At 34.9% G+C, this 68636-nt stretch overlaps 4 protein-coding genes, 2 non-coding genes and 2 pseudogenes across 7 annotated transcripts; 6 read left to right on the top strand and 2 right to left on the bottom strand.

Annotated features, from left to right (window-relative positions):
* LOC125828215 (protein WVD2-like 7) overlaps positions 1 to 903 on the top strand; it is a 3997-nt pseudogene extending 3094 nt beyond the window's left edge.
* A 550-nt stretch (positions 904 to 1453) lies between these two features.
* Positions 1454 to 13596, bottom strand: LOC125828212 (uncharacterized). Of its 2 annotated transcripts, XM_049507531.1 has the most exons (18): positions 13446 to 13570; positions 11056 to 11265; positions 10710 to 10776; positions 9542 to 9725; positions 9081 to 9133; positions 6799 to 6887; positions 6329 to 6565; positions 5963 to 6027; positions 4480 to 4540; positions 4289 to 4406; positions 4126 to 4207; positions 3966 to 4038; positions 3828 to 3889; positions 2627 to 2722; positions 2381 to 2535; positions 2202 to 2298; positions 1844 to 1921; positions 1454 to 1754 (listed from the first exon to the last, which is right to left on the bottom strand). In XM_049507531.1, the coding sequence occupies exons 1-18, from the start codon at positions 13450 to 13452 to the stop codon at positions 1647 to 1649; spliced, it is 1842 nt and encodes a 613-aa protein (XP_049363488.1). In that variant the 5' UTR covers positions 13453 to 13570; the 3' UTR covers positions 1454 to 1646. The 2 variants fall into 2 exon arrangements, with proteins under 2 accessions (XP_049363488.1, XP_049363489.1); XM_049507532.1 differs by lacking the exon at positions 11056 to 11265 and having other exon boundaries at positions 13446 to 13596.
* Positions 13597 to 15912: 2316 nt separating this feature from the next.
* Positions 15913 to 17019, top strand: LOC125828218 (metalloendoproteinase 3-MMP-like). The gene has a single exon (XM_049507537.1). It carries the CDS (start codon positions 15928 to 15930, stop codon positions 17014 to 17016), a length of 1089 nt encoding a protein of 362 aa, XP_049363494.1. The 5' UTR covers positions 15913 to 15927; the 3' UTR covers positions 17017 to 17019.
* A 1393-nt stretch (positions 17020 to 18412) lies between these two features.
* LOC125828217 (metalloendoproteinase 3-MMP-like) lies at positions 18413 to 19620 on the top strand. Its single transcript, XM_049507536.1, has one exon. It carries the CDS (start codon positions 18458 to 18460, stop codon positions 19568 to 19570), a length of 1113 nt encoding a protein of 370 aa, XP_049363493.1. The 5' UTR covers positions 18413 to 18457; the 3' UTR covers positions 19571 to 19620.
* Positions 19621 to 20084: 464 nt separating this feature from the next.
* On the bottom strand, positions 20085 to 20158 carry TRNAN-GUU (transfer RNA asparagine (anticodon GUU)). Its single transcript has one exon. It is a non-coding gene; the product is annotated as a tRNA-Asn (tRNA).
* Positions 20159 to 22251: 2093 nt separating this feature from the next.
* On the top strand, positions 22252 to 23708 carry LOC125828100 (protein JINGUBANG). The gene is made up of 2 exons (XM_049507407.1): positions 22252 to 22901; positions 23025 to 23708. The coding sequence occupies exons 1-2, from the start codon at positions 22290 to 22292 to the stop codon at positions 23706 to 23708; spliced, it is 1296 nt and encodes a 431-aa protein (XP_049363364.1). The 5' UTR covers positions 22252 to 22289.
* A 10838-nt stretch (positions 23709 to 34546) lies between these two features.
* LOC125828219 (uncharacterized) lies at positions 34547 to 42700 on the top strand (annotated as a pseudogene).
* Positions 42701 to 52948: 10248 nt separating this feature from the next.
* LOC125828220 (5.8S ribosomal RNA) lies at positions 52949 to 53104 on the top strand. The gene has a single exon (XR_007443039.1). It is a non-coding gene; the product is annotated as a 5.8S ribosomal RNA (ribosomal RNA).
* Positions 53105 to 68636: the final 15532 nt, after the last annotated feature.

Raw genomic sequence — 68636 nt, 5'->3', positions numbered from 1 at the left:
GACATCAGATACGGTAATGACTCAAAAATGCCAATCAGGGACTAGATCAAACTCTCTGTCATCTCGGTAAGATCTCTGACATTCTTTTCTGAATAGTGCACTCTTTATATATGGTCTATTCATTTCTGCCTATTCGTTGAATTTGGAAGAATGCAGAGGCAAGAAGGAGGTGGGACTGTGCCTCTTTGTAAAAATAATAAACGTTTGGATACATGCTTTCGCCTAGTTATCGCCTGCCTCATTCTTGTCAAATTATTCCGATTCAACAGCATTTTTGGACTGAGAAGTTAATTTGACTTTGAAGCAGGGCACCTAAAGATGCTGTTATAGAGAGGAAAAAGGTGAACAGTGTCAGACCTGCTGGCATGAGTATTGATAGATCAATTGATAAATTGAAGGAGGTATTAATGAAATCCAAACTTGGTTTTGCATCCTACTTTTTCTTGCTTCTAGTTAGTTAACATAGTTTCTGTTCCAGTCAGTCATATTTTACCTTTTTATCCAAGTATATAAGCTTTCTATTCCAAATGTTTTTAACATAATATGCAAGAATACTTCTTTTACAGACAATATTCTTCATCCTTAGTGCAAGTTCTCTGAAACATAGACTTACCCTTTATGTTTAATTCATCTATTTGTTAAGTTCAACGTATCATATTAACTTTGCAGGATATCATCAAAGGTAAGATTCACCGTGCTGGATCTAATAGGTGAAGTTAAAACATTAACTTCAACATTAGCAGGATACCTTCGTAGATAAAATGTTTCTCCGGGTGAGTTAAACTTGCATGTAGAAGAAGAAACATTCGAAGAATTTACTGTGTGCTTAGGCAAAAGCAAGACGAATCATGTACTCGTATTTGTGGTGTATTTGCACTCTGCTGGACTCCTGAATTGAATGTTTTGTTCTCTTACATTGAGTAAGGTATAGCATTAGAATTAATTAGATCATAGTTTAAAGTACAAAAAAGTGTATGTGAAAAGTAAAGTATTGAGTTTAGGAATGCACATGACTTAAAACTTATTGTATAATGCAATCTTTTATTCAGTTCTTCCCTTATTCAGTTCTTTTTTGTATTTCCTTTTTCGTGTCATTAAAATATATTTCAAAAAGTATGTTTGTGAATTATGATATGATAAATGCATAATTAGACTTACGCAATCAAATTGGTTAAATACATCCGCTAAAGTAAAATTTTAAAAGAAAAGAACATTATTTTCGTGAAACACCATAAAAGGAAAAACGATTTCATATAAACTCACGAAAAATATAATAATCATGATTTATGAGATTCAATTTCTATTCTCATTCACAGGTGGGAGATTACTTAATTTACTTAACTATTGAAGTGTAATAGGCATTGGACATCTAACTTCTTGAAGTAAATGATGCACCAAAACTACTACCATAAACAAAGTAATCACAATTGTCTCCTTGTAGCTATCAATCAAATTTTTCTCTGTACAGACAGATTGTGTAACTTTATTGCATAAAGCTCTTGATTTGTTTTTTTAAAAACAAAAAAAAAAACACTTTTCTATGGTAGAGGTTCCAAATTTTCAAAGATCCAACATGTCAGCGGCACTGAGGTCAAGTTGTCCAAATTTTGATGATCGTCAAGACGACAGATAAACTCAATGCACACTCATACTCCAACAAACTTAGTTAAGGCAGAGGTATCAAGAGCGGTGAACTCTTTCACAGCATTAAGCACATCATGAGCAAGTTTTACAGCATCCTCCTTGCTTGGTGCCTAAAATGATCATATAGTCTAATATCAGATTATTGTAGTTGCAGAAAATTGCAAGAGCTTAAGAAACAATCAAAAGGAATAGTTCTAACCTCAATATTAAGGGGTAGAACAGGGTCATGTAGTGAGAGTCTTAGAAGGAACCATCCGCCATAACCAGAAACTCTAACCTGTCATCAAACAAAATTGATCTTTAGACTAATACTGCCAATATATGTGTGTGCAGTTGTCTAAGGATTAGTAAATGACAGTAAAAGGTCAGACCAACAGCAGGATACGTATGATGACTCAGCACATGCAATGACCACGACTAAACAAATGAAATATACTGGCCATAAACAGTTGCTGCTCACTAAGCTCCAAGTTGAAGGAACTATGATAAGAATTCAGTGATATCAACAAGAGTAACCTCATCTACTTCTGCTTGGACAAAAATCATTAAAAGCTTACCCCTTCATAGTTAACAGGTGCTTTCAGAAGCTTAGTGTCCAACTCAACTGTATTCTCAAGTTGCTTTAACACTGCTTCACCATAATCACGGAAGGATCTGGAGACACAAGCATGTTCCTCAATTTACAGAAATACAATAACCTCAGCCAAATTAAATTGTGAGGGACACCGTAGCATACCCTCCTTGAAGATCTGGATGATTCTGATCAATCTTTAGTCTAAGTTCAACAGCAACAGCTGGTTCTTCGAGACCCTCCACCATGTCAGTTAGGACTTTGCTGCCGCCGCCCAGTCCTGATGTTCTAGCTGATGCAAGCTTATTCAGTAACTTCACCTGCAAGTGACGGAAACCAACAAACGAGTTTTAGGATTTGTACTGAAGACAAAATCATAGAACCCAGAGATTAGTTTTGGCAGAAATGTACCATAAGGTATGCACCATCGTCAAGCCAGTGATTCTCCTTGAGAGCTCCATGGCCACTAGTTTCAATAGCCAAATGTGCTTCTTCACCAACAGAGTTCTGTCAATATGCTACTATTAAGTACAATCTGTCTCAGAGAAACTTAAAGCTTGGCAACAAAGATTTGAAGCAATACTAGAAAAGCAAAGAAATTCGAAATCGCCAGATTCATAAGCCATCTTTTAAGGCATACGTGTTTTTCAGAGTTTTGGAGCTTGAGGCAATAGTTTCTTCAAGCAGATGAGTTCAGCAAGTTTGAATGTACTATACTAGGCTAAGCTCATGGAGAAAAAGATAAATAGATATCAGAGGATTCCAGTTCGTCTAAACGCTCAATCCTGAAAGTTTGTGATTATATTGAAGAGTGTGCTCAATTTTAGAAATAATCCCACAAATTTGGGTTGCTAGCTTCTCCCCTGGATCAATAATTTTCAGATTCCTTTATCACCCCAGGTGAACGAAGTTAAAAAATTCCAATAGAAGGGAAAGTTCAGATGAAAGCATTCTCTAATAAAACTAGTCACATGTTTGTATAGTTAAAGAATTAATAAAAGCACTTAGCACAATGCATCCAACTCTTGGTGGAAACTAGTAAATCCATGAATTATAAACAGAACGTTAAAGTTTGAGATAAGTTGTTAAATACCGAATGGAGGTCAGGGATCAAAGATCTCCTTTTTCTTTACTAAAAGCAAAAGAGTTTGCAAAGAAACAAGTAGTCTCATACAACTTTCTGGAGTAATAAAGTGTTCAGAATATTAGGTAGGATGTTAAGTTACCTTTTCAAGAAAGAGAATTCTTTTATTTTTGGGGGGTTGGTGGAGATTATTCAACATCATCCGAAACGTGAAGGACATCAGATATGGATCAAGCTAAAATATACCTACAACTACTATATTTTGGAGAGGTGGTACTTCTTTCACTGGAGAAAGGTGAATAAAAGAATGCTATGACATGACGACCACAAGCACATGAAAAGAATCGGAACCATTTTATTTAAGACATCATGTTGTTATCTGAGACACTGGGCAATTGGAAAATCCAGGCAACCCAAAAAGACAAAGATAAGATCCATCTTATGATGGATGTGCTAATATGTTTACAAAGATGAAGGGACCATTGAAATGCTACCATCAGAACCATGAATAAAATAACCAAATCGTACCAGACGAATAGCCTCATCAATTACATTCTTGTATCCTCTTTTGAACCTGTGATGCTTCCCTCCTGCAATAATATTATTAAAATTAGCATCCATTCTCATAACAAGGGTATCACAGTTGACTTTGACTTCTCATCTGACCTAGTTTCTTTTCAATAAATGTTGTCAGCCCATCTGATGTTACACTGTCTGTGACAATAGTGGTCCCAGGATGCTAGTCAAACATTAACAAAAGTACTTAACAGTTAAGATGCTTGTTAGAGAAGAGTTCTAGAGACACTTGTCAAAAGGAGATACTCACTTCCTCCAAAATAATTGCGGACATTAAAGCAATCAAACGATTTCTGTTAAATTCACGACCACTTGAATCCACAGCCGCAGACCTGACCAGAACACATATCAGAAAAAGGAACCAACCAACGACTACTCCCATTGAAAGAAAAGATTTGTATACGGCACATCACCTGTCAACATCTGTATCAAAGATGATTCCCAAATCAGCCCTGTTATCAAGTACTGCCTTGGTAATAGCTTTCATGGCCGTCTTATCCTCTGGGTTAGGTATATGATTGGGAAACAAACCTAGCATGAGAATCAAATAATTAGCAAGAGTGACAGAGAAATCTGTATGTGAAAATTGCAGGTTATATCTTACCATCTGGCTCCAAGAACTGACTGCCAGAAGTAATAGCACCCAGAGGCTCAAGCACCTTCCCCTGAAAATCAAGCAAAATAAGAGTATGACCAAAGCATCTAAAAAGAACAACAATGGGAAAAAAGGTAAAAGTGATATACCCTGAGAAAATTTTAAGTTACAAATTAAGCTGATAAACAGATTTCAATATATCTTAAAGACCTTTTACATGGTCCTTGAGTCTCGTTTCCCCTAGAACAACCTCAATTGATAACAACTATTGATGCATTTTAGTCCCTTACACATTGACTAGAATTGAAAGACAATATATCAAATAAAAACATATCCTTTCTTGTGTAACCGTCTTAGTTTGACTTAACAGGCTAGCACGGATCTCAAGAGCTAACTTACAATGTATTTCAAAGAAAGTGGATCTAATGGAAGACATAAAGCTGATATTTTGATAAGTTTTAGAGTGTGATATGCAGTTTGCATTTAAGTTTTGCAGGTATTATTAAAAAAGGTATAGAGAGTAAGGAAAGATTTATAGTTCAGGAAAGTGGGATCACGTTGGCATGGCAGCAAAAGAGAGAATAGCAATTTCTTTTGGCAATTCAAAGTATTTAAAAAATTTCAATCATGTATTACTAGCTTTTTCTCAACTTCTTGTTTTTTCTGTTCATTCCCCAGTCCCCTTAACTGTAATTCCTCATCTTTCATAATTCCTAGAAGCTCCTAAGATCTACATATCTGACTGCAGAGACTGACAATGTTAACTGCATCAAAAAATAATTCCTAAAATATCTTTTCTTAATATTGTAGACCAAGATGAATATGACTGTACTAAGTTGTTTTGATTCAACTGTGTACTAGACATCTCAAAAGTCTAATCATCCATCTATACAACATGGAATTTCCTAGTGACATAACAAATACAAGTACAACAGATACAATTTTTTACTCTTAATTGAATTCTTCACTCCTTCAAAAGGTCCTACTGTTTCTTTCCCTTGATAGTTACCAGATGATACACAATGGAGTGCATATATTTTTTTAATCTTGGGGTCCAGTTTACACATCATCCAACCGCTCCTTTCCTCCGCAACTTTGGTAGGATGAAACATTGTTGTATGATTAACTAATCAAAAGGAGGTTGTCAGATCACTAAGTTGCTCTATATTCCTAGAGATATCAAAACCATTGAATCTGACAACGATAATGGTGAAAGACCTGATCGGTGATGTGAGATTGGACCATGGAGGTGGGTGGAGACAGATATATCCTGGTAAGGGTGTCGTGGAAATTGATAAAATAAAAAAGGTGTTGATAAGTATGTTAGGTTATGGAAATAGACCCAGCCCTATTAATAACACACACACACACATCTTTTTCTTCTTGGTTTTTCTTTTAAGTTATAGTTAGTGTTTTTCTTGGTTCAGAAGGTTTTCATGCAATGTATGGAAGGTGAAAACTGTCAAGGCACACTACAAGGCCAAAAACTTACCACAAAGAATCCGCCTGCTCCATTCCCTGCATCAACAACGATATGGAATCCTTCCAGTGGCTTTTCTGAGAATTGAACCACAAAAGAAGGAAAAGAGAAAAAAAAAGTGAATGAGCACTAACAAGAGCCTGAACAACACTGGGTCAGAGAAACAATTAAGGTAGATTCTCTGAAAACGGTCGGGATAATTCATTAGATTGGAAGTACACGAAACTCTTTAAACAGGGAGATTCGTAGTCGCAGGTCAATACCACCCTGGAAGTTTCCAGTTTGATTGGATTGCCATCACAAATTAAATTTATGATTTGCATCCATTTCCTCAAGACAATGATTATTTTCATTAATACAGAAACATGGTAAAAGTACCTATATTCCCTGCAGCTTTGCGGACTGCTGCTACAAGATTAGATGCATAAACAGACATGTAATCCACTCTTTTCACATCGAGAGAAGCAGCTGTTTCTGCCCCCTTAGAATCGTCATTTGCAATATTTTTGTATATATCAGCGGCTCGCTCCAAGATATCTTTGATGTCGGGCTTCCCAAGTCCACCCGCACTTGTAAAGAACTTGAACCCATTCCTGTTGTAGGGAAGATGGCTTGCTGTTGGCAAACAAAATTATCATATAAAATAATTATCCAACCAGCATTAAGCCAATTCTATTTATATTGAACTGTATGAACTCCAACAGTAAACCAAGCTGCCATACAAGAGAAGCAGCAAGCCTTCTCCACTTGCAAGTAACAGATGGTATAATCAATTTACACTTCCAAAGATAGAATTATTATTGAATTTACATCTCAATTCATACTAGATAACAAATTCATGCACTCACCTGTTATCATTATGGAACCATCCACTGGACAGGAAAATTCTTCATTTTCGGTAAGAGTGCTATTGAACATGGCTGGAGTGGATGCCAATCTACCATGGGGAATAAGAGGGAAGGGGGACAGAGAAAGGCTCATTAGGCATGCCATCACTTGAATGACATCAAATAAACAATTTAAACCAAAGAAAGATGATATCCACATATCTCTCTTCAATTTTGTAGATATTAGGAAAGAAAAGAAAGCTTCCTTGCATTGCAATGTCTTTACATTCCATAAGAAGGGGTACTTATACAATGGATACTACGACTAATTAAGAAAATACAGTCAACAACAATAATAAGAAAATATTATATTCCTATAATTAGGCTAGGCTCTACCCTTGCCAGACCCCACTTCGTGGGACTATACTGGGTATGTTGTTGTATAATTATGCTATGAAAAACAATTTCTCCTAAAATCATGCTAATTAATTAACACAATCGACACCACCATCCCCCCTCAAGTTGGAGCAAGGATGTGCCCAACTTACAAACCAAAGTATGGAAAGCTCTTTTGCTGCCTCTTGAAGCACATCAACTAGTAGTTTTTTCTGACATGACATAAAGCAAACTCAAGGTACCACTAGTAGCTTTCTCTTTGAAGAAGTCGATAAATTTCAATGTTTTGTTCAGTCAAGTTGAACAGAATTCTGAGCTATACTAGTCATAAAAAAAAAAAAATTATGAGCTATACTAATTCCAGCTTTGTTGCCGCAGTACAAGGAAAGTCTCCCTTTTTCAGACAATCTCAGTTCTTCCAGTAACTTTTGTAACTTTTGTAGCCAAAGAAGCTGACAAACACCTTGGCCATAGCTCTATATTTTGCTTCCACACTAGATCTGGCAATTATATGTTGCTTCTTGCTTTCTCCAAATAATTAGATTCCCTCCTACGAGTGTACAGTAATCAGACATACATCTTTTGTCAGCTATGCCCAATCTGTGTATGTAAAAGCTTCAATCTTGAGGTGACCATGTTTAGAGAAAAGCAAACTTTTCCCTGGTGTAGACTTTAGATACAGCGAAATGTGAAAGATAGCTAGCACATAAGGATCTCGGGGATCATGCATGAACTGACTCATCAAGCTGATTGAATAGGCTATGTCTAATCTAGTGAGAGATATAAATGAATCCTCCAACCAACCTCTGATATCTCTTCTTATCAACTGACTCTTTAACTTTACCTCCGGTTAGTAACTTGTGATTGCTTTTCAATAGGCGATTCTACTGGCTAGAAACCTGTCATACCAGTTTCTTTCAAGAGATCTGGAAGTAAGCGGGGGAGAAAACTCAACCTCATTTTGAGAAAAAGGAGCCCTAGTGCTGCGAGGCAGAAAAAACTCACCTCAAAAGGCAGCAATGGCTTTGATAACATATAGATTTGGAGAAAGAAGAGAAAGCTTCTTTGTATTTGAGTATGTCCTTAGATCTCATGTGAAGGGGTATTTATACCATGAAACCTATAACTAATTATGGAAAGACAATCAATTGAAATATAAAAAAACTCTATTCCTATCATTATGCTAAGGAAAAAGAATGTCTCCTAAAATAGTGCTAATTAATTTACAAAAACAAATCTTACAACAACATTTTCTAGACATCTTAATTGGAAGTGCACGAACTATAAGCAAACACAAATTTCTCGTTTTCCAAATCCAATGAGAAATGGTGGGGTGGGAATGAAGCAAGTTGTCTTTGTACAGATTTGAATCAAGCTATGTCTTTGATGGCATTATTCAGCATTGTGTTGTATATTAAGGACCAAATATCCATAAGATTCCTTTTAGAAAACTATAGGTAATCAACTTTAGAACCGATTAACTAGTACTCACTCATGCAGAAATTCCTAACCAACAACAGATTGATTGAAACCATTTGTCAAATCTCCAGATTCTTGCACAAATCTCTAGTGAATGGTCATTGGTCCTGACATATATGAAGTTTCTTATTTGATAAGGGAAGATATGAAGATTCATAATGAATTAATGATTTATCTTTGGGTGGGGGGAGGGGAGAATATTCAGACTTCTTAGATCTCTTTGAAATAATAATTTGCTTTTCAGTCTTCATATTAAAAAGGTCTACCCTGTAGGCCTTACAGCAACCAGCAGAACATAGAACCAGATATCAACTTAAAATGATTAAATTCCCTTCTTTATAGGTTATGGGTTAGATGAGCAAAGAATCTGTAGTCGGCAGTCTGCACATATTAGTTACAAATAGGACCTAAAGAAAAGCATCACCAACCCATATTGGATGACTTCAACTCCAGCTCTAGCAAGTCCTCGAGAAACTGCGTCCTGAAAGATAGCAATCCAGGCTTAATCAACTAGACAGCAATGTACCTCGTGAATGAAAGAATAAAGCACAAAAGTACAAGAGAATGGATGCCACTGAACTATGAAGTCCTTAATAGCTACAACACTCTACAACAGGAAATATTTTCATTTTGATTTTTTTTCATAATCTCTGGGTAAATTCTTCTGTTTTGACTTAACATATAGTGGTAAGCCTATGTTGGTTGGTATGTACAACCCAACTACAAACTGTGCATTGTACTAATAAAATCCATCATGCTGTCCACACCATTAACATTAACTCTAGTCATGTTAACCAGAAAAGAAGCAAACAAAGACATTTCTGCTTAAGGCTGAAATTGCTGATTAAGAAAGGGTATACAACTTAACTTTCTTATGTAGGGTTAATACCTGTAACTTCTGTGCTGAAATTCGTGAGTCATGACCGATGGAGACTCTTAAACATTTAGAAGAAACATTTTTCTTTTTTGCCAGCAACCAACCAGAAAAACCTGCTGCTATTGCTTCTGTAACTGTCTCTGTGAGAGTAAGAGGTTCCCCCTCAACTCCATCAACAGCTACTCCACGTATATCACTGGGTAAATACAGAGGAATAAATCATATTGGAACTTCTTATGAATAACTGTTTGTTAGCTACATGCCTACATCATAAATGGATGAGTATCCATGGTCTTGCATAGAAGGTCATCTTAGATGGATTCTATATTAAAGATGATACTCTTGATAATCATATTAAAGATGATACTTGATGAACGTGTTTTTTAAGTTCTCAAAAAACTGTGCCATGTTACGCTTCTGTTACAATTATCAAATGGAAAATATAGTTGAACTCCATATAGCATGCAAACCTTGAAGACTTACAGTTAAATGATAAAAACAAAGAAAAGGTAGATATTTATACAAAAGCTAATGTTAAGAGTCAGCCACAGGGAGCTAAAAATCAATAGGAATTCACATTTATCTTAAATACATGTCTAGATCACCATTCTTTCAAGGTTACAACTAAAAAGTTTTAAAGAAAAAACTTCAGTTAGCAAAAACTTTACCTGCATTGAGAATATGTAAATGATTAGCTAAGCATGATCTGATTCTCTACTAACCGTAACAGATGTATCAACACTGACAACACCAGGCTATTAAACATTAAATAAAAAAAAACAATATCAACTGGTTTTTGAATTTTCCTCTCTTTTTCCTCTACACTCACCAATTCACTTGCTTTTTTTAGAATAAGAGATTCACTGCGTCCGGATCATATAGTATCTTTTTTGCTAATCAAAACACCAAGCTATGGAGAAGCAAAAAAAAAAAGAGAAATACAATCTCTATTGTTGCATCATCCTCTCTTTTTCCACCACACTTGCCAATTCAATTGCTGTACAGAATGAAAATTACAAGCTGGCAAATCATCCATTATCTTTTTCACCAATCTATTGCAAAATAATTGAATATTACAATCATAAAAATTAACCAATTTTGAAACTTATCAAAAGAAGCCTGAAACATGACAAACTATCCACCTTAAAAAAGATAAATTGAATTAGCAAGAACCAAGTACCTTCCATTCTGAAGCTTAAGAAAGTTGCTTTTCTCAACAGTCGGGATTGCAGTGGACGACGAGGCAGCTGCACAAAGATCCATGTTTTTAGCATTATTTTGGGTATACAACATGGTTACTTAAGATGCAGTCAGAGAGATTACTCATGGTTATGACTTATCAAAAACTAGTTAATGATAACTAGAGAAAGGTAGACACTTGTTGTGGAAAAATCAAAAGACTACCAATTTAAGAAAAAAATTAAGCACTGAAAGGAGTGTCACTGAACAATTAGGTATGCTAAACATTTTTGGGAAGTTATGGCTTAATCTGAGATCAACCTGAACAGTAAGATTCTAGAACAGACCATTGCAATAAACAATTCCTCGCTTAAATTTTGATAAGGCGTCCAGTTGCATGGTGGAGTTGCCATTCCATGCCAACTTCCCTCCTACAGGGGGGAGCAAGTTGCGCCTACTAAGGGTACAATAGTACAGTCGGTATTTTGTGCTCAATTCCCTATCCTGCTGGCAGCACTTTGCTACCAGGTTATGTTGGACAACCTTCCCTGATAATGCTGCATAATTAAAGATTTCAAGCATTATTAAAGTAGCGATTAATAAGGTCTCAATGAATAGATCACAGTATCTCAAAAAAAAAAAATCTTGTTACATTTGCTGTGCATGGTCTATAAAATCTTGAGTCAGCTTCATTCTGAAGCCATCATGTTTTGTTACCTCTTTGTCTTACTCCAACTGCCCAAATATTTCAGACCTATTCCATTGTTACCTAGAGATGCTCATATCTATACCTATTGCTATAACCTAGTTAATCCAATAAAATAGCAACGAAAATGAGTTACCTGAGAAAATTTCTACCCAGGAATACTCTTTAGTCTGTCAAGCAGCAAGTACACAATAGTTCACCAACCAAAAGCAAAAGTAGGAGGTGGAAATGAAGGAAAAACTAAATACTTTCAAAAAGCAGTTAGCTGGAGTTTGGACATTTGAAGAGGAGATGTGCAGACGTCCCAGTGAGGGGGCTTGAGAGGTTGATTATGGTAGGTACGAAGGAGAGGTAGAGGTAGGTCGACAAAGTAATGGGGAGAGGTGATTAGATAGGACATGGCGCAACTTCAGATTACAGAGGACATGACCTTAGATATGAGGGTGTGGAGGATGCATACTAGGGTAGAAGATTAGTAGGTAGTGGAGTGTTGTCTTGCTTTTCGAAAGGTTTAGACTTGTTGGTGTTTGTCATTGTACTAGTCGTATTATTGTAGTTATTTATTTTGATATCGATCATCGTTTGTTTATTAGTGTCTCAATTATCTCACTATTTTGTTGTTCTTGTTCCTTTCTTGTAGGCTTTGCACTGATTCCCTTGTTAGTTGCTATGTTTTCTACACTGTTTTCTCTTTTTTTTTGTACTTGGATTTGCTCCAGGAGAGCTTAGGATCTTTTGGAAACAGTCTATCTACCTCCACGAGATAGTGGTAAGGTTTACGTACACTCTACCTTACCCAGACTCCACTTGTGGGATTTCACTGGATATGTTGTTGTTGAAATAATATCCTAAAGATGATATCAGACACGCAGAACCTAGGAAACCTTACATCGGGAGGGGAGCAGGGTGAGAGAAGGCTTTAGCCTGCACAAATCACGTAGGCTGACCCCAATGTGATTTCTACCATGGTGATGCCCGTTCCCCCCTATTATGCCAGATCAAGTACTATATTGCGTTTTCCCTTACATGCGTTCATCTATCATTTGAAGGAAAAAAGTAGATTTCCATTTAAAACGATAAATATTGGTTGACGTCCACTATTATGTATGAACATAAAGAATACTAAAAGACCCTTAATATTGTAAAATTTAAGTGTAGCCCTACCTCCCAGCCACAATGTAATCCATGGCCCTAACAAATTCGCATCTACTCTAATTTCTATGTAGGATGTGTTTGGTATAAAGGAAAATATTTTCCACCGAAAATGATTTCCTAGAAAAAGTTCTCTTAGAAAACAAGTGGGTTTCTTATTTATTTTCTAGTGTTTGGTAAGTAAGCAAGAAAAAATATTATCCCAAGAACATTTATATGTTATTTCGCAAAACTATAACACCCCAAGAATTCTAAGCTAAAATCTGAATTATCCGTATATGTATAGGTCAGAATCCTATGATTATAATTGTACATAGGTGTAAATATCAATTCCTAAGTGTGGTATGTGTATTTGATGTGAATCAGGGTCACAGGAAATCACTAGCACTAAATCGAGTTCAAAGTAACTCCCAACCGATTAAGTTTTTGCATAAGATCATGCAATGATCAACTTCAAACAAGCTTATAACTTAGCATACTAAGAGTTATAATGTGTCTCAATATCCACCAAATTAAAGATATTTGAGTTTTCTTTCCAACTCCACCAACAGTTGGTGTTCGTAAATCTGAGTTCATAGTAAAAAGTTATGATCTTTTACCACTAGGATAAAATTTTCAGTAGTATTGACTCGTGGTATCATCGCTACGACTCTTACTGTGATAGTACGACCCGTGGAAGAGCCCCAAATCATCCTAGGCAACCATGACCATCACTGAGCGATACATTTACTAAATTAGACTAACTCTCTGTGTGTTATTTATCAAAAATCGACAATTTCCATGTAGACAGAAAAACAATTGATCAACTTCAATCAAAAGGTCATCTTCAATAGAAAACAATCCAGCAATTAGAAGAACGAGTGAGTAGTTAATTATTACCTGCCATTTTGGGGACACTCAGATGCAGGATCTCGATTACGATACTGAGGAATAGAAGGAGAGTGAGGAAGATGGGCGGAGAAAGAGGAGTATATCTATATATTAAAAATTGAGAAGGAAAAAACAAATGAGGCACTGAGTTGGTGGCGTCCAGGACAAACTGCACACCAGAAAAATGAGTAGGTATTACTTCCCCGTTCCTTTTTAGTTAGGAGGAAATTTGGTACATAATAGCTATATTAATGAATAACAAAAAAGGTGAAGAATATTTTTTTATGAAAATAAAAAATTATAGGAAAATACGAGGAACAAAGAAACATTTGCATAAGATACAAATTGCATTCATCACGTACATGATCGCATTGTTTTTCTCTTTTTTATTTTCATCCATCATTAATAGATAATAATAATAAAAGCGTAAAAGTAGCTTTAAAAAATCAAAAGGAGAAGTCTTTTAAATTATTGTGCTAAAATCAAATGTACCTATGATTTTTAAGTTATTTAATTGAGTTCTTTTTAAAAAATATTCTTTTTATTTTTATAGTTGTTCACTTTATTTCTTCAACAAAAACAAAAAAGGCATCAAGTTGATGTAGGGATACTAATATTTGAAAATATGAGCCATCCATTTCTCCACACATTTTAGACCATCATATATTGTAAGGCAAACCTAAACAAAAGCTTGTCCGTTCCCCCAAAAAAAATCTAAAACAAAATTCTTTTCTTTTCTACTGATCGTGAAAAGAAATAATTATTCAAAAATATGAGTAATCCATGGGGTAGCATTGAGAATTCAAAAACGCTCGGCGATCAGCCGAAGCTATCAAAAAGAGTTAGTGATAAATTTGAAAGAGGAATGGAGAAAACGAAGGTAGCTGCCTCTGCGGGAATGAAGAAGGTTAAGGAAGGAACCACCGTAAGTGTCAATTGGATGAAGGTCAAGTATAACAAGCACAAGCTCACCAACGCCAAAAAATAATGATAAATTTATATGTATCGCATAAATTAAACTAGCTCAAATATTAGTGCTATAACAAAAACACAATGAAAAATGCTGATGTTCTTTTTTATGATTATATTTATTATTATATATATGGAGTTCTATATATGAAAATACTTCAAATGATAATCATAATATTTGCTTAATACATGTTTGGATTTTATTCGTTTAATTATTGTTTTTTGTGTGTGTTTCTAGTGTATATATATATATATATGCACACGCGAGAGGTAAGTATTCAGAATAGTATTCGAGTCTCTAGACCTATTTGAATCGCATCTATCTGCTTCCAATTTGTCACATGTGTCTATCTTAATGCTCGTCACATTTTCACAAATATAGTACGATAATAAAAAAATTGGTTCGATAATATCAATTTTTAAAAATATTATATAATTTCATACCAAACTAATTTGACATGGTTCGATCTTTTTAAGTTCAATTTTGATATTTTAGGTATAATGAATCGGTAATTATAATTTTTTCTAATTCGATTTACAATACTCCTATAATAAAGAAGTTACTTTAATTTCTCAAAAAACGTCTCAACTATATCAAATTAGACTTTACGCATATAAAAATATTCAAAAGATAGTATAAACACTTTCCTTCGCTAATCATCTATACAAAAAGAATAATTCAATCAAAATAAGGGAATCAAAGTTCCAAAGTCTTGACAACATTAGTCAATTCTATTAGATACAAAACGGCCTTAAATAAAATGTGATGCTTACCTTTATACTAATTGTTTATATATTTATTAGTAATTATGTAGATACAAATTATATTTTGGAATGACATTTGATATTTCATCTTTTTTTTATATATAAATATTGTACTAAACCATTTTTTTTAAAATACAAAATATGATACAGAAATCATAATATCAAAATTTTTGAAAATATATACCAAATACTATGTACCAAAAGTGTGTACACCCTGCTTCTCCAATTATAGTTTTCTTTTTATAGCTATACAAATCACTATAATGGAACATTTGAGGTAAAGGAGGGAATCGACTACTAAAGTTAATTCCACATTCCAGCCAACTTGTTATTCGCCCCCGCCCCCATGTGATGTTCTCTGTCATTTCATCTTGACCAAAATAACAAATTAACCTACTACTCAACACGTTTATTATATATAAAATAATAATATTTTAATCACCAAAAAAATGTAATTGGATGAGGCTATTTTTTCTTTTCGAATTCAAATTCTATTCTTTCCGAATGGAATCCTACTGCTATCTATTTACTTGATATACTTTATAGTTTGTCCAGGTAACTGAATAACCTACTACTCAACACGTTTATTTGTCATTGTCATTATGAGTGTAATGATTTGTTGATCTAGAAATTTATAACAAATACTCATCCTGTTAAAATTAGCTGTCCGCTCTCAGATTGGGGAATGACCCATATAGTCTATAAATCTCAAATACCATTAATAACAAACAGTAGCCACAAACAACAGAAACTTGGAATGAGGATTCATCAATTCATCGCCATTGCTTTTGTTCTTACATTATCTCCAACTACTTCAGCTCATTTCTTTCCAAATATTTCTTCAATCCCTTCTTCTTTACTCAAACCCAATGCCACTGCTTGGACTTCTTTTCAAAAGTTATTAGGATGTCAACCCGGTCAGAAAGTCGATGGCATTGCTAAAATCAAAAAATATTTTCAACATTTTGGATACATTGATACTTTCACTACGTCTAATTTCACTGATGAATTTGATGATACTCTTGAATCTGCTCTAAAGACCTACCAGCGAAATTTCAACCTCAACGCCACCGGTGTGCTTGATGCGCCAACCATTCAGCATCTCATAAAACCCAGATGTGGAAATGCCGATGTAGTTAACGGTACTAGTACTATGAACGCTGGCAAGCCGCACACTGTGGCTCACTACTCCTTCTTTCCTGGAAGACCAAAGTGGCCGGAGAGTAAGACAGATTTGACTTATGCGTTTCTACCGGCAAACAATTTGACGGTTGATATTAAGAGTGTGTTCTCACGTGCGTTTGATAGGTGGTCGGAGGTAACCCCGTTGAGCTTCACTGAAATAGCGTCATTTCAATCTGCTGATATTAAGATCGGATTTTTTACCGGAGATCACAATGATGGAGAGCCGTTTGATGGTCCGATGGGGACATTAGCGCACGCGTTTTCACCGCCGGCGGGGAATTTTCACTTGGACGGCGAGGAAAATTGGGTCGTCGATGGTGTGCCGGTAAATGATGGAAACTTTTTTTCTATATTGTCGGCGGTGGATCTCGAATCGGTTGCGGTTCATGAAATCGGGCATTTATTGGGTTTGGGTCATTCATCGGTAGAAGATTCAATTATGTACCCGAGTTTAGAAGCGGGTATTCGAAGAGTGGAGCTCGTGGATGATGATGTTAAGGGGGTTCAGGAATTATACGGGTCAAACCCGAATTATACTGGGACCAATACAACATTGACTCCGAGCGGCCAGGATAATGATACAAATGGTGCCCCGATTCGTAGCTCATTATGTGGGTTTTTATTGGTTGTTGGATTTTTCTTCGCATTCAATTCAATTTAAAAACACTGTTCGATTAATTGTACTATTATGACCTTTTGTTCCCTTTATATAAAAAAAATTGTATCAATTGTATATGTTAATATTGTATTGATTGTGGTTGCAAATTGATAGTTGTATAGATATTTATTTCCTAGTAAAAGAAAAAAAAATCCCCAAATAAGCTCAAAACTGCCATGTGGCACAATAGGGATCAATTTGGACCCAAAATGCCATTTCTGTCGAGAACAAAAAGAAGACATCTTCTTTCTTAGTCCAAAAGCTGGAACCTTGAAGGAAAATATGTCCCTCATAGTCATGACCAATTTCAGGATCAAGATAGACTCTCTTCTCTCATGAATGTCACCAACTGGAGATCCATAAAACAGAACAATTCAATTATTAGATACTATCATCCCCTTTGACTAGATAGAAAATAAAAATAAATGAATACACTGTAAAAACAAGTTATGTCATAGCAAGTGCCACTGAGTAGTATCTCATGATCACTGAAGGTGAAGGAAATATCCAAATCAAATGGAACCCTTCAACTCAACTCAAGGCAGAAGAATACTACCTTCACAAGTGAAGGGACGTTAAACCTCTAAAGTTGAATAATACCTTCACAAGCACAATATCTATGATTACAGAAGGTCGTTTTCCCTACACTAATGTAATTTATAAATACAGGTTCTGAAAATCTCAGTACCACATCACGTATTTTTTTATTTATTTAGAGAGTAGAATAGGATATGTAGCTATAGAAGGAGATTTAGATGCTCCTGATACAGAAATATGGCAGCCATCAGAGAAGGAAAGTAGTTGAACCTCCACATTTGACTTTTCTTCTTTTTTCCCTCAACCAGTCCCCACATTTGACAACATGAGCAATTTTTTTGCCTTTTTTTCTTCTATTTTAGGTTAAGGAGGAAATTCACTATTATGTCAATCCTACAAACTGCTTAGACGTCGTTTGAGAGGCTGTTACAATTATACACATTTATTAATTAGGACTCATTTTTTAATGTCTATAAATATTTCTTAGGTACAAATAACATACCAGAAACATACAATTAAATTTGCTCTAAAAATTAATATCTCAAATAGATAATAAATTAAATCTCATATTAACATTTTATTTTAATATATTTGATTTCCCCCAATTAACTTCAAATAATATTCCGACATGTTATCCAATAAGGACAAATAATATATATATAATAGTAATAATATAAAAGCATACCTGTGTAGCAGCCAGTAGCCATCAAAGAATTATTCCAATTACTTTTGAAAAACTTCCAAGAAACCACGACGTGTTGACGATTGATTTTTTGTAGTCAAATATATTACGCAGAACTTTTCTTCTTTTCGAATCGTTCAAATCCATATATAATATAACCTATACATAAAGAGAGAAGTTGTAAGTAAGTAAGCAAATTAACACAATTTGGCAAGCAAGTTTCTGATGAGGATTCCTTTGTTCATCGCCATACTTTTTGTTCTTAGCGTTCCATTTCCATCTTCAGCTCATTTCTTCCCAAATATTTCTTCAATTCCTCCTAATTTATTGAAACCAAATGCCACTGCCTGGGATGCTTTTAACAAGTTATTAGGATGCCATTCCGGTCAGACGGTCGACGGCTTAGCTAAAATTAAAAAATATTTTCACTATTTTGGATACATTAATAATTCTTCCAGTAACTTCACAGATGATTTTGATGATACTCTTGAATCCGCTCTCAAGACGTACCAGCTTAACTTCAACCTCAACACCACCGGTGTGCTCGACGCGCCGACGATTCAGCATCTCATAAAACCAAGATGTGGAAACGCCGATGTAGTTAACGGTACTAGTACTATGAACTCCGGTAAGCCGCCGGCAGGTTCTCCGACGATGCACACCGTAGCTCACTACTCCTTCTTTCCGGGAAGACCACGGTGGCCGGCGAATAAGAGAGATCTGACATATGCTTTTGTACCACAGAACGGACTGACGGATGATATTAAGATTGTGTTCACACGCGCGTTTGATAGGTGGTCGGAGGTTACTCCATTGACGTTTACTGAAATAGCATCCTACCAATCGGCTGATATTAAGATCGGGTTTTTCAGCGGAGATCACAACGATGGAGAGCCGTTTGATGGTCCGATGGGTACATTAGCACATGCGTTTTCGCCGCCGGCGGGGCATTTTCACTTGGACGGCGAGGAGAATTGGGTGATCGATGGTGCGCCGATTGTTGATGGAAATTTCTTTTCTATATTGTCGGCGGTGGACCTTGAATCGGTTGCGGTTCATGAAATTGGGCATTTATTGGGTTTGGGTCATTCATCGGTAGAAGATGCTATTATGTACCCGACTTTAGGAGCGGGTACCCGAAGAGTGGAGCTTAGAAATGATGATATATTGGGAGTCCAGGAGTTATACGGGTCTAACCCGAATTATACTGGGCCAAACCCAAATTTGACTCCGAGCCGAGGGAGTGACACAAATGGAGCCCCGAAATTTGGTTTATCATGGGTTCATGGGTTTCTTTTGGTCGTTGGATTATTCTTTGCGGCGTTTATTGAAATTTAGTTGGCGGCATGATGTGATTATTTTTGAATATTATACTTGATTTATCTTTTCATTTTAGATGGTGTAATTTCATTATGGTTGTAAAATTTTATTTTCTTTGTATAGATATTTATACTATTGTTTTACTGAAATGTTCAATTAGTTTTAAAAGTTCAAAATATTTTTAAAAAAAATGAATTTCAAATGGAACTTGAAAAAACAAGTTTCACAATGAAATTTCCTCCATAACACATGTTGTGATATTACCTTGACCCTTTCCAAAATGAAAACCGTGGAATTTGTCCACTTAGCTAAGGGACCTAGGATCATTGCTTAAGTACTCTTTTATCGTTAATCAAGAGGTCTCGAGTTTGAATCCTTTTATGTACGAAGTCGTCTTTGTTAGGGAGCATTTTACTAGGGACTTTTCGGCGCGAATTGAAATTTAGTCAGACTCCAATTTAGATATCAGACACCGAATGAGAAACAAAAATATTTGATGCATGAAGCTACTTTGGTAGGTTAAAAACATAAACGCTAGAAGGAGGGCTTGAACCTCCGACCTTGTGGTTAACAGCCACACGCTCTAACCAACTGAGCTATTCCAGCTTGTTATAATGCAAAGTTCACAATACCGTACAAATATCTTGTTTTATCATCTAATACGCCTAGTCAGGCACACACTGTTTTCTTATTGGCTAGTGCATACACTTCAATTCTTTCATAGTTTTTTTTTTTTTATCACTTCTAATTGTATCTTAAATATTCAAAATCTTTCTTTCCTCCTTAATTTCTGTTGTAAGTTTTCTCTTAATTTTTCTCCATTGTAAATCAAATTTATTTGCATAACATTGATGTTCTACATTGAGGTGTCAAGATAAGAGTGTAGGGTCATTATATATTTATATTACACCACAACTTGGAGTCTAGTTGTTATTATTTTCTGCCCAAAACTACATATTCCAAAGAGATCGTACAATTAGTTGGTGAATTTTGCTGCACGGATATCATGAATGTATCTTTTTGGATGATATATAATACAAAACTCGAATTCGAGAAATCTGATTAAGGGCCGAATAATCCGACCCACTTCACCTCTTGGTGGTCATTCGTTTCATTTCATTTTTACCTTTGAAGATTTTATATGATAATAAACAAGAACAAAACAGTTATATAGAGTTTAAAATTCTCTAGTACATTTTGTTTATCGTTTTGAATTTATAATGTAGATTATCTTATATCAGCCAAAGAAAGAATGGGGTATTATTTTTTGGGTGATCAAGATTTAATAATCGAAACTTATTTCCATGCAAAGTAGAGTCTATACTAAAAAAAATATCCCAAATTATTTGAAATATGTTATAAAATGAGAGCAAACAAGTAATAATATATGAAAGAAAAGGATAGCCACAAATAATAATTCAGGGAGGATGAGAATTAGTATTGCCTCAAGATGTTGGTGTTGCAATCCCAACTTGACTGAGAAGTGCTTCGAATCTCCTTTCATAATTTTTATCCAAATTTTGGATTCATTGTACATGTGTTTTATATCCTAACATAAGTCATCAGTACACCTTTTGGTCTCTTGGCATCTCCATAAGACCTTTTCGGACTTTGTTTTAGGTCTTCTATAGATCAATAAATACCATCTATAAGTCTTTCTTGCTAAGAAGTAATTAATCTGTCAACGTCTTATCTACCACACTTTGAAAGGTAATCAAATAGTCCTCCTTTTTCGGAAAGCTCGAACCAACTATCCACTCAAAAGTTTTAGCAAAATTCAAAAGCGATGCTTCTCCTCCATTTCTAAATATGGAAATAATTTGACTTGGATTTTTCACTTTACAACAAAGTTTTATAGACATACAAATATTATGACATTTAAAATTTCAAATTCCAAAAAAATTATTACTACACGAATACTATAACATATTTAAGATCACAAAAATGAATCTTATGATAAGCTACAAATATAATATACATATAAACAATATATACATTGATAGTGTATTATATGTTGCGTATACTTTTGTTATATTGATAAATTAGTTTGTCAAGGATATATTTATGTAACTTCCCTTTAATTTTCAATAGTTGAGAAGCAATTTTAACTCTATTCTCATCCGTATATAACCCATAAACATTGATTGATCTCAACGTTTAGAAGTGCAAAATGTAGGGACTAATTGGCAAACCTTAAAGAAGCATCTAGGTTTATCTTAAGTAATAAACAAAATTATCCTCAATAGACCCTAAAAAGTGGTTCAAGATTCATTCACAATACAATGGTTTTGGATGATGCCACCCATTCCAAGCCTGACTCCACCTTTCATGTTCAATAGTCCCTTCTTGGTCCCATATGTACCCCTTTTGTCACTCTCTCATTTGTTAACTTTTCACCGACATGGGTTGTGATGCAGTGGTGAGATTGCCTCATCCTTAATCAAAGATTTTGAGTTCTAGTCAATGGATATGGAAAAAATTCTGTTGGGAGAGTTGACCCCATAATGGGTTATGTGATACAGATAAGTCAAGGCTTCAATGCAGATACCAAACACTGCATAAAAAAAAAAACTTTTCCATTCTCTTTTTATATTAGTATGAGTGCCATTTAGGTAAAATACCCTTTCCCAACTTTATTATTTATAAACAAGGAGGAATAGCAAAGTGAGATTCATTCATTCCATCCTTTATTTGAACTGTTTTAAAACTTCTTCCTCTTCCCTACAAAGGAAAAAAAATGGGATTTCTTCCATGTTCTTTGCCTTGTCAATCAAAGAAAAAACCATTAGATTCTTCTGATCAAACTCAGTCTAGACATCTTTCCTCAAATTCTTCATCATCATTAATATCATTATCCTCAAGATCGTTATCATTATCATTATCATCTAGGTCATTTTCTTCACAGCCAAGTTTGCCATCAATTCCTTCTCTTTCTATATCTTCCTCTCAAGTTGAACATCTCTCAAACACCTTCCACCACTGCTTAGCCACACTAACAGGCCATTCTTCCTACATATTTTGCCTATCTATCGCGGAAAAACACCTCTATTGTGGCTCTTCCAATGGAGAAATCCTTGTATGGGACATAAACCCTTCAAGACAGGACAATTGTTTTAAAGGAAAGACAGTATGCCAAAGTGGAACTGCAATCAAATCTATTGTCATAATGGGAGATAAGCTCTTCAGTGCCCACCAAGATCATCGAATCCGAGTATGGAAAATCGACAATGAGACACCTAATAGAAATTACAAGTGCATTGCCACCTTACCAACGATCAATGATCGTTGTATGAAGCTATTTTGGACAAGGAACTACGTACAAGTTCGAAGACACAAGAAATGCACATGGGTACTATTGAATTTTGTATTTAAAATCATTAATCGTGATCAAACATTTTTATCTATATTGAGTTGTGACCATATGTACATCATATCATGTTTTAGTAAACTTAATTATATTATGTCTGAACAGGTACATCACGTAGACACGGTGTCAGCACTAGCCTTATCGAAAGATGGCTCTCTGCTTTACTCTGCTTCATGGGACAGAACATTTAAGATTTGGAGAAGTTCAGATTTTAAATGCCTAGAATCAGTATGGAATGCACATGATGACGCGATCAACTCAATAGTTGTATCGAATAATGGACATGTTTACACTGGTTCAGCAGATAAGAAGATCAAAATATGGACTAAACAACAAGAAGGGTCCAATAAACATACTCTTATGACTACGCTAGAGAAGCATAAATCAGCAGTGAATGCTTTGGCTCTTAGTACAGATGGTTGTGTTTTATACTCTGGTGCTTGTGATAGGTCTATAATTGTGTGGGAGAAATTACAAGTGTTAGGGGCATTAAGAGGACATAAAAAATCAATTTTGTGTTTGGCTGTGGTGTCAAATGATTTGTTATGTAGTGGATCAGCTGATAAAACAGTGAGAATATGGAAAAGAGGATTTGGAAAAAGTTGTTATTCATGTTTGGCTGTGTTTGAAGGGCATAATGGTCCAGTTAAGTGTTTGACTGCAACTTTAGATAGTCAAAAGTATGATGATGATGATTCTTGTTCTGGAAATTCTTACATGATTTATAGTGGTAGCTTGGATTGTGATGTTAAGGTTTGGAAACTTTGGGTTCCTAATTACCTCTCTTGAATTCATCTCTTTCATATGTACTAATGTATACCTTTATCAATAGGAAGACATTGTAAATACAAAAAGAGGACTATTCACTTAATTTTCTGTCTTTTTTAAGTTGGAAGTCCCACCATGGCTAAATGACAAAGACGTCTTCGTACTCACGGGACTCAGAAGATATTCTTTAACAAAGGTAACTTTATATCCAAGGGATTCAAAAGATATTGTTCACTTAATTTTATGTCTTTTTTAAGCTGGAAGTCCCAAAGTCGTACGTTCCACAATGGAGGTAAACATCTCTCTAGCAAAGACGACTTCGTATCCAGGAGACTTGGAAGATATTGTTCTGTCTTTTTTAAGTTGAAAGTCCCACATCGGGAGTAATGTGTTCTCTAACAAAGGTGACTCCGTATCTAGGAGATTTGAACTTGAGACTTCTAATTAAAGATGAAAAAGTACTTGTTACTCCACCACAACCCTGGTTGGTAAAAGTTTTGTTCTATGTTCAATATTAAGTTAAAGTCATTTGAATTGAGTTATCATTTATACTAATATTGTATATAATTACATCAAGTTGAATTCAAGTATCAGTTTAAACTAGTAATGTTTATATTTTTCAAACTAATTTATTATAAATTTAAATTTCTAATGATGTAGCACTATACCGAACTAAATATAAAAAAGACTACTCAATTTAGCTCGGGCTCGATATTGGAAAAAGCTCGATTGATCACGACTTAATTGGATTCGGCTCGCTCGGTTCGATGCCCAAACCTAGATGCAACATTTAACTATTGAGATTCATTTGGAAAAAACAAAAGAAGAAAAAAAACACCATACTAAAGAATAAAAGAAGGGGTTTCCCCCATCGTCCGTTTCCTCTTGGCTTCAAGTGATTCAAATACAAATTATAGATACTACATAACACTTGTTAACATTACATTAAAACTTGGAGTCATGATTAAAGGCATGCTTAATTAATTACTAGTGGTTTAGGAGTTGGGCTTAAAGTTGCAATTCCATATTTCTGTTTTACCTCATAGTTCTTGCTTTTAGCCTAACTTGAAAACAACGTCAAAGATTTAAAAAAATTATTTTCTTCTATTCAATTAGTAAGCGGACAAGAGATTTCATTTTCTCTTATCTTGACGTTCTTATATATCATTTCATAATATATCATATTATTTTGTAAATATCATATTTGAATAGATTGTATCATTTATTATAATTAAATAATATATTTATGGTTTGATTATCTAATAGCCAATAATCTTATAGAAAAATACCGAAGAAATATTGAGACATCTTCCCTTCTTACCATTTGAACAGAAGAGAACGATATTTTCTGATATCTTATATATAAAAATGAAGATCTCTGATTAAAAAAAAACATAAAACTTTTAAAAAAATTACGGAGGGCTAATAAATAACATTTTAGTTATTAAATTCGTGCTACTCCTAATAAAATTGAAAAAAAATAAGGTAACAAACAGAAACATAAAAACACATAGGGATTGAAGTGATGATAAAAAAAAACAAATATTGAAGATTGATAGCCAACTTGCTCTTTAATTTCTCCAAGGATTGCTCATTAAAAAAAACATTTTTATACCATAATGTTAAGTTGACAAACAATAAAAGATAGTTTCTTATAGCAAGTCAATTATAGGACACTCTTAAAAATAGATTATATTACTAATATGATAGGTAACCTACATTTCTAGCATAATAAAATATTTACAATCAATAACAAACCGCCACGTCAAATATAAGTTAGTGAAAAAATGCACCATTTATCTTTTTCTGTCGCAATTAGGATAAACTAAGCATTCTTGAAGATATAGCTAATCTTAAAAATACGTATTTATTATTTTTAGATAAAAAATACATCAATAAACTTTGACCTAATGTATATTATACATATTAGTAGTGAATAATTACCAGAAAGCATAAAACTCATTGGACAGGTGTCATTAAATAGATAATCTGATTATATTTAATTGGTATAAAAGAATATAATAATACTGAATAAATGTGTCGAGGAGATAATCTGATTATAGCTGACGACTTTCAGATTTAGCACACTCCAAGAAATATATGTCAATTAGATATATTGTTGGAGCTATTTAAATATGTTAAATATACTCCACATTTGTCATCAATGCTTCCCTTGAGTAGTTTTAAATTTTTATTAGAAACTGATAGCTCAACAATATTGTTCAAGTTGTTTGTAGTCTGTAGATGTAAATCTGAGCCTAACTCAACCTCAAAAGTTAGTTCATGAGGGGAGATTTGTCCAAGTCCATATAAGGAGATCAATTTCTCATCCCTCTACCTATGTGGACTTCTTAACACTCCCCCGAATGCCCAGACCTCAACTGAAGTGTGAAGACTTCTAAATGGGGGCCCAACATCGGTGAACAACAAATTGGGATGGGCCTGACTCTGATACCATGTAAAGATATGACACCTGGGCCTAACTCAATCAATCTCACCGCCACCCAAAATTAAAAATTGTCCACGCACCAGATGCTAAGCACCGGACGTGAGGTGGGGTGTTAAAGAATGACAAAAGTCTCACATTGGTGGTTAATGAGATGTATGAACTTCTTATTATAAGACTTGGACAATCCTCCTCCCGTTGAGCCAACTTTTGGTGTGTGAGTTAGGCGAAAAACCTAATTTAACAGTACAACTTGACGATTTTTTTTTTGGTTTCGTGCCGGGAAATACCATATTGGGGTAAAAAGCTTCTTAAGGGAACTCAAACCTGAGACTTTTGATTAATGATAAAGTCATGAAGAAGTACTTACCACTCCAACACAACCCTTGTTACGTTGGTCAACTTCAAGACTTCACATGGTATTTAGGTTAAATTAAGATGGCATGCAATGTGACAAAATAAATAAGATGCGACTTAAGAGTCTCTTTGAATTGATTTATTTTAAGTGTTTGTAAGACAAAATAGCTTTAAGCTCATGTATTCTATCATTGATTTACTATATATGTGCTTATTCTGAGTGCTAATTGGAATCACGTTGCAATCGCGCATATACATATGACATATAATTATGCATGTGTACTCCTTAGAAAGGATTATGTGAGAAACAGTCTGCCCAAATTTAAAAGTTAATAAAGAGATAATTGTTTTTGATTATTATCAAAATGTGGCAGGAATGTTACTTGATTTCGGAGCAATAAGAAGACATGATGAAAGGATCACTAGTCAGCAGAAAATAAGATTTGTTTACCTAGGTAAAAAAAAGGGGGACTTGAATTTAGATCTATAAGTAATGTATCCCAAGCTATGATATATACAGATTGAAATAATTTGTGCTTTAATTCTCTATAAATCAAATATTGTAAGAAGCAAATTTCTTCTCTTGTGTTCAGTAAAAAGGAGGACCTCAAGTACCTGGTATGATAATTAATTGGACCCTCTTTTTATGCATCATTAATGTAGACTTGTTATGAGATGAGAGATATAAGATATTTTCTAACATAAAGAGGGTTTAGACTTTTATAATTTATGCCATGCAAGACAAGCATTCAGATTGTGTAGTAGCTAGAACATGTTAGAAATAACTTAGGCATGCATTGCTCAGATTATTGATGTAGGGGACAAGCTAAGCCTTGGTGGACTATGACTAGTACAAGTTGCTTTAGTGTTAAAAGTTCTTGAAAATTGCTCAGAGTTTAGGAAGATAGTAATGTTGATATTTGAAATAATTTTGGAGTACAAATCTACCTTTCTAAATATCTTTTCTTGCTATATATGCTTAGTTTTGATGCTTAGCAAAAATAGCTTGGGACACATTAATGTGACTCAAACTCATAATTTTAAGATTGAAAATGAGGGTGATTATCATCTGAGCAACTCCTTTTTATAAAGAGGGCATATTATTAGGGCATAAAGGTGTCTAACAAAGATGTAGAGGTGGATAGAGGGAAATTAGAAGTGATCTTCCTCCTCTAATTCTGTTTGAGGAATCTGAAATTTTCTAGGTCACGCATGATTTTAACAGAAATTCATCAAAGACTTCTCGAAAGTTTTGAGATCTTTATGTAAGTTACTTGGGAAAAAATGTGAAATTTTATTTGATGTAGGTTGTTTAAAGTAGGCCTTTGAGGAGTTGAAGCATAGATTAGTTAATGCACTAGTGATGAACGCACTTGACTGAACATCACTCTCTTCATTTCACATTAAGTAATTTTTTTCATGAAATAGAGGGAGTACCTTCTAAGCTAAAACTTTCGATGGTGTTCAGACAAACTAGACCATGTAGGAGAAGGTCTTTGATTCAATATACATATTTTCACATCTCGTTATGAGTTTTATTAAAAAAAAAGAAGATTGATTTATGACTTTTTCTTATTTTAAAATATATATTACTTCCATGTGATTGAGTTTGCGTTTGGTAATTATATATGAATTTGAAATAAATAATCATTTTAAAAGTTACTATATCATTAGCCACACCAAACACACTTAATAAGTTCCAATTGATTCCTTAATGCATCAGCAAATGCCGCAAATCTTGTATGATTATTACTTCACAACCTGTTAGCCGCAAACTTGGAGATTTTCCCAAGAAAAAACAGTCATTCCTTCTTAAAAGAAAGTGGATTCATTTTCTTTTTTAGTCCGTTCTAAAAAAATGACACAATTCTATATTAAATAATAATTTAACTTAAAAATATTCATTTTATTCTTAATGAAATGATTTTATTTATAGTCACACAAATTTCTATCATTCATTTTAAACCACAAATTTTAAAAGTCTTTAATTTTTTTTTCTTAAACTTCGTACTAAATCAAACTATCTCACATAAAATGAGACGGAGATAGTAATAAACAACATAAACTTGTTGTCTTTCTAGGTGATTGATTGTCCATATAAAGGAAAACAATTCTTATTGCTTGATAGGATCGGATGAAAAGGAGGACCATTTCAGTTCCCAACAAAGATTTGGTACAAAAATTGGTGCTTGGAAATTTTATATTTTATACAATCTAAAATAAGTAGTCCCATTAATAAAGTACTAATTCCTCATGATCTTGTTCACAGCTACTAGTTAATTAATTTTTCTCATTAATAAAGTATAAATTCTTCTATCTCAATTTATTTGGTGTTTTTTTTTATCAGTAAAAAAAACACATACTTCTTTATATTAATCAATAATTTAATTCTAAACATTCAATTTTATTCTTAGTGATAGGAATTATAATTGAATAAGTATCTATGATTTGTTTCAGATTATAAATTTCAATTCTCAGTCAAACATCTTCATATAAATTGGGACGGAAATATGATGCTAGAACAAGGATTAATTTTACTGGTCAAGTGCTCATTTTTTTTCATGTTACTATCTGATCCCTCTTTTGTATTTTTGTCATGGTCCAACTTTGAATATATCAGTAGTTAGAAATTTAGGATTGTAATCTGATAGATTTCAACCTATTACTTCTATTCAACTGAGATTATATTGCATGTCTATAAGTATAAATAATGCTTTATTCCACAATCACTAGTAGATGATGAACTAGTTTTGTTATAAATAATAGTATAGATGAATTAGTTAAAATGAAAAGAAATGATCAATGAAATTAACAACTAACTACTCACCTACCCTCCCCCCACACAAAAAAATAAAAAAATCCAGGAACTCTCAATAAATAGAGAAAAAATATTTGATAATAGCATGCCAAAATGGAATTCTTCTCCAAAAAGTACATTGTTTCTTCTCTTAAAGCAACAAAGCAATTGCAATAGATTAATAAAAGGGGAAAAGGAAACTAAAAAAGTGGAGCTAGATTGATGGGAATGAAAAATTTATTGTTGGATTCTTCCTTTAGATTAGTAAATTATGTGAAAATTTAATTAATTTAGCTAGGAATTATTGACAAATTTTATAGCTAATTCCATGTTTTCTTGTAACGATAGTATTGAAAGACAATTGAAACACTAACAAACACATCCATGAACTACCAACAAGAGTTGTGGTGGAGCGATAAGTACTCCTTCATTCTTAATCAGATGTTTTGGGTTCGAATCACCTCAGATACGGAGTAGCCTTTATCAAGGATCGTTTTATCCCTAATATGGGACTTTTTAGCACGAATCTGTGTTTATTGTGGTACCCAATATCAGATGGAAATATTTGGGTACAAAATCAAAGAGAACAACTGTCCAACACAAATGTGTTAATTTTACTGAATTGATTTGAAAAAAATAAATTAAATAATGACTAAACAATACTCACTTGCTTTTAGGATATTAATTAAATGGTTCGTTTCCCCAAGAAGATATGGAAAGATCTCATAGAAGACTCTAAATGTATGCACAAATATATATATTAGTATATGCTTACCTCATCAACAACTTGTTAATATTCCTTTGTGTAGCAACTACTTTTATTTGCTATATAATCTTTTAATTGCATTCCCCCTAATATGGTCAAAATAAACTTATTCTTTCCTCTCTTTTTTTTATTCAAAAATTTAATACATGGATTGTGATAATTGCAAAGAACTTTCATTTAAGTGACCATTGGTGTATGAACACAATTTATTTTAATGGATTCAGTTACATTCTTGAATTTTATATGCTTTGGTTCAGTAATAATGACACATGAATCCACTATTGAATTGGTCAATAAAAGTTGATTAAAAAAAATAGAATTTCAAGAACATAGATAGATTTGTAGTAGAGGCTATGAAGGAGTCCTTCCAGGTGACTAATTACATCCTTTATCTTTCTTTGACTCGTGTTGTTTCCATTTTTATATTATAACATTCTCCTTTCCTCAAGCATGGAATATTTGTTTTTAATTGATCAAGTGGTATCATATATTGCATGTTTTTCTATATATATATATATATATGTTTATTTTAATAGTAATTAGTTGAGAAAATCAATATTTCTCCGTTTCAATTTATATAACATTCTTCTCTTTTCAATCGATTTGAAAAAAACAATGACACTTTTATATGTTTAGTACTCCCTCAGTTTATTTTACTTGGTCCATGTTGACTTGATATAATTCTTAAGAAAATCTTTATTAAGGGTGTAATTTTCTAAAAGAACATACTTTGAGACTCTCAATTTGACTATTACGATTTCTTTTTAAAAATAACTATTTTCCCAATGATAAATGTTAGAAACTATTCTCACATATATTTTGATTGAATCAGTATAAAAAGAAAATAATAGTAATTATTTCATATTGTAAAATAGAAAGTTTCTCACTATTTCAATGAGAATATGTTTCTCATCATGCATTTTTTCAGTGAGCTGGTTTGATAGAAAATGAGTGAAAAATGCATGTTTTATAACACAAATTTTTCACTGATTTCGCGATAGATAAACATTTCTTTATAGTAGTGTTTATGTAGTAATGTAATGTAATATATACTTATACATGGGGGAGAATAATACTATATTGATTAACTCAAATAGACAAGTAATTAAGAAGAGAAAAATATTTTTAATATGTGGGATCAAGTAAAATGAAACGAAAAAAAAAGAAAGTAAAATGAAACGGAAGGAGTAACAATTTAATTTTAGACATTTCATTTTATCCTTGATGAGATAATTTATAGCCATATAAATATTTAACTTATTTTAGACTATAAATTTCAAAAGTCTTTTTTTTTATTCTTAAACTATGCGTGCACTCAAGTCTTAAACACATTCACAAATATTACGATGGAGCAAGTAGTACTTGTTTAATCATATAGACTAATCCTCTTTTGCGGGAATTTTTTTGAAGCATATGAACACATCTACCCCACATCAATTAATATGAATAAGATTTAATTATTTATATTTATATTTATATTGTATATTGTATATAATAAAAGATATAGCTTCACTAATCTGACCAATATTCTTTGCCTTTTTATTTATTTATTATTTTCATAAATATATTGACTATATGGTACATTTATATGTCCTTTTGAAAGTACTTACTATATATATAAGGAAGAGAGACAAGAGAAAATATACTCCTAAACATTGTGATCCTTTTCTTTCTTTTTCTTTATTCATATATTCATCAAGATTATGGAAAAAAATATTATTGCCTCTACTAATTTTCTTCCTCCATCATGCAATATTGGAGTAAATGAATCCTTCTCTAAGAGACTCAAACTATTTGGTTTTGAACTAATTCATGACCCTTGTAGACAAAAGGAAGAACATGAGAATGTAAATTCATCAAACATTAATGAAAAAGATCATAAGAAGTTTGAATGTCATTATTGTTTGAAGGAGTTTTCGAATTCACAAGCATTGGGAGGCCATCAAAATGCTCACAAGAAAGAAAGGTTGAGAAAGAAAAGACTTCAACTTCAAGAAAGAAAAGCCAACCTCTTCTATTATCTTCAAGCTTTTGAGACTAATAACAACATGAATATTACTAGTACTAATTATTGTTATGATTATTCTGATGAGTTTACAATGGATGAAGAATCCCAAATCAACTTCACCTCTTATGATCAATTTACTCTTACACATGGAAAGAGATCTAGAGAGAATAACAAGGTAGCAATTAGAATGAAGCCATCAAGTAATATTCCAAGTTCAGCATCTAAACAAAGTTGTAAACCTTTAGATCTTCAGTTGGGATTGGCCTTGCATTAATTACAAATGTATAATAATTTCTTATTATAGTATAGAGCCTCATGATTCAACAATTTTCAAGCTTTTTCATGAGATTTTTACACATAAAGGAAAGGAAAGAAAGAAGAATTTTTACTACTGACTTCAATTCAGTTTGTTTGTCCTATTTTGATTTGACACGAATCTAAGTTCAAGAAAGTAAAAGAAGAATTTTATATCTTGTGGTCTTAAACTAATTAAAGATATGTCAATTATACCAAAATATCTTTTAATCTTATGATATTAAGCATGTCACGTGAAAAAAAATTGTACTAAATTCTTTACCTCTATCACCTATATATAAACCCTCCTTCAGGAGTCATATAAGATTTTTACTAAATTTTTCAAGGGAAGCACTAGGTGACATGGGATAAATTGTGCCTCCTAAAAGAGGAAATAGTCTAGAATTGAGATCATTAGGTGGGGTTTCGTGATTTGCGGATGAATTGAGTAACTTTTTCGTAGATCCTGTATTTATATTAGAAGATTTAATAAATATATATCTATATTAACTTGTGAACCCTCTAACAAAATTGATTGATGACTCACTGGTAAGGAAGAGTTTGTGAAAATGCTTTTGAACCACCATTGTTTTGCAATATGTTTTCTAGAACTCTCAAACTCCTGCTTTGCAAATATATTTTTCTTCTGTCTTAAAATTTAGAATCCCCAAACTCCTAATGCTGGAGATCATACATGTGGAATAAGAATTGTGAAATACTTCATCCTATTATAGCTAAAGGCACAAGTGTTTCTCATGTTTGGATCAAGGAGGATGAACACGATATGTAATACCTACTGATGAGAACTTAAGTTAGGATCATCGAGCTTTTGATTTAGTATATCATTTTTATTTTGTAACACTTTATACTTTATTGCTACTTTTTGTGCTTTTACAATGTATACATGCCTATTTTATACACACAATTCCTTTCGAACGCTTGAGCATCCATTAACCTTAACATAAAATTATTTATATATATGATAATTTCTTCAAAATTTGACTATATTAAACTTTCAGCACCTAATGAACAGGTTTTCCAATGGGTACTTTGGTTCTGTGGCTAATTTGAAGGCCTTGTGTTTATGGAGGTGTTAAGGGTTCGATTCTTGCTAATAACAACTTTTTACACATTTTCTGTTCTCTATTTTTCTCTCTGCTTTCCAATATAAACACACATGTCCTTATCTTTTTATTTTCTTTGTTTACTTGGCTTTTATTCTTAACTTCTTTTACGTTCACATTTTTAATTCTTTATTTTTCTCTTTCCTTTTTAATATAAACTCACATGTTCTTCTCTTTTTACTTTCTTTGTTTACTTATCTTTTAGTCTTAATTTCTTTTACGTTTTATGATGACAAAATTTAGAAGTCATGTCCTATTACTTTTCTCATTTTTCTTGGGAAGTTTTGACTATTTGATTAAGAAAACCTTCAGGCTAAAACTTTCAATTCTAAAACTTCCTTTCTTCAATTTTTTTTTTATTTTAATGGTAGTATTAATCTTATTTTTTCTCATTAATGTTTTAAATATTACGTTTAAAGAATTGTGCACTTATACTATGTGATTTATAATATTTTTCTATTAAAAAAAGTAAGCACCCACAAGTCGAGAATCCTCGATCCACCACTGTGTCCATGTACCATACCAGCATGACACCCAATTCAATCACACATATAATCACAAGTTCATACATTTCATAGCATCAATAAAATCATAGGGCTTGCCTAGTGCGGTTTACATTTCATGTGTGGTTTGCAGACTATTACATAGTGGAGGATTTACCTAGTGTGCACAAAGTGCTCACCACAGAGGTTGTGACAGAGATTGTAGTGGTTGTAGGTTATCCTGAGTTCCAAAAAGAAATACCATTTAATGTTAAGCTTGAACTCAAAATTAAAGGTAAATTTATGATAAAATATGATGGAAGGAGTGTATCTAGCCCAAAAGTATAACCAAAAAAAGATACTTAGATATATAACAAACTAACTAATGATATATTTAAACTATTTTTATACAAAATAAACGGAAAAGATAAAAGATAGAAGTTGAACCGGACCGGATCCAATACCGGGTTAACGCCAACAGCAGTAACCACGGTTGAAAAGAAAAAGACTCTATCTACCTACCCAGTACCCACCAACCCCGTAACCCAACCCACCCCCACCCCCGCCCCCACCACCAACCCCAAGCTCCAAGCTCCAAGCTCCCTAGGAGGGTCTTCTTCATACCCGAAGGGATACATAAGATTGCTGCAGTTTCATCCTGCAATTCACGGTATGATTGTATTTGTTAGCTTAACACATTGATTTTTGAATTTTCCCCCAAAAATTAGGGTTCTAATTTCGTTTGCATTTTCCACTTTTCAATGTAAGTGAACCCATTTAGAGATTTTGGAACTTTTCTATGTGTTTTGAGGATTAGAATGTGATAAATGATGGCTTTTCAGTGATGGAATGACTCAAAGTTTGGATTTTGTCCCCTAATATTCTTCCTTAATTCAACCATTAAGTTGTCTTGTGCTACTGTTTTGTAAAAGAAAAAGAAACTTCTTTAGAACTGGAGTAGTATAAAAGCAGAATGAAAAGGAAGTTCTTTTTTTGCTTCAAAAAATGAAAACTAAGCTATTGTATGTAATACATAAACCTCTGGGAAAAGTATATGGATCTGGTCCTTACACCATGACCACATCATAAATACAGTAGATGTGTCGTTTTTTTCCTTCCTTCAGAAAAGGGCCAAATATGCCCTTTAAAGTATTCGAAATTGAACATATGTCTTTTGTAAATTGTTTAGCTCACACATGCCCTTACCATTCAAGAGTTGGTCTAACTATATCCTTAATTTAACTAGAGCACCTAATTATTTAATTAGGTGATTAATAAGAGGAAAAGGGCCAAATGTGCCCTTACATATACAAAATCAAGCAGATGTATCCTTTGTTAACAGTTAAACATTTCTTTTCTATTAGTGTTTATGTAACAACCAAAACCAAGCACCAATGTCTAAGTTAATATTTTTTTTCAACGTGCTGATGATGTAAACAATGTATTGATGTAAGGAAGTTCATATCTTAGGCGATAAAAAATTGTATTTATAAATAATTTTGTTCGTCAATTTTCTGAGTTTTTTTACAATCGATTCACGTATTCTCTACACTACACTACACTACACTACACTCGTGTCCTAAATTAAGAACAAAATAATTTCTATCATGTAATCATAAAAATAAAAAGTAGCGGAGCTTGTGTTAAGAGTATCTTTCATGTGTATTATTACGAAAGACATATTTTTTCAGTTTCATTACTTTAAGGACAGATTTGGTCCCTTTTTGCTTATTAATCAACTAATTAGGTTAATTAAAGGCATATTTGAACCAAATATTGAACGGTAAGGGCATGTGTTTGGGCATATTTGCTTAATTTTGAATACTTTAATGACATATTTGGATTTTTTCCGTTTTTTCTAAGCTTTACTTTTAATCTAATAATGGTTAAATAAGATGTGTTTTGCACATGATATTAACTATTTTTTTTTTACTCCCTCCGTTATCGTGTACTAGTCCAATTTGCATTTTGCACTCCATTTAAAAAAAGTTAATCAAGTGTTTGTTATACTAAATTATCCATATAAATGGTACTTTAGAAATCTAAATTTGACTTGTACTCCAATTAGTTTTGGATTTAGTCACTTAGTGATAGGGGTAAAATTGGATAAAATAATTAATTCTCTCTCGATTTTCTAAAGTGGACATGTAAAGGTAAAATCTAGTTTTCGTATTCTGGACAAGTAAAGGGAATGTAGGGAGTAATATCCACTTATTTTTATACCCATGATCCATGTAAATATAGTAGTATTACATATCCGTCATAAAATATGCTAAACAATAATTTAAGATATTAGAATAAAACGCTTTAAAAGTCATAGCAATGGTTCATCATCTCAGAAAGAAAACTAATGAATAAACTAACCCGCCTTAATTTGTGAATAAGATTTTTTAGTTGAATTGACTAATTTTGTGTAAAACACCAGGTGCCGGTGCAGGTAAATATTTTGCTAACTCTTGAACTTGGTGAGCTGTGTACTAGAATTCTCACGTGGTAACATGTTTATAGAAGTGGAACACAGAAGAAACTGGCTGAATAATTGAATGTTTTCTTTCCTCTATTCTTCTGCTCGGAAAATGATAGATTTAGGGAAGTTAAATGCATCTCTATTCTTCTGCTCGGAAAATGAAAGATTTAGGGAAGTTAAATGCATACATATTGTATCAGTTGAATGAATAAAAATGATTTTGTTTTCTTATTTTTCCTTGTGTTTTTCTTTTTTTCAGAAACTGGTAGAGTCTGAGGGATTCCCTGTGTAATGAACATCTTGTTTAATGCATGTTCTGCTGCAATTTTTACAAGGACTAGCAGACGTGCTGTGAAGAGTTCAATTGGTGCATTTTCAGCTCTTTCATGGAAGACAGGTGTTGGATTTACTGCAACCAGAAAAGTTGATTTCGACTTATTTTTTAAGCAAATTTGCGTTCGCTGCTATTCATCCAAAAAGTCTAGAGGGGAGAGTTCTAGCTCACAGAAGTCCGATCTTACTCCACAAATGAAGGAAGATAGAGATGGTTTCTTTGTTGTTAGGAAAGGAAATCTGGTTGGAGTCTACAAAAACTTGAGTGATTGTCAAACTCAAGTCGGATCCTCGGTAACCACTATTATCTCTCTCATTTATTGATCTTATTGAATGTTTCAATTGTTCTTGGAGGATAGTTAATTTGCAAAGTATACATATAAATACACTGCTATAGTAAAGCTACTTGTTCTTTCTTTCTGTGCTAGAACCTAGTTTATCCATAATTAATCTATTTTATTTACCTAAACTTTAGCCAAGTGTGTTTGGACAACTTCGATAACAGTCTAGGAAATCCATCGTGAGTGTATGTCAATTAATCAGATGTCTCCAGGACGACATTCTTTGGTCCAATTACTGTTGTTAACCAATGTCTTTCAAGTATCAAAGGAATCACGAAAAGATAGTTTAAGTGAGTTGAGTGTATATCCTTTTAGTGGTGATTCTTTCTCCTTTTACTTCTACAACCCCTTCTCTCTATCTTTGTTTCTCTTTGTCTTTCACTTCCTCTCTGCATCATGGGATAGTTTACAATTTATTTTTTCACATTCTGTAGATATGCTTTTTTTCCGTACTGTTATTATCTTCATCTGCCTGTTATCAGAAGTCATCGTTTTTTCTCCTGAATAGTTGTCAACTGGCGTCTTTGAGATCATTTTGTATGGATTGATTGAACTTTACAGCCTATACATGATGCTTGTGAGATTTTTCTCCCGTTGAAGATGTTCACTTGCAATGAGCTAATCAGTTGTTTTCTGCTGCTCCCTTTTCCTGACAGATATGTGACCCCCTGTAAGTGTGTATAAAGGCTATGCTATGCCTAAGGACACAGAGGAATATCTTCTCTCTTGTGGGCTTAAAAATGCTCTTTACTCTATCAGGGCTGCTGATCTTACTGAAGATCTCTTTGGGACCCTAGTACCATGCCCTTTTCAGGTAAGCCAATATGTGTAATTCCGGAGATCTACTACTTATTTTTAGTGGTTTAAGTATTCATTTTATGAGGTTTTCACCTAGGTGGGCGATAATGCCAATCTGATCTAAACTTGAACTAATGAATTCTGTTGTGAGGTTGATGTGAAACAGATCTTAATCTGCAAGTTTCCTTGACAAAGCTACGTGATTTTAGGAAATTTTCTTTCCACTTGATTATTCAGATCATCCCATACAATCCTAAATGAATGCTAGAATTCACTTATTTTATTTTTTTTGACGACAAGGGAAACCCGCAGCCGCTACCCTTTGGGTGCGCACAGGGTTGCTCCTATGCAATAGCTCGCAAACCACATAGGAGAGGTAACCCGCACTAGGCAAGCCCGGTGCGACGAGCTCGACCCAAAAGGCAAACCCCTTGCTTTCGCTGGCAAGGGGTTTCGAACTTGAGACCTCCAACATGGAAGTCCCAAGCCCAAACCACTGGGCCACCCGAAGGAATAAAGGAAAAAACAGTTAGCTGAAGAAACCTCGGAACTCTCGTGTATTTATTGAAATTGAGATCTGGAAAAAGGACCTTGACACGAGTAGCTGATTTTGTATCTTGTGTCCAAAGAGTTAGGAATAAGAATAGTGAAGAGCTACTGGAAACTACCTTTGCCTGTATGCTATAGAAGGGATGACCTAGTACAACATCTCAAACTAAAGTGATAGATTCCACATTATATACTGCAGTCTAAAACACTCTACTTTTACCTTTATAAGCTATGGCAGGGATGAATTAGCACTGCATCCCCCAATTAAACTGAAACTTTCCAAATTTTATACGGCAACCTCTCTTTATCAACAAATATTACTCCCAAAAAGGAAAAAAAAAAGCTGAGAGTTTCATTGCATTACGTTATGTTTGGTGTACAGATTTATTTTCTTTTTCTTCTATGTTAATATTATCTACATTAAGAGATCATCTCTGCATGCACTTGATGCATTAATTGTAGGTTTGTACTCTCCTCAGGTTAATTTCCTATATGATGTGACATTCCTGTTTCATGTGGTAATTCAATGAACATTGGCAGCAAAGATCCTTAACTTTCTCCAATCCTTTATTTAATATTCTCTTATCTTCTTTCTATGTGTACGACTGTACGTTTCTCTCGTCACTCTTTGGGAATAATATGCACATGCTGGTCAGTCAGGTGAGCTGCTTGTGATCGTAAAGGGTGCAATTGCCAGAAAATGACACATTTTCCTCTTCTTCTTTTTTTGACTGGTCATACCAATTCATTAGCATTTCATTTCTTGCAGCAACCTTCTTCTTCAAAAGGTGGAATGCCTGAACATATGACAAAGAAGAGGTCACAGGATGTAATGTGGTCAGAATATACGGTATGTTTGGGCCATATTAGGTTAATTTGCGTAAACTGTATCAGGGTTTGTAGCAGTTGCATCTGTGATTTCTTCACTTCTTACTCTACACCTAGAGTTTAATTACTTTATTTTCCTAAAGTTGTTTGGCTCCTAAGAAAATCGGTGTACACATTCTGTATGCAACTGAAGCATGCTCTTAATGTTAGGAGTTTCCTTGCGAATGTTCTTTAAGATGCCATAAGTAATGGTTTAGAAGTACAGAAGAATATTCACTAATTCAACTGGAAAGACATTTTTTCTCTCATAAATAGCTCTGCCTTTTTTTTTTATTGAAATTGGTAACATGTTACATTCGTCAGCACCCTAAAGAAGGCATGGTATATCATATCTACAGTCTACAGATACAGCACCGAACAAAACTAACAAAAAGGCCAAAAGATTTGAGGATCAGGGATTTAGCTAAAAGATTTGTATGTACTTCCCATCTATCAATAGGAACGCTTAGTATTTTGCAAATTCTGCATTAAGCATCGAAGTTCGAACAAGAACTAAACCACCTATCGGTTAAAAGCAAACATTTTGGTTGGTTGGATTTTAATCGGATGAATTGCAGTATCTTTTTGTACATGAAGCACATAGAGTTGCAATTGTTAATTGATGTTTATTTTCAAACTCCTGTCAAAGTGAACTGTGTACTTCTATCCACGTTGTCGAAAGGTGGTTTCTGTATATGTTTGGCTTAAAGTAGTACAATAATGATTTGTTGTATTCTCTTCCCTGCATAATGTGTTTGGCTTGACACTGTTCTGGAAACTTCTTCTTTTTGGCCATCTTTCGTTTGCAGGATGCTGCTGGATCCGCTGTAATTTCAAATGATGATTCCCTAAGAAAGCATGTCAAGTTAGATGATCATAAGGGCGACCAAGCTCTGCCATCTGGTGTGAGTGTTAAACGATGGATAATTGTAAAACATAAATGCATTTTTGTAAATAATTTAAAAAAGCAAACTGCTTAATTTTTTTAAAAAGTAGCAAAGGAGGATGTCATTTATACTTGATGGGCTAACAAATGCAAAAATCTTAATTTACTAAAAAAAGTGAACTCTGAGCTTTTATGAAATATTAGATGGTTTATGGTATCGTGTGTGAAGAACCTTATCATTGTTATTGTCAGCAGCAGTCTTGTACTCTTGAATTTGATGGTGCTTCAAAAGGAAATCCTGGACTAGCTGGTGCAGGAGCTGTCCTGCGGGCTGATGATGGCAGTTTTGTAATAGTCATGAACTTTGGGATTTGTTTTGTTTTTCTCCTTATTCTTCAAACTTATAATTTACAGCCTTCCAAATAAAAGATCTGTAGGCTACGTGAAGGTTTAGGAGTAGCAACAAACAATGCTGCAGAATATCGAGCCATTATTTTGGGGTTGAACTATGCACTTAGCAAAGGGTTTACAAGTATTCGGGTTCAGGGGGACTCCAAACTTGTTTGTATGCAGGTTAGTTTTTCAGATCTATGTATTTAGAGTCTTATCTCTTCTTTTGTGTGCTTGAGCGGACTCTTGTCCTTTGACATACTATGAAACTTCTCAATTTCCATCTCTTAACATGATATTATGCTTAAGCTAAGTTACTCTTTTCATCATATAATTGCACCTTTTTTTGGGGGAGGGGGTTCATAAGGATGCATGGAATCCCTGTTGCATTATAAAGGTCTAGCAGATAGCATTTATACAGGCCGCTCTTGACATTTTTTTTATCGCTTGCCATTACTCGTTGAGGTAGTCAACAATATTATGCCCTTCTGGTCATTTCTGCTTAATTGTTTTGTTCTATGAAAGAGCACTTCTTCTTGCCTCTGGCATAAGTAATACTAGGACCTTGCAATCAAACAAATAACAGTGTAGGAGAAAGAAACGACGGAGTCTCTTAAATTGATGATAATCAGGTCCCCCATTTAATTTAAGGTCTGTTAACTAGTTGTAGACAATCCTGTTCAGAGCATTTTGAAGCAATGAGGAAATCTTAACAAGTATTTTAGTTAATTACTGCATCCTTTTAGTGACAAAGCCAATCGAAGAATGATGTACATGGAGAAGTCGGAGAAACCTAGAAGAGAGAGGCTCCTGCTACAAGAAAAGGTAAAGAGAAGGCAAAAGAAAAAGAAGTGGACGATATGTTCTCTTACATATAGGAAAAATTCTCATGAATGGTAAAAGATAAAGAGAAGGCAAATAGGGAAGAAGTTGGCCAAAAGGTTTCTTACATAACGAAGAATTCTCTTGCTAGGGAATAAATGAGCATGTATTCATGATTCATCTTTGTATGGTCCCTGTGAAATGTAGGATGATCTTTCCATCTTTCCCTTGATATGCCATACTGCACTTCATAAAGTTGATCTGATGCTATATTGTTTTTGCATGGTTAGTTACTTCAAAGCAGTTGTGATTATTACGTTACAATTTAGTTGTCCTAATTACTTGTTTATTCTAAGCAGTATGATTTCTTAGTCTCATTCTCTTTTATTAATCCCTTTGATATTTGAATTTATTAAGTGTCGTTTGTCAAATAGATCCAGGGCCTATGGAAGGTTAAAAATCAAAACATCTCCACATTGTATGAGCAGGCAAAACAACTGAAAGATAGATTTCTTTCTTTCCGGATCATTCATGTCCTTCGGGTAATTCTGTTAATCATCTCTATTATTTGCTCTTGGTCTGCATAATTTTCATTTTACATTGTTGTCCATCTATATGTCACATGCTTTCTATATAAATAAAAACCCTAAACAGCATATTACCTGCCTCATTATTCTTTTGGAATTACCTTTGCTGGTTTTGAGGTTTTAACCCATTGCAAACTCTCTTTTCGTAGGAGTCAAACTCCGATGCAGATGCTCAGGCGAACATTGCTGTTGAACTTGCTAGTGAGGGTTAAAACTTAGTTGTAGAGCTAGACTCATTTCGTGTCGTCATCAATGTTTTATCTAACTTCATGTGTTAATGCAGATGGTCAAATCCAGGAGGAGATTGAGAAATGACAAAAGGGCACTTGAAAACGACTTCAAAGTCCATGGCTGAAAAATGTAGCAATGGTACAGACGAGGATTTCTACGTACTAGCCTCTAAGATTGGTATTCTCTCAGGGTAAAGTTTTTCTATTTTTGCCAATACCAACAACCTTAAAGGATTATGCCTATGAAGCCAGTGTATTGCGCGTATTATACTAATATTGTTTAATGGATTAATTTTATTGCAATTGAGAACTTTTTAAAATGTAATTAGGGATGGGATTAAGCATTGGCTTTGAAATCTTACTGATGAGAGGGTTCTTTTTCACATTTCACATTGGATTCCCCGTTCAATCTCTTTTCCTAGCTAGCTGTATACAACACATAAGTTAAAAATTCTTAACAAACATCGACAAGAAAACATCGTCTAGGTTCTCCATCTTATTTCAGTATACAATATAAATACATAGCTAAGTTGTCATAACGTTCAAGCAAAAGCAGAATTTTACAGCACTTGATTATATACAATGGCTCTAAGTTTGTCAAGTGCTATGTTTGTTGGCTGTTTCGGAATTTTAATTGCTGCTGTGGTAGCCCAATATGGCGATGATCCCGGCAGCTCTACTGAGATGCCCTATATGCCTGGCATGGCTGGTGGCCCTTCTCCATCTACTAATTTGGCTTATGTTAACTCTTCTCCATTCACACTCATCACCATCCTTTATTTCCTTCTTTTCTTCTTTGTTGTCTAGAAGGTTTAAGCCAGTTTTTTGATTTACTTGAGATTGCCATGTTTAATGCTTTTTTTTTTCTTTCTATGTTGTTGTATTTAACTTTAATGCTTTTTTTTTTTCTATGTTGTATTTAACCATGTGTTATGACATGGGAGGTGTACATGCACGTGTGTTGTGTCATTGTAACATTGTAATTTCATGTACCTGTGATCAAAAGTTGAATAATTTTATGTGAAAATAAAATAGTTATTGTCGAATAACTTCTGCTTTACTACCAAATATGCAAAATGTCGTAAACGATTCTGCAAATATGACCCTTTTCCGTTTATTATCCTTATTTAGAAGTGAGAGTTGGAAATGACCAACACTGCATTAATACTCTTGTACAACATGCATACAATTTTGTACATTAACTTTTGACTGCATTTATTAGTTGTACAACGTGCAAAAAGAATTGTACATTAATAGAAGGACTAACACCAAGGACTAACATTGCAATTATTATTATTACTCATTACCTAGAAGGACTAACATTGCAATTATTATTATTACTCATTACTCCTTATTAGAATTATTATTATTACTCATTTGGCTCCTTATTAGAGTTGACACTTTAAAACACGAACACGACATTACCATGTTGTACACAAAGCATTTCAAATTGTACTATAAAATTAATTGTGCCTCATTAACTGTACACGTGCCTTTCTACATATACAACAACCCACATGAAGAATTAATTTTTTGACAATTTTGGTTATATTTTTCTTTAAAATAATTATTGCCTCGATTTTTATTTTTATTTTTAACATTTTTTTTTAATTTTAAAAGATTGGAAATTTTATGTTAAAAATTTAAATAATAGAAAAAAGGATTTATTTAACTTTTATCATCATCAATACTACTAATTTATTTGACGTTTTTTCTTAATCTTCATCTCATCATTAATGTTATTTATATAATTTTCTTAAATCACTTATTTTTACTTTTTTAACTCTTTTATATTTTATTTTACTCTTATTTAAAAATGGGAGTTTCGAGGACCAACATTGCACTAAAGAGTTGGACTAAAAGCTATAGAAATTGTACATTGAGGCCCACCAAAAAGATGAACTAAAGTAACTTCATCTACTTCTACTTTTTCTACACATATTTTTCTTTAATAAAATAATTATTGCCTCCATTTTTTTTTAATTTTTAACATTTATTTTTAATTTTAAAACATTGGAAATTTTATGTTAAAAATTTAAATAATAGAAAAAATGATTTATTTAACTTTTATCATTATCAATACTACTAATTTATTTGGCGTTTTTTCTTAATCTTCATCTCATCATTAGTGTTATTTATATAATTTTCTTAAATCACTTATTTTTTTCTTTTTTAACTCTTTTATATATATAAAAGTTGGATATGTAAAAGATGATGTCACATTTCTTAGAAACTAAGATTACTCTCTTATTTAGAAGTGAGACTTAGAAGGACTAACACTGCATTAATACTCTTGTACAACATGCATACAATTTTGTACATTAACTTTTGACTGCATTAATTAGTTGTATAACGTGCAAAAAGAATTGTACATTAATAGAATGACTAACACTAAAGACTAACATTGCAATTATTATTATTACTCATTACTTAGAAGGACTAACATTGCAATTGTTATTATTATTATTATTCATTACTCCTTATTAGAATTATTATTATTACTCATTTTGCTCCTTATTAGAGTTCACACTTTAAAGCACAAACACGGCACTACCATGTTGTACACAAAGCATTTCAAATTGTACTATAAAATTAATTGTGCCTCATTAATTGTACACGTGCCTTTCTACATATACAACAACCCACATGAAGAATTAATTTTCTGACAATTTTGGTTATATTTTTCTTTAAAATAATTATTGCCTCGATTTTTATTTTTATTTTTAACATTTTTTTTAATTTTAAAAGATTGGAAATTTTATGTTAAAAATTTAAATAATAGAAAAAAGGATTTATTTAACTTTTATCATCATCAATACTACTAATTTATTTGACGTTTTTTCTTAATCTTCATCTCATCATTAATGTTATTTATATAATTTTCTTAAATCACTTATTTTTTCTTTTTTAACTCTTTTATATATATAAAAGTTGGATATGTAAATGATGATGTCACATTTCTTAGAAGCTAAGATTACTATTTATCTAATTTCTCCAAATTTAAAAAAAAAAATTAAGATATCATACGCAAATTTATGGTTAAACTTAAACTATTTGATTCTCGAAAAATAAAAAGTCTCACATAAAATGTGACAGACGAAGGATAACTCTCAATTAAATTTATTTCACTTTTTATTTTCCATTTTTAACATAATTTTTCAAGTTGGATTTTTAGGAATTCTATAGTAGACCCATTTAAATTTTACTTTTTTGTTTTAAATTAGAGAACTTGGCCGCACTTCGCGCGATCATTTAAATTAAATATTTTTGATTAATTTTATATTTACTTTGTTGGTTAATCGTAATAATATTATTTGTCTTAATAATATGAAGATTGTGAAAAAAAATAAAGCTTCACAAATTTTACATCTATTAAATGAGGAAGAATATATTTTTTATCAAATAAGTTAAAATATATTTGCTAATAACAAATTCTTCCATTGCATGAAGTTCATCCTTTAATATATAATATATATTTCGGTCTACCATTCTCCTTAAATGTCTAAGAAATATCTCATAATGTCAAATAACACTGTAATACTCCCTCTGTCCCTAATTACTTGTCCACTTTTAAATTTACACATTTATTAAGAAATCAATTAATAACATAGTGAGTTTATCATTTTACCCCTATTAATTATGAAGTAGATGAAAAGTTCTGTAATTTTCAAAGTAATTAGTCATTTAATTGAGGGTATAATAGGTAAAAAAATATTCTTTCTTGATTTGTCAAAATGGACAAGTAATTAGAGACAACTATAAAAGGAAAAGTAAACAAGTAATAAGGGACAGAGGGAGTACTAAACAAATGCATCAACAAATGAAATTTATATTAAAAATATATTGAATAATGACGTAATGATACCTTAATAGAATTTCCTATCCATTTACAAAAAAAAAACCTTCACCCTTTCAATTTCGTTATATCTTCTTATTTAGTAGAAGAATCATCATTTATTATATTCTACTCCACCTTAATTTGTACCATCAGAGTTTTAAGAATAAACATTAAATTTTAAATCGAAATAAAAATTCATTGAAAAATGACAGAAAAAATAATAATAGTATATGAAAATTAAAATAAGGTGCAACAAAAGCCTTTTCACGATAATTTTTTGAAATATATTGACAACAATTAAAATGAAGCTGTTATTTTATCTTTAAAATTAAGTTTGATTGAATTGAATTAGTACAATGAGAAAAAATATTAAACTAATAACTTTTTCATGTTATTAAATGCATTTTATTTTTAATTGAGTAGTAGATTAAAAGTTCCGAATTAGGATATTAAAATAATATCTTACTCTCTCCTTAATTATTATGGTATTGCAAACATTTATTTTCCTTAAATCGTAATTCATTTTCCATTTACAGTTATATCCAATTAATTTCTAATGTATTGAATGTGGTTATGGGATATTGAAATAATATCTTTATTTTTCCTTAATCATAATAAAATTATAATTTAACATTTATTTTTCTGAAATGATAATTTTGTTTTAATTCCTAGAACATGTTGTTTACTATATTGAATGTAATTATAATAAAACATATTGTATTTAGTATGACAAAAGAACTCAAAAATTGGAGAAATTAGATAAATAGTAATCTTAACTTCTAAGAAATGTCACATCATCATTTACATATCCAACTTTATAAATATAAAAGAGTTAAAAAAGAAAAAATAAGTGATTAAACAAAATTATATAAATAACATTAATGATGAGATGAAGATTAAGAAAAAACGTCAAAAAAATTAGTAGTATTGATGATGATAAAAGTTAAATAAATCATTTTTTCTATTATTAAAATTTTTAACATAAAATTTCCAATCTTTTAAAATTAAAAATAAATGTTAAAAAAAAAATCGAGGCAATAATTATTTTAAAGAAAAATATAACCAAAATTGTCAAAAAAAATTAATAAAAATAAATAACTATCTATTAGTAAGAATGGTGTCACTACATTTTCTATTTTAACTTTATTGTTACGTATGAATAGAAACTTTTACAAGAAGAAATGATCCAAAATTTTAAAAATAATGATTCCTTAAATGGTGATTCCTTTTCCATTTACAGCTTTTCAATTAATTTTTAATGTATTATATATGGTTATGGATATTGGAATAATAATTTTATCTTTCCTTAATCATAATAAATTATATTTTAACCTTTGTTTTTGTGAAATGATAATTTTCTTTTCATTCGTACAACATATTGATTAATATATTAAATGTAATTATAATAAAACATGTTGTATTTAGTATGACAAAAGAATTCAAAAATTTTAAAAATTAAATAAATAGTAATCCTAACTTCTAAGAAATGTCACAAATATATATATCTAAGAAAATGATATAAATTACATTAATGATGAAATGAAGATTAAGAAAAGAAGTAAAACAAATTAATAATAATATTGATGATGATAGGAGTTAAATAAATCATTTTTTATATTTTGTAAATTTTCAATATAAATTTTTCAGTCTTTTAAAATTAGAAAATGCTAAAAAAATAAAACTAAAACTAAAAATCGAGGCAACAATTATTTTAAGGAAAAAATAACAAAAAATGTTAGAAACATTGATCAGAATAAATAAGTATCTATTGCTAAGAAGATGTCACCCCACATTTTCTATTTTAGCTTTATTATTACATATAGATAGAAACTTTAAGATGAAGAATGATCCAAAAATTTTAAAAATAACAAATCAATTACATAAAAATACATGTGTAATTCTTATAAAGTTATAATAACTAATTTCTTCAAATAAATAATTAAATGAAAGAAAAAAAAGTAATTAAGAAAATAATATAAATAACACTAATTATGAGATTAATAGCATTGATGAGGAAAGGAACTAAATATGATCATCTTTTTAAATTCTTTTTTAAGAATATATATATAAACTTTAATTAAAGATAAATAAGAAAAAAAACTTTAATTAAAGATACAAAAAATCAAGACAAAATAAAAGAAGAAAGAAATTAGAATAATAATGAGGTTGAAAGAAATAATATCTAAGTTTCTCTCTATTCAAATCACAAAATAAATTTTTGCTTGTTCTCCTCCTAATTTGATATGAATTCCATAAATAGAATGATTTTTTCTCCAAATAATTTTTCTTACCCTTTGAAACAATAATCAGGCTTCTTATAAATTTCTCAACCACAATGAATTTTCTCTCCTTGTAGGAGGAATAAACATTTTTTCAAAAAGTCTTTTATTTTGAAAAGAATTTTTTGTTACATAATCTCTTTGTTTACATCAATGTCTTCACAAGAATAATGAGATATTCTCTCTTTCTCTTTTGTTAAAAAAATCACATGACCTAGAAATTTGATGGACATCTTAGCGACAAAAGTTGATACCATAAATTGATCATTATCGTCAGAAGAAGAAGAGCCAAAGTGAAGAAATTTGTTCTTATTTGTTACAAATGCTCAACTATTTTGTTTTTATTTTATAGGCTAAATAATTATAAACAGTTATAAAAAATAAATAGTTTTTATCTTTTCATCTTCCATTTTCATTTAGTTAAATCTATATTAGTGTAATGGATGTTATAAAGGGCATAATTAATCGGGTATGACATAAATACTTTTTTTTAAATACAAATAAAAAATACAAAACAAAGATAAAATGTCAAAACAAGGAAAAAAGAGATTAACACAAATACTGGTCATAGAGAGATGCCACATCAAATTGTCAATATTCAGCTTTATATATACATATATAGGTTCATGCCCTTAGATGTTATTTTATTACTTTAGCTGGCATCGACATTTTTGTAAATCTGATATCTACTTTGGAACATTTTATAATGTGGCATAGGCTGACAATTGAGATCATAAATTTAAAATAATAAAATTTAATTTATTATAATACTAATATCAATATCATAAAGATATATATATATATATATATTATCATTAAAAAATATATAAAAAGTATTATAAATTGTAATAATTAACCGGTTTTTTTTTTAAAATCATATAACTAATTTGATTTACACTCCAAAATTCATAGGTGTCACATAATTTACACATTAATTCTTCATTACTTAATATATGTAATTATATCAATGACATATAAATTGAAATTAAAAAATACATATTTTATTTGAAAATCACGTAATAGTACTATAAGGTATAATAATTAACAACTTAACATATTTTAAAATTTTAGTTGACTCTCCGAATTTCATATGTCTCATGTAATTGAGACAGAGAAAAACATATATTGGTTTAAAATTAATAAAAATATTATAAATTATAATAATTAACAACTTAAAATTTATAAAAAAAATCCTTTAAAATTTTTTAGTTGGCTCTCCAAATTCAATCGGTATTACAATAATTAAAATATAGAAATTAACATAGATTGGACTCCTGCTGACATTTATGTTTCCTTTTTCTAAATTTTTTCTTTTATACTTTATATAAATAATTTTTTATGTAAAAAGTATTATAAATCATAATAATTAATAGCTTAAAATATTTCAAAACATATAAAAAGTTTTTGTTAACTTTCAAAATTTCATCTATACCGCATAAATTGAGAGAAATATAGATATATAGATATTTTAAGTTGCTAATTATTGTGAGTTATAGTACGTTTTATGTAATTTTCATATATATTACTCGGTCTTGATTTATGTGATACAAATGAAATTTCAAAAGTCAATGAATTTTTTATAAGTTTTTTTTTATATTAACTTGTTAATTATTGTGATTTCTAATATATTTACGTAAAACATACTCTAAATACAAATAATTAGCAACTTAAAATATATAAAAACATACTAAAAAATTGATTAACTTCAAATTTCATATGTACCACATAAATTAAAACAGAAACAGTAACATATATTGGGCCCCGTGCTGGCACGGGGTCCCATATCTAGTTTAATACATGTGCCAGTAGAATGGAATAGGGAAATCAGCAAATTTGAAACAAATCTTTTTTTTTATTCCTAAAATATATTTATTTTCAAGTTTCAAATTAATATCAAATATTTAAAAAACAGTCTATATTATCTAATCATACTTTAATAATTGTTCTAAGGTTTACTTGGACTTCTTCCAATCCGTGCAGCTCACTAAATTTTTTTTCCCCCCTAGATAATATATTTAGCTATATGTAATATGTGTCATAACTTCAAAGTTCAAACAAATTAATTATACTAATAAAATTAAAATTCCTTCTCCCAATTTCTTTTTTTCTTTTGACTTTTATAAATTAAAGATTTTTCTGTCAGACACAATAACGTTCATAAGATAATCATTAAAGAGTTTTAGTTTGAGGAAAAATTATTCTCTCAATAGTTTTTATGTTATATGTTATATTAGTTTTATCATATATAGGTCAATTGACTAAACAATGTTAAACATTATGTCTCTTTAATATATTTTTTGTTTATTCAATGCCTTATTTGACCTTAGCTCGAACCAGGTATTCACACACATATATTTTTTTTAAAAATAAATAATTATACATATAATAATATGACAGTTATTCAATTTAAAAATATAACATAATAATATCACAATCAGTAGACTTTTTAGATTATGATCAATAATTTGCCTTTGTAAAGTCAATGGAAGAAATCAAATAAGAATAATGATAGTACAAAGTACAAAATTGGAATGAATAGTAGTACGATAGAATTGTCCACATCCTTTAAACAATATTTCTATATAAACATGTTGAATGAAGGCGTAATTAAACATTGTCATTTGTTCAAATAAATAAAAGTTAGCATTTGATAATAATCTTGAAGAGAAGGCAATATAATGGCATTCAAGGTCTTCAATTTCATCATCGCTATTGTTGTGATCATGGTGGTTTCTGTGGCTGCCCATGAAGGCCACAACCATGGACCAATGGCGGCTCCGATGGACCCCGGGAGTGCCATCACCAGTTCTTTCCCATCAGCGATGGCTGGACTTGTTGCTTTGATTTTTTCGTTCATGGTTATCAAGGAAAGGATTTGAGAATATACCATATCTCTCTCTCTTTGACTGATTAATAATTTGTTTCTATTGTGTTTGATGTACTCATCGTGTTATTTTCCAGCACCAATATGTATGTTCTCTCTTTTGATTTTTCCCTTTGTTGTCATGATATCCCTATTTTCTGATTGGGCCTCGTTTGAACTTAAAACACCTATGTTTGCCCTTCCAAACCAACGCACACCATTTAATAAGTCGTCACTAACGCCAACGAAAAATTTCCGGGCCTGATTTGAACTTGAAAAAACCTACGTGTGCCCCTCCGAACCAACACTCACCATTTAATTGGTCATAACGGACGCCCATGAAATATTCTGGCAAAAAAACAGTCAGGTACACATATCACACAAAATTCATGGACTATCCATATTTCCCGTTCTGGGACTCGTTTAAACTTGAAAAACCCTACATTTGTCGCTCTGAACCATTATATAGTCTGTCATGAACTCCCATGAAATATGATTTGTCGCTAATCACTATTTTTTCTGTAGTAACACTATATATAATATCAGAACAAAAAATTACCTAAATACCTTGTGTGACTATTATTCTATATGAATAAAAATATAATAAGATAAAAGAGCAAAACAAATTAAGGAGTTGACCGAATAGATCTCAAGAAAATACCCATATTAATTTCTTTTACGTCAAATGGATATCTGAGGCAAAAGTTACGATCGTCTGAAGTTTCACCAAATTAGAGATTGAAACTTGAGAAAGTAGTTGTAAATTGGTGGAACTTCAAATGGTTATAACTTTGGCCTCGGATGTCCTTTTCAGGAGACTTTCTTTTTTTCAATTAAGGTATTTTTTCGAGATCTATGCGACCAAACTGCATTTGACCAAGCCGATTTTTTGAAAACGTCTTTTAACCCATTCAATTTTGAATTTCCCCCAATTTTGAAGAAAATTGTAATTCTTTATTGCAAAGAATCTGATAAAAGAAAATTGATTTTTGAGTTCGAAATACTTTGATAATGCATATATGAATGTCAATTTTAATGCTAGATAATCAATTTTCTGATAAACAGCTTTTATCCCGAAAATTTTAAATTTCCCCCAATTTTGCATAAGGATTTTTGTTCCTTAAATAAGTATGTGAAAAAGATTTGATTAAACAAAATGGATTTGGAGTTGGAAATACCATTTTAATACATAAGTAAAGTCCATTTTAAAACCAGACGTCGGCCGAAGCCTGCGCCCATCCGCCAGGCGACATAGGCTCGACATTGTTGGTCTTCAACGAGGAATTCCTAGTAAGTGCGAGTCATTAGCTCGCGTTGACTACGTCCCTGCCCTTTGTACACACCGTCCGTCGCTCCTACCGATTGAATGATTCGGTGAAATGTTCGAATCACGGCAACCTGGGTGGTTCGCTGCCCCGCGATGTCGCGAGAAGTCCATTGAACCTTATCATTTAGAGGAAGGAGAAGTTGTAACAAGGTTTCTGTAGGTGAACCTTCGGAAAGATCATTGTCAAAACTTATAAAGAAAAAGGACCCGCGAACACATTTTAAACACTAGGGAGACGTGCGCTCGTCGTGCACCTCCCTCCCGTCCACGGCATGTGCACTCGCACGCTCGTCGAGCGACCAACGAACCCCGACGTGGAGAGCGCCACGAAATACTAAAATTGACAGCCCTCCCCTCGCGCCCCGTTCACGGAGTGTGCGTGGGGACGTGTGCTGCTATTTAAACTAAACGACACTCGACAATGGATATCTCGGCTCTCGCATCGATGAAGAACGTAGCAAAATGTGATACTTGGTGTGAATTGCAGAATCTCGTGAACCATTGAATCTTTGACCGCAAGTTGCACTCGAAGCCATTAGGTCGAGGGCACGTCTGCCTAGGAGTCACACATCGCGTCGCCCCCTGCACACCGCAAGGCGTCGCGTGGGGCGGAAGCTGGCTCCCGTGCACCCCGAGCACGTGACTGGCCTAAATGCGAGTCCACGTCGACGGACGTCGCGACAAGTTGTGGTTGAAACTCAACTCTCTCTTGTTGTCACGGCTACAACCCGTCATGCATTTGGACTCCCAGACCCTAATTGCGCCGACTAAGAATGGCACTCCGATCGTGACCCCAGGTCAGGTGAGATTACCCGTTGAGTTTAAGCATATCAATAAGTGGAGGAAAAGAAACTTATAAGGATTTCCTTAGTAATGGTGAGCGAACCAGGAACAACCTAACCTTATAATCGGGCAGCTCCGTCGTCCAAATTATAGTATGGAGAAGCGTCCTCGGTGGCGGACCGGGCACAAGTCCCCTGGAAGGAGCACCAAAGAGGGTGAGAGCCCCGTTATGTCCGGATCCTGTCGCACCACGAGGCGCTATCTACGACTGGGTTGTTTGGGAATGCAGCCCAAATCGGGCGGTGAATTTCGTCCAAGGTGAAATACGGGCGAGAGACAGATAACGAACAAGTACAACGAGGGAAAGATGAAAAGGACTTTGAAAAGAGAGTTAAAGAATGCTTGAAATTGTCGGGAGGGAAGAAGATGGGGGCCGGCAATACGCCTCGGTCAGATGTGGAAAGGTGACGAGCCGGTCCACCAATCAGCCAATGGCAGACAACATCAGCGAAGGCCTACACGCATTGAACGTGGCCTGTGCGCATCGGCTGACCGACGTCGGCCAACGACAGGTAGCATCAGCTAAGGCCTGCACGCATCAGACGTGGCCTGTGCGCATTGGCTGGGTAACATTGGTCGTGGCCTGCGCACATCGTCCTGAGTCATGTGCCATGGCCAACGCGCATTGGCCATGTGACATAGGTCGTGGCATGCACACATCAGCCAATCGACATAGGCCGTGGCATACACGCATCGGTCGTGGCCTGTGCACATCAGCAATGTGACATAGGTCATGACATGCGCATCGGTCAGGCGACATAGGCCGTGGACTGCCCACATCAGTCGTGGCCTGTGCACATCAGTCAATCGACGTCGGACGTGGCCTGCCCGCATCATTCGTGCCCTATACACAATGGTTAGCCTAACGTGGCATGCCAACATCGTCTGTGGCCTGCACACATCGGTCAGCCGACGTCGAACGTGGCCTGGACGCATCGTCCGTGGCCTGCACACATCGGTCAGCCGACGTCGAACGTGGCCTGGACGCATCGTCCGTGGCCTGCACACATCGATCAACCGACGTAGGACGTGACCTGTGCGCATCGGCTGGGCGACATTTGCTGTGGCTTGTGCGCATCGGCCATGGCCTGCGCGCATCGTTCGGGCGACATAGGCCATGTCATGCACAAATCGACCAATTGACATAGGTCGTGGCATGCGCGCATCGGTCATGGCCTGCGCGCATCAGCCAGACGACATAGGTCGTGGCATGCACGCATCGATCATGCGACATAGGCCGTGGACTGCCCACATCAGCCGTGGCCTGTGCACATCGGTCAGCCAACGTCGAACGTGGCCGACCCGCATCGTCCTTGTCCTGCTCACATCGGTCAGCTGACGTAGGACGTGGCCTACCCGCATCATCTGTGGCTTGCACACAACGGTTAGGTGACGTCGGATGTGGCTTTCCAGCATCATCCGTGGCCTGCACACATTGGTCAGCCGACGTCGAATGTGGCCTGCGAGAATCGTCCGTGGCTTGCACACATCGGTCAATCGACGTTGGATATGGCCTGGCCACATTGTTGTGGCCAGCACACATCGTTCAGTTAACGTAGGACGTCTCTTGCCCACATTGTCTGTGGCTTGCACTCGTTAGATGAACGACGTCGCACGCGACGACATTGGTCGAGGTCTACTCGAAAAGAGGCGGATGCCCTGCCATAAAAAAATCAAAAGAATGTGAAACACCCTTCATGCATAACAACATATTCATCTATTTTCCATCATCTATTCTCAATGTTTCCGCCGCACGTGATTTATTGGTACCAATTTTCATTACTGTTACGGTTCGTACGATATTGAAATGTCTTTTATTTGTACAAATATGTACTCTATCATTAGTATCACATGTTTAGAAGTGTTTTCGAGCATTTTCATTTTTTTCGGCTTTTATGCGTTCATGCAAAATTTTTGCAAAAATGAGGTTGGAATTTCGGATCACCAAAAAATCCGTGGACTATAGCACACGAAAATCGGTAAAATGGGGGGCTTACCAGCTCTAGGGGTTGTTTAACCTTGAAAATGGGTCATTTTGGCCGTGAGGGCTAACTGGCTCCATATGTAAGGTCTTATCGAACGTCCAAGTAAAATTTTGGCAAAAATGAGGTCGGAATTCCGGATTACCAAAAAAAAAGTGGACTATAGCACACGAAAATTGGTAAAATGTGTGGTTTACCTACTCTAGGGATCGTTTGACATTGAAAATGCGCGCCATTATGGCCGTGAAAGCCAACTGGCTCCATTGGTAATGTCTTGCCAGACGTCCAGGTAAAATTTTGGCAAAAATGAGGTCGAAATTCTGAATCACCAAAAAAGATGGTGAACTATAACACATGAAAATTATTAAAAATGGGGGTTTACCTGCTCTGGGATCGTTTGACCTTGTAAATGGGCCGTTTTGGCCAACTGGCTCCATAGGTAAGGTCTTAATGGACGTCCAGGTAAAATTTTGGCAAAAATGAGGTCGAATTTCGGATCACCAAAAAATCTGTGGACTATAGTACGCGAAAATCGGTAAAATGGGGGGTTTACCTGCTCTAGGGCTCGTTTGACCTTGAAAATGGGCCATTGGGCCGTGTGGGCCAACTGACTCCAGAGATAAGGTCTTAACAGATGTCCAGGTAAAATTTTGGCAAAAATGAGGTTGGAATTCTGAATCACCAAAAAAGATGGCGAACTATAGCACATGAAAATCGATAAAAGTGGGGGTTTACATGCTCTGGGCTCGTTTGACCTTGAAAATGGGCCGTTTTAGCCGTTTGGGCCATCTGGCTCCATAGGTAAGGTCTTAACAGACGTCCAGGTAAAAGTTTGGGTAAAATGAGGTTGGAATTCCGAATCACCAAAAAATCATTGGACTATAGCACACAAAAATTGGTAAAATGGGGGGTTTACCTGCCCTTGGGCTCGTTTGACCTTGAAAATGGGCCATTTTGGCCGTGAAGGCCAACTAGCTCCATAGGTAAGGTCTTAAAGGAAGTCCAGGTAAAATTTTGGAAAAATTGAGGTCGGAATTTCGGATTACCAAAGAATCTGTGGACTATAGCACATGAAAATCGGTAAGATGGGGGGTTTACCTGCTCTAGGGCACGTTTGACATTGAAAATTGGCCATTTTCGCCGTGAGGGCCAACTGGCTCCATAGGTAAGTTCTTAATTGACGTCCAGGTAAAATTTCGGTAAAAATGAGGTCGGAATTTTGGATCACTAAAAATGATGGTGAACTATACCACACGAAAATTGGCAAAATAGGGGGTTTACCTGCTCTAGGGCTCGTTTGACATTAAAAATGGGCCATTTTGGCCTTGAGGGCCAACTGGCTCTATAGGTAAGGTATTAACGGACGTCCAGGTAAAATTTTGGCAAAAATGAGGTCGGAATTCCGGATCACCAAAAAATCCGTGGACTATAGCACACGAAAATCGGTAAAAGAGGGGGTTTACCTACTCTAGGGCTCGTTTGACCTTGTAAATGGGCCATTTTGGCCGTGAGGACCAACTGGCTCCATAGATAAGGTCTTAACGGACGTCTAGGTAAAATTTTGGAAAAAATGAGGTCGTAATTTCGAATCACCAAAAAAGATGGTGAACTATAGCACATGAAAATTAGTAAAAGTGGGGGTTTACCTGCTCTAGGGTCGTTTGACCTTGAAAATGGGTCGTTTTGGCCGTTAGGGCCAACTGGCTCCATAGGTAAGGTTTTAACGGACGTACATGTAAAATTTTGGCAAAAATGAGATCGGAATTATGGATCACCAAAAAATCTGTGGACTATAGGACACGAAAATCGATAAAACGGGGGGTTTACCTGCTCTAGGGGCTTTTCACCTTGAAAATGGGCCATTTTGACCGTGAGGGCCAACTAGCTCCATAAGTAAGTTCTTAACGGACTTCCAGGTAAAATTTTGGCAAAAATGAGGTCGTAATTTCGGATCACCAAAAATCAGTGAACTATAGCACACGAAAATTGGTAAAATGGGGGGGTTTAACATTGAAAATGCGCCATTTTGGCCGTGAGGGCTAACTGCCTCCATAGGTAAGGTCTTAACGGACGTCCAAGTAAAATTTTGGCAAAAATGAGGTCGAAATTCCGAATCTCCAAAAAAGATGTTGAACTATAGCACATGAGAATCGGTAAAAGTGGGGGTTTACCTACTCTGGGCTCGTTTGACCTTGAAAATGGGCCGTTTTGGCCATTAGGGCCAACTGGCTCCATTGTTAAGGTCTTAACGGACGTCCAGGTAAAATTTTGGCAAAAATGAGGTCGGAATACCGAAACACCAAAAAATCTGTGGACTATAGCACACGAAAATTGGTAAAATGGGGGGTTTAGCTGCTCAAGGGCTCATTTGACCTTGAAAATGGGCCAATATGGCCGTGATGGAAAACTGGCTCCATAGGTAAGGTCTTAATAGACGTCCAGGTAAAATTTTTGCAAAAATGAGGCTGGAATTCTGAATCACCAAAAAAGATGGTGAACTATAGCATATGAAAATCGGTAAAAGTGGGCGTTTACCTGCTCTGTGCTCGTTTCACCTTGAAAATGGGTCGTTTTTGCCGTTAGGGCCAACTGGCTCTAAAGATAAGGTCTTAATGGACGTCCAGGTAAAATTTTGGTAAAAATGAGGTTGAAATTCTGGATCACCAAAAAATATGTGGATTATAGCAAACGAAAATCGAAAAATATGGGGTCTACCTGCTTTAGGATCGTTTGTCCTTGAAAATGGGCCATTTTGGCCGTTAGGGCCAACTGGCTCCATGGGTAAGGTTTTAACGGATGTCCAGGTAAAATTTTGGCAAAAATGAGGTCGAAATTCTAGATTACCAAAAAATCTGTGAACTATATCACACGAAAATCGGTAAGATGGGTGGTTTACCTGCTCTAGGGCTCGTTTGACATTGAAAATTGGCCATTTTGGCCGTGAGGGCCAACTGGCTCAATAGGTAAGTTCTTAACTGACGTCCAGGTAAAATTTCGGTAAAAATGAGGTCGGAATTCTGGATCACTAAAAATGATGGTGAACTACACCACATGAAAATCGGCAAAATAGGGGGTTTACCTCCTCTAGAGCTTGTTTGACTTTGAAAATCGGCCGTTTTGGCCGTGTTGGCCTACTGGCTCCATAGATAAGGTCTTAACGGATGTCCATGTAAAATTTTGGCAAAAATAAAGTCGGAATTATGGATCACCAAAAAAATCCGTGGACTATAGCACCCGAAAATCGGTAAAATAGGAGGTTTACCTGCTTTAGTGCTCGTTTTGACCTTGAAAATGGTCCATTTTGGCCGTGAGGGACAACTGGCTCCATATGTAAGGTCTTAACGGACGTCCACGTAAATTTTTGCTAAAATGAGGTTGGAATTTCTAGATCACCAAAAAAATATGGTGACCTATAGGAAACGAAAATTGGCAAAATGGGGTGTTTACCTTCTCTAGGGATCGTTTTACCTTGAAAATAGGCCATTTTGGCCGTGAGGGCCAACTGGATCCATAGGTAAGGTCTTAACGGACGTCCAGGTAAAATTTTTGTAAAAATGAGGTCGGAATTCCGAATCACCAAAAAAGATGGTGAACTATAGCACATGAAAATCGGTAATAGTGGGGGTTTACCTTCTTTGGGCTCGTTTGACCTTGAAAATGGGCCGTTTTGGCCATCAGGGCCAACATGCTCCATAAGTAAGGTCTTAACAGACGTCCACACCAAGTTTTAGCAAAAATGAGGTTGGAATTTCGGATCACCAAAAAATCTGTGGACTATAGCACACGAAAATAGGTAAAATGGGGGGTTTACCTGCACTTGGGCTCGTTCAACCTTGAAAATGGGTAATTTTGGCCGTGAGGGCCAACTGGCTCCATAGTTAAGGTCTTAACGGACATCCAGGTAAAATTTAAGCAAAAATGAGGTCGAAATTCTGAATCACCAAAAAAGATGATGAACTATAGCACATGAAAATTAGTAAAACTAGGGCTTTACCTGCTCTCGGATCGTTTGGCCATGAAAATTGGCTATTTTGGCCGTTAGGGCCAACTGGCTCCATAGGTAAGGTCTTAACGGATGTCCACGTTAAATTTTGGCAAATATGAGGTCGAAATTACGGATCACCAAAAAATTTGTGGACTATAGCACATGAAAATCGGTAAAATGGGGGGTTCACCTGCTTTAGGGCTTGTTTTACCTTGAGAATGGGCCATTTTGGCCGTGAGGATCAACTTGCTCTATAGATAACATCTTAACGGACGTCCACATAAAATTTTGGCAAATACAATGTTGAAATTCCGAATGACCAAATAAGATGGTGAACTATAGCAGATGAAAATCGGTAAAAGTGGGAGTTTCCCTGCTTTGGGTTCGTTTGACCTTGAAAATGGGCCGTTTTGCTGTTCGGACCAACTAGCTCCATAGCTAAGGTCTTAACGGAAGTCCATGTAAAAGTTTGGCAAAAATGAGGTTGGACTTCCGAATCACCAAAAAATCTGTGGACTATAGCGCACGAAAATTGGTAAAATTGGGGGTTTACCTGCTTTTGGGCTCATATGTCTTTGAAAATGGGCCATTTTGGCCGATAGGGTCAACTAGCTCCACAGGTAAAGTGTTAACGGATTTTCAGGTAAAATTTTGGCAAAAATGAGGTCGAAATTCCGAATCACCAAAAAAGATGATGAACTATAGCACATGAAAATTAGTAAAACTGGGGCTTTACCTGCTCTAAGATCGTTTGGCCATGAAAATTGGCTATTTTGGCCGTTAGGGCCAACTGGCTCCATAGGTAACGTTTTAACGGAAATCAGGTAAAATTTTGGGTAAATGAGGTCGGAATTCCGGATCACTAAAAAATCAGTGGACTATAGAACAAAAAAATTGGTAAAATGGGGGGTTTACCTGCTCTAGAAATCGTTTGACCTTGAAAATGGGCCATTTTGGCCGTTAGGGCCAACTTGCTCCATAGGTATGGTCTTAACGGACGTCCAGGTAAAATTTTAGGTAAAATGAGGTCGAAATTTCAGAACACCAAAAAATCAGTGGACTATAGCACACTAAAATTGGTAAAATCGGCGGTTTACCTGCTCTAGAGATAGTTTGACCTTGAAAATGGGCCATTTTAGCCGTGAGGGACAATTGTCTCCATATGTAAGGTCTTAACAGACGTCCATGTCAAATTTTTGCAAAAATGAGGTCGGAATTCCAGATCACCAAAAAATTCGTGGACTACAACACACGAAAATCGGTAAATTGGGGGGTTTACCTGCTCTAGGGGTCGTTTGACCTTGAAAATAGGCCATTTTGGCCGTGAGGGCCAACTAGATCCATAGGTAAGGTCTTAACGGACTTCCAGATAAAATTGTGACAAAAATAAGTTCGGAATTTCGGATTACCAAAAAATCAATGAACTATATCACACGAAAATTGGTAAAATGGGGGGTTCACCTGCTCTAGGGCTCGTTTGACCTTGAAAATGCGCCATTTTGGCCGTGAGGGCCAACTGCCTCCATTGGTAAGGTCTTAACGGACGTCCAAGTAAAATTTTTGTAAAAATGAAGTCGGAATTCTGAATAACCAAAAAATCAGTGAACTATAGCACACGAAAATCGGTAAAAATGGGGGTTTACTTGCTCTAGGGCTCGTTTGACATTGAAAATGTGTCATTTTGGTCGTGAGGGCCAATTGGCTCTATAGATAAGGTCTTAACGGACATCCATGTAATATTTGGCAAAAATGAGGTCGGAATTCCGAATCTCCAAAAAAGATGGTGAACTATAGCACACGAAAATTGATAAAATAGGGGGTTTACCTGCTTTAGGGCTCGTTTGACCTTGAAAATGGGGCATTTTGGCTATGAGGGCGAACTGCCTCCTTAGATAACATCTTAACGGACGTCGAGGTAAAATTTTTGCAAAAATGATGTCGAAATTCCGAATAACCAAATAAGATGGTGAACTATAGCATATAAAATTCGGTAAAAGTGGGGGTTTACCTGCTTTGGGTTCGTTTGACCTTGAAAATGGGCCGTTTTAGCAGATCGGGCCAATTGGCTCCATAGGTAAGGTCTTAACGGGACGTCCGGGTAGAAGTTTGGCAAAAATGAGGTTGGAATTCCGGATCACCAAAAAATCTGTGGACTGTAGCGCACGGAAATTGGTAAAATGGGCGGTTTACCTGCTCTAGGCCTCGTATGTCCTTGAAAATGGGCCATTTTGGCCGTGAGGGACAACTAGCTCCATAGGTAAGGTCTTAACGAACGTCCAGGTAAAATTTTGGCAAAAATGAGGTCGGAATTTCGGATCACCAAAAAATCTGTGGACTATAGCACACGAAAATTGGCAAAATTTGTGGTTTACCTGCTCTAGGACTCGTTTGACATTGAAAATGGGCCATTTTGGCCGAGAGGGCCAACTGACTCAATTGGTAAGGTCTTAACGGACGTCCAGGTAAAATTTTGGCAAAAATGAGGTCGAAATTCCGAATCACCAAAAGAGATGGTGAACTATAGCACATGAAAATGGTAAAAGTGGGGGTTTACCTGCTTTGGGCTCATTTGACCTTGAAAATGGGCCGTTTTGGCCGTTAGGGCAAACTGGATCCATATGTAAGGTCTTAACGGACGTCCATGTATAATATTGGCAAAAATGAGGTAAAAATTCTGGATCACCAAAAAAAATTCGTGGACTATAGCATATGTAAATCGGTAAAATGGGGGGTTTACCTGCTCTAGGAATCGTTTGACCTTAAAAATGGGTCATTTTGGCCGTTAGGGCCAACAAGCTTGTTACGTAAGGTCTTAACGGACGTACGGTAAAATTTTGGCAAAAATGTGGTCAGAATTCCGGATCACCAAAGAATCGGTGGACTATAGGTCACGAAAATCGGTAAAAATGAAGGGTTTACCTGCTCTAGGGATCGTTTGATACTGAAAATGGGCCATTTTGGCCGTGACGGCCAACTGGATCCATAAGTAAGGTCTTAACGGAAATCCAAGTATAATTTTTGGAAAAAATGAGGTCGGAATTTCAAAATCACCGAAAAAAATGGTGAACTATAGCATACGAAAATGGTAAAACTGGGGGTTTACCTGCTCTGGACTCGATCGGCCTTTATAATGGGCCGTTTTGGCCGTTAGGGCCAACTGGCTCCATAGGTAATGTCTTAACGGACGTCCAGGTAAATTTTTTTGCAAAAATGAAGTCGAAATTCTGGATCACCAAAAAAATCTGTGGACTATAGCATACGAAAATTAGTAAAATAGGGGTTTACCTGCTCTAGGGCTCGTTTGACCTTGAAAATGAGCCATTTCGGCGGTGAGGGCCAACTGGCTCCATAGGTAAGGTCTTAACGGACGTCTAGGTAAAATTTTTGCAAAAAATGAGGTCGAAATTTTGGATCCCCCAAAAGTTCGTGGAGTATAGCACACAAAAATCTGTAAAATGTGGGGTTTACCTGCTCTAGGGGTGGTCTGACCTTGAAAATGGGCTATTTTGGCGGTGAGGGCCAACTGGCTCCATAGGTAAGGTCTTTATAGAAGTCCTAGGTAAAATTTTGGCAAAAAATGAGGTCGGAATTCCGGATCAATCAAAAAAATCAATTGCTTACAGCACACGAAAAATCTATAAAATGGGGGGTTTACCTGCTCTAGGGCTCGTTTGACAATTGAAAAAAGTGCCATTTTGGCAGAGAAGGCGCAACTGGCTCCATTGTATTGTCTTAACGGCAAGTTCAGGTAAAATTTTTGGCAAAAATGAGGTCAGAATTATTTATCACCAAAAAGATGGTGACCTATAGCACACAAAAATAGGCAAAATGTGGGGTTTACCTTCTCTAGGGCTCGTTTGACCTTAGAAATGGATCGTTTTGGCCTTGAGGGCCAACTGTCCCCATAGGTAAGGTCTTAGCGGACGCCCAGGTTAAAATTTTGGCAAAAAAAATGAGGTCGGAATTCCAGATAACCAAAAAATCCGTTGACTATAGCACACGAAAATTGGTAGAATGAGGGGTTTATTATGTTCTAGGGCTCGTTTGACCTTGAAAATGGGCCATTTTGGCCGTGAGGGCCAACTGGCTCCATAGATAAGGTCTTAAACGGACGTCCAGGTATAATTTTAGCAAAAATTAGGTCGGAATTTTGGATCACCAAAAAATCCGTGGACTATAGCTAACGAAAATCGGTTAAAATGGGGGTTTACCTGCTCTAGGGCTTGTTTGACCTTGAAAATGGGCCATTTTGGCCAGTGTGGGCCAACTGAGGATCCAGATATAAAGTCTTAACGGATGTCCAGGTAAAATTTGGCAAAAAATGAGGTTAGGAATTCTGAATCACCAAAAAAAGATGGTGAACTATAGCGACATCGAAGAAAATCGGTAAAAGTTGGGGTTTACCTGCCTCTGGGCTCGTTTGACCTTGAAAAATGGGCCGTTTTTGTGCCGTTTCGGGCCATCTGCTCCATTAGGTAAGGTTTTAACAGACGTCCAGTTTAAAGTTTGGGTAAAAATGAGGTTGGAATTCCGGATCACCAAAAAAATCATTGGACTATAGCACACGAAATTGGTAAAATGGGGGGTTTACCTGCTTTGGGCTCGTTTGACCTTGAAAATAGGCCATTTTGGCCGTGAGGGCCAACTAGCTCCATAGGGTAAGGTCTTAACGGACGTCCAGGTTAAATTTTGGAAAAAATGAGGTCTAAAATTCCGGAATTACCAAAGTATCTGTTGACTATAGCACCCGAAAATCAGTAAAGATGGGGGGTTTACCTGCTCTAGGGCTCGTTTGACATCGAAAATTGGCCATTTTGGCCGTGAGGGCCAACTGGCTCCATAGGTAAGTTCTTAACTGACGTCCCGATAAAATTTCGATAAAAATGAGGTCGGAATTTTGGATCACTAAAAATGATGGTGAACTATACCACACGAAAAATTGGCAAAATAAGGGGTTTACCTGCTCTAGGGCTCGTTTGACATTAAAAATGGGCCATTTTGGGCCGTGAGGGCCAACTGGATCTATAGGTATGGTATTAACGGACGTCTAGGTCAAATTTTGGCAAAAATGAGGTCGAAATTCGTTCACGCAAAAAATTCGTGGACTATAGCACACGAAAATCGATAAAAATGGGGTTTACCTGCTCTAGGGTTCGTTTGAGCTTGTAAATGGGCCATTTTGGCCGTGAGGACCAACTGTCTCCATAGATAAGGTCTTAACGGACGTCTAGGTAAAATTTTGGAAAAAATGAGGTCGTGATTTCGAATCACCAAAAAGATGGTGAACTATGCACATGAAATTGGTAAAAGTGGGGTTTACTTGCTCTAGGGTCGTTTGACCTTGAAAATGGGTCGTTTTGGCCGTGAGGGCCAACTGGCTCCGTAGGTAAGGTCTTAACGGACGTACATGTAAAATTTTGGCAAAAATAAGGTCGGAATTATGGATCACCAAAAATTCGTGGACTATAGCATACGAAAATTGATAAAGGGGGGTTTACCTGCTCTAGGGGCTTTTCACCTTGAAAATGGGCCATTTTGGCCGTGAGGGCCAACTAGCTCCATAAGTAAGTTCTTAACGGACTCCCACGTAAAATTTTAGCAAAAATGAGGTCGTAATTTCGTATCACCAAAAAATCAGTGAACTATAGCACATGAAAATTGGTAAAATGGGTGGTTTAATTGCTGTATAGCTCGTTGAACATTAAATATGTGCGATTTTGGCCTTGAGGGCAACTGGATCCATAGGTAAGGTCTTAACGGACGTCCAGGTAAAATTTGGCAAAAATGAGGTCGGAAATTCTGAATCTCCAAAAAAGATGGTGAACCATAGCATATGAAAATCGGTAAAATTGGGGGTTTACCTACTCTGGGCTCGTTTGACCTTGAAAATGGGCCATTTTGGCCATTAGGGCCAACTGGCTCCATTGTTTAGGTCTTAACGGACGTCCAGGTAAATTTTGGCAAAAAACGAGGTCGAAATACCAAAACACCAAAAAATCTGTGGACTATAGCACACAAAAATTGGTAAAATGGGGGGTTTAAACTGCTCAAGGGCCGTTTGACCTTGAAAATGGGCCAATATGGCCGTGATAGCAAACTGGCTCCATATGTAAGGTCTTAATAGACGTCCAGGTAAATTTTTTGCAAAAATGAGGTTGGAATTCTGAGTCACCAAAAAAGATGGTGAACTATAGCATATGAAAAATCGGTAAAAGTGGGCGTTACCTGCTCTGGGCTCGTTTGACCCTTGAAAATGGTTCATTTTGGCCGTCAGGGCCAACTGGCTCCAAATATAAGGTATTAACGGACGTCCAGTAAAATTTTGGCAAAAATGAGATCGAAATTCTGGATCACTAAAAATATGTGGATTATAGCAAACGAAAATCGAAAAATATGGGGTTCTACCTTTTTTAGGATCGTATGACCTTGAAATGGGCATTTTGGCCGTTAGGGCCAACTGGGCTCCATGGGTAAGGTTTTAACGGACGTCCAGGTAAAATTTTAGCAAAAAATGAGGTCGGAATTTAGATTACCACAAAATCTGTGGACTATATCACACGAAAATCGGTAAGATGGAGGTTTACCTGCTCTAGGGCTCGTTTGACATTGAAAATTGCCATTTTGGCCGTGAGGGCCAACTGGCTCCATAGGTAAGTCTTAACTGACGTCCAGGTAAAATTTCGGTAAAAATGAGGTCGGAATTCTGGATCACTAAAAATGATGGTGAACTACACCACACGAAAATCGGCAAAATAGGGGGTTTACCTCTCTAGAGCTCGTTTGACCTTGAAAATGGGCCTTTTGGCCATCAGGGCCAACATGCTCCATAAGTAAGGTCTTAACAGACGTCCACACCAAGTTTTAGCAAAAATGAGGTTGGAATTTTCGGATCACCAAAAAATCTGTGACTATAGCACACGAAAATAGGTAAAATGGGGGTTTACCTGCACTTGGGCTCGTTCAACCCTTGAAAATGGTAATTTTTTGTCGTGAGGGCCAACTGGCTCCATAGATAAGGTCTTAACGGACATCCAGGTAAAATTTAAGCAAAAATGAGGTCGAAATTCGATCACCAAAAAAGATGATGAACTATAGCACATGAAAAATTAGTAAAACTGGGCTTTACCTGCTCTAGGATCGTTTGGCCATGAAAATTGGCTATTTTGGTCGTTAGGGCCAACTGGCTCATAGGTAAGGTCTTAACGGATGTCCACGTTAAATTTTGGCAAATATGAGGTCGAAATTACGAATCACCAAAAAATTGTGGACTATAGCACATGAAAATCGGTAAAATGGGGGGTTCACCTGCTTTAGGGCTTGTTTTACCTTTGAGAATGGGCCATTTTGGCCGTGAGGGACAACTTGCTCTATAGATAACATCTTAACGGACGTCCACATAAATTTTGGCAAATACAATGTTGAAATTTCGAATGACCAAAAAGATGGTGAACTATAGCAGATGAAAATCGGTAAAAGTGGGAGTTTCCCTGCTTTGGGTTCGTTTGACCTTGAAATGGGCCGTTTTGCTGTTCGGACCAACTAGCTCCATAGCTAAGGTCTTAACGGAAGTCCATGTAAAAGTTTGGCAAAAATGAGGTTGGACTTCCGGATCACTTAAAAATCTGTGGACTATAGCGCACGAAAATTGGTAAAATTGGGGGTTTTACCTGCTTTTGGGCTCATATGTCTTTGAAAATGGGCCATTTTGGCCGATAGGGTCAACTAGCTCCACAGTAAAGTGTTAACGGATTTTCAGGTAAAATTTTGGCAAAATGAGGTCGAAATTCGAATCACCAAAAAAGATGATGAACTATAGCACATGAAAAATTAGTAAAACTGGGGCTTTACCTGCTCTAGGATCGTTTGGCCATGAAAATTGGCTATTTTGGCCGTTAGGGCCAACTGGCTCCATAGGTATGGTCTTAACGGATGTCCTCGTTAAATTTTGGCAATATGAGGTCGAAATTACGGATCACCAAAAAATTTGTGGACTATAGCACATGAAAATTGGTAAAATGGGGGGTTTACCTGCTTTTGGGCTGTTTTACCTTGAGAATGGGCCATTTTGGCTGTGAGGGACAACTTGCTCTATAGATAACATCTTAACGGACGTCACATAAAATTTTGGCAAATACAATGTTGAAATTCTGAATGACCAAATAAGATGGTGAACTAGCAGATGAAAATCGGTAAAAGTGGGAGTTTCCCTGCTTTGGGTTTGTTTGACCTTGAAAATGGGCCGTTTTGGCTGTTCGGACCAACTAGCTCCATAGCTAAGGTCTTAACGGAAGTCAATGTAAAAGTTTGGCAAAAATGAGGTTGGACTTCCGGATCACCAAAAAATCTGTGGACTATATAGCGCACGAAAATTGTAAAATTGGGGGTTTACCTGCTTTTGGCTCATATGTCTTGAAAATGGGCCATTTTGGCCGATAGGGTCAACTAGCTCCACAGGTAAAGTGTTAACGGATTTTCAGGTAAAATTTTGGCAAAAATGAGGTCGAAATTCCGAATCACCAAAAAGATGATGAACTATAGCACATGAAAATTAGTAAAACTGGGGCTTTACCTGCTCTAGGATCGTTTGGCCATGAAAATGGCTATTTTGGCCGTTAGGGCCAACTGGCTCCGTAGGTATGGTCTTAACGGATGTCCTCGTTAAATTTTGGCAAATAGAGGTCGAAATTACGGATCACCAAAAAATTTGTGGACTATAGCACATGAAAATTGGTAAAATGGGGGGTTCACCTGCTTTTGGGCTTGTTTTACCTTGAGAATGGGCCATTTTGGCCGTGAGGGACAACTTGCTCTATAGATAACATCTTAACGGACGTCCACATAAATTTTGGCAAATACAATGTTGAAATTCTGAATGACCAAATAAGATGGTGAAACTATAGCAGATGAAATCGGTAAAAGTGGGAGTTTCCCTGCTTGGGTTCGTTTGACCTTGAAAATGGGCCGTTTTTGCTGTTCGGACCAACTAGCTCCATAAGCTTAAGGTCTTAACGGAAGTCCATGTGAAGTTTGGCAAAAATGAGGTTGGAACTTCCGGATCACCAAAAAATCTGTGGACTATAGCGCACGAAAATTGGTAAAATTAGGGGTTTACCTGCTTTTGGGCTCATATGTCTTTGAAAATGGGCCATTTTGGCGATAGGTCAACTAGCTCCACAGGTAAAAGTGTTAACGGATTTTCAGGTAAAATTTTGGCAAAATGAAGGTCGGAATTCCGGATCACCCAAAAAATCCGTGACTATAGACAGGAAAATCGATATAATGGGGGTC

Source organism: Solanum verrucosum, unplaced genomic scaffold (assembly GCF_900185275.1).
Source record: "Solanum verrucosum unplaced genomic scaffold, falcon-dt-bn FXZP01000053.1, whole genome shotgun sequence".
In the NCBI taxonomy this organism is placed as follows: domain Eukaryota; kingdom Viridiplantae; phylum Streptophyta; class Magnoliopsida; order Solanales; family Solanaceae; genus Solanum; species Solanum verrucosum.
This window is presented reverse-complemented; position numbering and strand designations above follow the sequence as displayed.

Excerpts from the sequence above, each read along its gene's own strand:
- LOC125828212 (XM_049507531.1), bottom strand. Across the intron at positions 4,039-4,125 it reads CCGCAATTATTTTGGAGGAA|CATCCTGGGACCACTATTGT; the intron begins GTGAGTATCTCC and ends ATGTTTGACTAG. Across the intron at positions 1,922-2,201 it reads CACCTGTTAACTATGAAGGG|GTTAGAGTTTCTGGTTATGG; the intron begins GTAAGCTTTTAA and ends GTTTGATGACAG.
- LOC125828218 (XM_049507537.1), top strand. The coding sequence starts at position 15,928 with ATGAGGATTCATCAATTCATCGCCATTGCTTTTGTTCTTACATTATCT.
- LOC125828217 (XM_049507536.1), top strand. The coding sequence starts at position 18,458 with ATGAGGATTCCTTTGTTCATCGCCATACTTTTTGTTCTTAGCGTTCCA.
- LOC125828100 (XM_049507407.1), top strand. The coding sequence starts at position 22,290 with ATGGGATTTCTTCCATGTTCTTTGCCTTGTCAATCAAAGAAAAAACCA. Across the intron at positions 22,902-23,024 it reads GACACAAGAAATGCACATGG|GTACATCACGTAGACACGGT; the intron begins GTACTATTGAAT and ends ATGTCTGAACAG.